This window comes from Myotis yumanensis, unplaced genomic scaffold (assembly GCF_028538775.1).
Source record: "Myotis yumanensis isolate MYYU_CA2020_CCGP unplaced genomic scaffold, mMyoYum1.0.hap1 SCAF_21, whole genome shotgun sequence".
NCBI lineage: Eukaryota > Metazoa > Chordata > Mammalia > Chiroptera > Vespertilionidae > Myotis > Myotis yumanensis.
The window spans coordinates 11379759-11451513 of NW_027223772.1; the positions used below are offsets into that span (position 1 = coordinate 11379759).

General features: G+C 45.8%; 2 protein-coding genes and 1 pseudogene across 2 annotated transcripts; all 3 read right to left on the reverse strand.

Moving 5' to 3' along the window:
- Positions 1-1853: 1853 nt before the first annotated feature.
- LOC138998937 (NUT family member 2G-like) lies at positions 1854-8466 on the reverse strand. The gene is made up of 7 exons (XM_070400977.1): positions 8451-8466; positions 5524-6241; positions 5044-5172; positions 4451-4590; positions 3746-3990; positions 3249-3365; positions 1854-2735 (listed from the first exon to the last, which is right to left on the reverse strand). Exons 1-7 carry the CDS (start codon positions 8464-8466, stop codon positions 1854-1856), a joined length of 2247 nt encoding a protein of 748 aa, XP_070257078.1.
- A 9081-nt stretch (positions 8467-17547) lies between these two features.
- Positions 17548-43272, reverse strand: LOC138998938 (ubiquitin-ribosomal protein eL40 fusion protein-like). Its single transcript, XM_070400978.1, has 3 exons — positions 43183-43272; positions 17824-17926; positions 17548-17741 (listed from the first exon to the last, which is right to left on the reverse strand). The coding sequence occupies exons 1-3, from the start codon at positions 43270-43272 to the stop codon at positions 17548-17550; spliced, it is 387 nt and encodes a 128-aa protein (XP_070257079.1).
- Positions 43273-47077: 3805 nt separating this feature from the next.
- On the reverse strand, positions 47078-47608 carry LOC138998939 (protein tweety homolog 3 pseudogene; annotated as a pseudogene).
- Between the last annotated feature and the right edge of the window lie 24147 nt (positions 47609-71755).

Here is a 71755-nt window from a genome sequence, read left to right on the forward strand (position 1 = left end):
TAATTCGCACCAGCGACTGAGGGTCCAGGCTCTGGCCGTCACCCACACATTTGCATCCAGGGCCTGCCACCCAGGCAGGGACACATCGGGGCTCATGGGGAGGATGCTCACCCGGGAGGGGAGGCGGCTTCTGGACCAGTCCCAAGACACACAGAGTCTGGCACAACCTCCAAGCCCGTTTCTCTGTTTGAGACCCAGCTGGACAGGGAGGGGGCAGCGGCCGGGGAAAGATGGGCCCAGGTGAGAAGTCTCCTCCACAAAGTGCCCAGGAGGCTGGGAGAGTGGGTGCTGCCCGCCACACGGGACAAGGGAAGGCAGCAGAGGACCTGAGGACTGACCTGCGTTTTTGTGGGAGGGGGTTAGGGCCCTGACATGAGTCCATTCTCGCCCGAGCTCTTTGTGGGGGCAGCAGAGGGCCAGGCCTCCTTTCACTGCACAGCTTCAGCCCCATCCCATCGCTGCTGCCGGACCACCGCCCGGGGCCACAGCTTTGCAGGCTGGGTGGGCTGGGGCCTTGCTTGGGAGCCTCAGCCGTCCCACCCAACCTGAGCCCAGGGAAGGAATCAGACTTGAACTTGGGGAAGAGGCAATGGCCAGGAGGCAGGGGTGAGGGCCAGGGCGTGGCCACATGGGAGCAGAGCTGGGACAGGCAGTTCTGCAGACAGGGGTCTCCTCCTGGCTCAGCTCCGTCCCTCACTGCTGGCACATCTCACTCTTACATCCGTGCCTGGGTCCCTGCTTTGTCTGTGTGGTCGGTAGCAGTGCCCACAGCCGGTAATGGGGCCCTTCCCTCAGCCTGGATCTCAGCTGCCACCAGCCCTGGGGCCACAGGCACCTGGGCCCCTGCCGCCCCTGCTGGTCAAGCTTGTGAAAGGGCCCCACAGGTTGTGATTAGTTTCTGTTTCCCACGCGGATGTAAATCTGCATCAGCATCTATCACACAAGAGTCCAGCCCTGGTTGGGAGGGAAGGGACAGCAGTCGTGGGCGTCCTTGAATCCCCGTTGACCCTGAGCCCCGTCCCCCAGCCACAGCACAGGGGTCCTCCTCCCCCAGCTGGACAGGATCGTCCCACACAGAAATCCCCCAAGGGACTTGGTATCCTCCCCACCCTCTGCCATTCCCCGTGTACCCACCTTTAACAGGCTTGTCGCATTTACTCTCCTGTCACCCCCTTGTTCCAGACTCGCCCCCACCCCCCTCCACTTTCAGTCACCCGCTGAGACAGAGGATGCTCCTCCTGCAGGAGGCCCATGGGGGACAGGTGCCCCTGAGGCCCAGCCTTTCCCTCTCGGGTCAGGCCACAGTCTGGCCTTGGGAGCAGAAGTGGTGGGAGGGGTCCCTGGGGATTGGAGAGCTGTGTGCTCCCAGGAGCAGGAAGAGGTCCCTGTCAATCAGGAGGAGGGACTGAGGGTCCCCTGTGGATGCAGAGCGCCCAGGACCTCCCGCATCCTCCCTTCCTCTCAGGTCCCCTCTCCAAGGAGCAGCGCAGACCCGAGTACAGACACAGCAGCCCCCAGAGCATTTTCAAACAAAATTATCTTTATTCATAACAGACCCACAATGTCCCAAAGGTGCTACTCCTACCCCCACCCCCACCCTCATGGTCCTGTCCTCCCTCCTACCCCTACCCCAGACCCACCCCCACCCTAAGGGTCCTGCCCTCCTTCCTACCCCCACCCCAGGCCCCCACCACCCTAATGGTCCTGCCCTCCCTCCCCAGGCCCAGCCCTACCCTAATGGTCCTCCCCTCCCTCCTACCCCCACCCCATACCCACCCCTGCCCTAAGGGTCCCGCCCTCCCTCCTGCCTCCCACCCTCCCATGTCAGTGGAGCAGCAGGATCAGCCCTGCGATTAGAAGGAGCCCTTGGCTCCTCTCAGGGACAGCCAGGCCCCATGCAGTCCGGGCCCCTCAGGGCGCTGGCAGTGGGGGGCACACCCCTCTGCTCCATCCTGGCTGCAGTGCCGCTTCCTCCCACTCCCTGGGTCAGAGGGGTCACACTTCCTCTTGCGAGGCTGTGAGGAGGGCACCAGCCCCAGAGCCAGTGCTGGCCGCCCACAGACCCCGAGGTCGGCCCCTGGGCGGGGGGTCTTCTCAGCATGGACGGGGCCTCCCCCCAGAGCCCGCTTCTGAGACTTGGACGCTGCAGGTGCAGCTCGGCTGAGGCCTTGTCTCTGAAGGGACTGGGACAGGGCCACACCCCGGGGCCCCCGACCTCCAGGGCAGGCCAGGCCCGAGGCGGAGACAGGACTCAGAGACAGAGCGCAGGGCAGCAGGCGGCCGGGAGAGGCCCAGAGGAAGGCCAGGCTGCAGAGATCCTCGTCCTCCTCACCGGGCCTGTCCGCTGGCCCGCGAGTCTCCCTGACAGGAGAGGCCTCTCTGGGGACGCAGGCCTCCCTGGGGCCCAGTGCACAGTCAGCAGGCCCGTGGTCCTGGGGAGCAGAGAGGGGGCATCGAGCCCGCAGTGGTGGATGCTCCTGACGCCCCACAGAGGCAGCAAACGCCTGGGGCCTGGGCCGGTGGGCGCCTGCTGGGCCTTGCCTTTGCTGGTCCTTGAAGTCAGTCTCTGGTGGGCAGGCTTTGTCACTGACCCCCAGCTGGGGGCCACGGTCACGCCTCTGGGCATCTTGGCGGGTCGCAGACTCAGAAGGACTTGAGTCCCACAGGGGAGCACCGTGACTCGGGGGTGCCTGCACGCCCCCCTCCTTGGAGGCCAGGACTCGCTTCTCTACCAGCTGGGAGGAAGAAGGGACAGTGACTGGTGCTGCTCACGTGTGAGGAGGAGGAGCGTGGGTGACGGGACAATGGCACAGGGGGGTGGGGGGGGGAGGTGACACCGTGACTGGAATCCACCACAGTCATGTGTCTCTCCTCTGTCCCCTGTGCCATATTCCCAGCTTTGTGGCCCCTCCCCTTCTGGGCTCCCACCCCCTCCTCTCTGTAGCCCTCTCCTTTCTGTTGTCCTGCCCTACTCCCACCCAGTACTGGCCCCTCGGCATGCGGTGCCTGTCAGGCAGGGGTGGTGTGGACACAGGCATGTGTGTCCTGGTTCTGGGCTGCTCCCTGCCCTGGTTTACCTGGGTGTGCCCTTCCTGGCTCCCTGAAGGCCTCCCACCCCCGATCAACCTCCCTTCCTCCCTGACTCACTAGGGCCTTTCCCTCCTCTAACTCCCCTGGGGTTCCTGGGTGCTATGGCTCACTTGGGGACCCCCTTCCATCTCCCTAATGTCCACCCTCCCCTGGCTCACCTGGGCAGCAGTGAGCCCTTCTTCCTGCTCCAACTCCTCAGCTAGGGCCAAGGGATCCTGCTGTGTGTCTGGCGAAATTATTTGTTCCATGAATTGGAGGTCAATGACCTCCTCCACCTGGGACAGAAGGAGGCGGCTGTGAGCCCCTTGGCAGGGAGCAAACTGGGAGTCAGCGGGGCCTGGAGCACAAGTGAGAAAGCCAAGACCCACCCGGCCTCCTGCACAGGCGGGTGTTTTACTCCATCATGGTCATCAGGTGCACACACGCTCACACACACGCACATACATGCACATACACACACGGGCACACCCACATGAACACAGCACACACCACACACACACAAAGCGCACACATGCACACAGACACACACACTCTCACGTGCCCAGCTCAGGAACAAAGAGCAGAGCCCAATCCCATCAGCCTGGGAGAACCCGGGTCGGGTGCTGCAGTGCCACCCTCTGGGATCTTATAGACCCGGAGCTGCCAGCCAGCCCACCTGGGTGACAAAGTCTTCCTGGGAGCACAGCTGGTCCAGGTAGCTCAGGAGATCTTCATCCTGCAGCCACTCCATTTCTTCATCTTGCCATCCTCCACCTGGCGCCCCCATGGGCAGCTCATCCATGATGTCCATGTCCTCTTGCTCGGCCTCAGGGGGCATCCCATTGTGGGACTCGGTCTCCCGGGGCAGCAGGGCTATGTGGGCGCACTGGGCACTGGGTACAGCCTTCCTGGTAGTGCGAGCTGGGCAGAGAGGGAAGAGGAGGGAGCGTGAGGGGATAAAGCTCCCACCTCCGGGGCATGCGATGCTGAGGGCAGTGTTCGGGGCATTAATATGGGTGCGGCTGGGTCCGGCCACCTGAAGCCTGTGGCTATGTGAGGGGAGAGGCCAGAGGGGAGCACCCAAGAGAGTCATGTGTGAGGACGTGTGGAGCCACCGAATCTCCAAGGGGCCCCGCAGCCAGCCCGCTTCTCAGCCGACTTCATGTGGGGCCTTTGACAGGGAACGGGGAGAGGGCATGAGAAAGTGGACCAGGTCCAGACCCCATTCAGACAAAGGGCCGCTGAGGCCCAACTCTCAGGGCTGTTTCCCTTGAAAGACCAAAGCCCCCCTGAAGGCGAAGGGCCCCTGTGGGTGGGACAGTGGCCTGCCCTAGGCCCTGTTGCCTTTGGCCATGGGTTCCATGGGAACGTGCTGGCCTACCTGGCTGCCCGCCCACCGCTGGGGCTGGGGGCCCCCGAGGATCAGGTCTCGGTGGGGCAGGAAGGGGCTGGGTCTGCACCCCCTTCTTCAACTGCAACTTCTGAAACTGCATCTGCTCCTCCGCCTCAAACTTCATGAACCTGGGGGTGATGGGGGCACAGCTGTGCTGAGAAGGAGGCCCCGGGAGCCCAGAAAGGCAGCAGCAGGTGGGGGGATGGGAGAGCCAGGGCCTTGGGGCTGTCTGGGCCAGGACACTGGGGAGGCAGGAGGCTGGCTGAGCACACTCCTGTACAGCCCCTCTGGCTGGAGTCTGCCCACGGGGCGGGCACCTCCCCCACCCTGTCCTGAGCCTTCATGTCCAGCCCAGGACGGGTCAGGGTCAGAGGAGGGGGAGCTCCCTGGGAGGTGGGACAGAAGCACCTGTGCTCTGAAGCTGAGGGAGAGGCTTCCCCAGGAGAGAAGGGCCTCTGGGCAGCGGGGACCCCGTGCTGAGTGACACCCTCCCACCACCCTCCTCTCTGATGAGACCTCACAGCTGGACCCTGCCCGGCAGTCAGGCTCCCCACCCCCAGCTGTGGGGACCAAGGACTCACTTTTCTGCCATCTCGAAATAGACCCTCCGGTCAAAGTTGCTCTTGTTCTGCCATTCCTGCATGGCCTGCCCTATTCCCTCCTGCAGCGTCATGGTGGGCCTCAGGCGGGACAGGGACCGGAGCGCTGGCCTGTAATGCCTCAGGGTCAATCATGGCTGCAGCCTGGCCTCCACCTGCCTGCCCACCCCAGCTCAGTGGCGCCAGGTTCCCACCCCCACCCGGCAGGACTGAGCACCGGCAGGTGAGGGAAGAGGCGTCTGTGTGCAAAGACAAGCCTTCCAGCTGCTGTTGTCGTGGCCTCACATTCACACCAGCCCATGAACCAGGACTGGAGGCTGACCCTACACTCACACCCATCGCTGGGACCCCACCCTCAGACCTGCCCTCCAGCATCCTGGGATTAGCCAGCCTGCAAGTCCCTCCCAGCTCCTCTGATGTGAAAGCTCCAGGCGCGCCCCCTGCCCTGCCCAGTGCACTCACATGAGGAAGCAGCAAAGAGCTCCCGCATCAGGACTCTGGGGAAGGTGCCCCCGGGCCAGGGCCTTGAAGCACTGCCAACGACGGAAGTCCTCATACACACTCTTGGGGTTACAGGCGTCATATGGCGAGGCCTTGGACTGGGAGCCGGCCAGGCTACCCACCCTGGAAGCCGTGTGTGGCCGTGGTCCAGGATCCACTCGGGGGACGATGGGGGCCAGCTGGGCAGCTGGTGGTGGAGCTTGAGGAGGAAGGCCGGGACACCAGCCTCCATCGCCAGCCTGGGTGTCCCCAAAAGCCGAGGGGGGCATAATCGCCTCCACCTCAGTGGCTTCCAGGAAGAGGGGTGCAGGACACACAGCACCCCCACAGATGGCACCTGGAGCACTCCCGTTGAGGGGGGCCTGAGTCAGGACAATGGTCTGAGTCTGGGAGGGCTGTGGTCGTCCCCCTTCTGACCTGACCTGGTCCATGATGTTATAAGCCCCAGGCCCAACGGGGCCTTGACCAGCACCTCCTGCCACCAGAGGTGTCCTGGGCAAAGCGGGCAGCACCAGGGGGCGGCCAGGAGGGAATGACGGGGTCTTGAGGGGCGGCAGGTGCTGCTCCCAAGGTGGCCGGTGTGCGGGGCCAGTAGTGGGCGGGGGAAAGGGCTGTGCTGTGAAAGGAGTGATGGGGGCACCGGGCTTCAGGGTCACATCCGCTTCCAGCACTGCAGATGCTGTTGAGACAAAGGAAAGGGTGAAGGGAGGAGGTGAACCAGCAAACAGCACTGAGGCACTCTGTGCCCCCTGTAGCCACTGGGGAATCAGAGCAGTGAGTCTCCCAGGGGAGGGCCATTGGGATGGGCAAACTGCGGAGGTGGCAGATGTCCTCAGGTCATTGTCACGCTCCATTTGGGAATTGCTCCACTGGAGAGCTTGCTCCCCAGCGCCAAGGCTCCCTGACCACTGTCTGCGAGAAGAAACGGCCCCAGCCAGCGCTGACCCTGAGAGCCGCCCTAAGGATTCCCTGGCACCGACCCTGCCAGTCTCAGGGCATGGCCCTGGGCAGCAGTCAGCTCTGGGGGAAATGACCCCAGGCAGACCCACTCCTGTAGTGACCTTCTCCAAGGTAAGTTCTAGGCTCCCAAAGGGCCTCTGAGAACAGGCCGTGTCTGAAATATCAGGGCCCCATCTGCTCCTCAGTCTTCCCTTTTTTCAACAAAATCGCCCCTTTCTCTCCTGGGTTTGCACAACAACACAGAAACACTTGAGTAATGTCTCTCCACAAGAAGGCACAAGGACCCTGATCTGACCTTTGAACGCACTGACCAGCGTGCACATGTGTGTCAGAACCAACAGTGAACACTCAACACGGGCCAGGTCCTGCCACTCGGCCCCAGCGCTCAGACCAGTGATGGCAAACCTATGACAGGGGTGTCAGAGGTGACACGCGAACTCATTTTTTTCGTTGATTTTTCTTTGTTAAATGGCATTTAAATATATAAAATGAATATCAAAAATATCATTCTTTGTTTTACTATGGTTGCAAATATCAAAAAGTTTCTATATGTGACATGGCACCAGAGTTAAGTTAGGGTTTTCCAAAATGCTGACAGGCCGAGCTCAAAAGGTTCGCCATCACTGGCTCAGACTAATGGTCCCTCAGGAGCTTGTCATTTCACAGCCAGCAATGGCTGCAGAGGGTTAGAGAAGAGTCAGGGAATGCGGCAAAGTGGGGCTGTCGGTAGGGTTTCCAGAAACTTCCATAGCTGCTGTCCTGTTAGATGGGTAATGGGACTGCAGACTGTGTGAGGTCCTTCCCCTTCCAGCTCCCAACAGTGGAAAGTGAAGGCCAAGAGGAAGCAGTTGTGAGCAGGTGACAGTGGGACACAGTTGTCTGAACAAATCCCCGCTCAGAGGAACTCGAGCAGACCTAGTCCAGGAGAGCAGGCTGCACACTGCGTGCCCTAATTCCTCAGGACAGGCAGCCTTGGACATTTACTACTGACACAGGCCATGGTCTTCCTGTCCCTGTGCACTCCCCTTCCCCTTTAAAAAAGAATCCGCCTTCACAGATGTTCCACGGAATACCACGCAGGCTCCACATCTGTTTTCTGTCCCTGAAGCAGGGACATGGACTATGAGCAAACCCTTCATCTCAAAGGTAGAGGGCAGGGCAGAGGGTGCGCCATGAGATAACAGGACAAGAGGAAGTTGGTCTGAAGACCTGGGTGGCCACAGGGGGAACGATTCGGGACAGCTCAGGGAACCGGCCCCTCTCTTGGTGGAAGTTACCCGGCCGCCCTGCCCCTGTGGAATCCAAGCCAACAAGCAGCTCCCTGGGCTGAGGAGGAGTGAGCTCTGGGCCAGAAGCAGGGGAGAAGCTCTGGGCTGCAGCAGTTGGAGGACCTTCCAGCCCAGCCCTCAGTGGGGACATTTCATTGTGGACTTGGCCACAGGCAGCCCCACTGGACAGCTTTCTGGCTAAGACCCTCCCATGGCCCCCATTAGCTCTAGTGAACTCAGGTCAAGTCCCTTAGAAAGATACTGCGGGGCAAGCTCCAGGTGCCCCAAGAACAGCACACAGGACTAGGCTTTCCTGTGACCACCCTGTGCTACCCCCACGACATCGCCCACTACTCCCCACACACACGTGGGAGTGGCTTGTCTCCCCTCTGGGAAGAACCCACGTGCCTGCTGCCGTCCTTTCTCCACACCCAGGCATTTCCCTGAGCCACCCTGACCCACCTCTAGGAGCCCTCCTGCCAGTGCCCTCACAGGTTCCCATGGGCTCCCAGCCTCCCAGGTGACAGGTGCTTTGAGGTCCAGTGCTCTCTCCCTCCCCTACTTCAGTCAAACCGTGTTTCCCCAGTGTCACAGTTTAACCCCAAGTTTTGAGGGACATCTCAGTGTTTAAAACATCCCCCCTCCAATCTATAGTCTTACCTCCTACTGAAGCCATCCCCGCAGGCTCATTCACTGACCACCACTGCCTAGTAGCCTCCACAATGAGAAAAGTCAAGTCGAGAATCCAGAGACTGACCTGCTCCAACAGCTGCTCAGCATCCAGTGGAGGGAAGGTTTGGGTTTAAACTGTAGAATGTAGGGCTCCAGACATTCTGCAGCGGGGGAGGGGCCGAGGACCAATGGGCTGGGGTGGGGGTGGGGGGGCATTCCATGGAGGGCTCTGATAGGTAGGCGAGGACCAGCAGTTCCTTTCAAATTTAAAATCACAAATTTAAAGACACACTAGCAGTAATGACCTTCTCTAAGTTCTAGGCACCCAAAGTCCCCTGATGTGACCTTTATTTCAGTTCTTGATCCATCACCCTAGTTCTGGGTTCCTCAACCTGCTTCCTATCTGGTTTTGGTTGACTTCAACACAGACTACACTTTCTGAACAAAATTCAGAACAGGCAGCCTGAAGAAATAATGGGAATTTATGGCCACACGGAACCCAGTGTTTGAAATTAGGACTGACCCAGCAGAGGCAGCATGCTCGGTGGCTGTGTGCACATCATTCCTTAGGAAGCAGTCCTGTGGCCCCAAGTGCCGCCCAGTGCTGGGAGCCCTGCAGATGCAGCCGGCCTAGCCTTACAAACCATCCCCTTTGCTCCCGTCCATCAGGGCAAGGCCCTGTAGCCTACAGGGCTAGACCAGACACCACCACTTTTTGTTTCTCAGAGTATAACGTTGTTCAGTGTCTAACTTTTTACATTTTGTAAGATTTTAAAGTAATGCCTTTGCATAGTTCACAGTCAAATTTTGCAAAATGGAAAATGCAGTGATGTGTCTTTCTCCTGCCTCTTTCCCCTCTTGCAAATGACCAGAAAGAAAATCAGATGATTTCAGTTTATTTTGAAATATGACAAACTCTAGTAAGTTGATTCTGCTAATATATGTTTTATTGCCAACTGAAATTCTGCAATATAATGCAAAAAATGAGGGCGGGCAGGGTGACATTGTTCCCATGCTACCTGCCATGTCAACGGAAACTGGCCCAGACAGTCATGTTTTGATCAATGTTTGCACAACAACCTTGCAACGGAAACATCTGTGAAGCAACATTTATTGAAAACCTCCACGTACTGAATAAATACAGAGGAACGGGGTCAGGGGCAAGTGTCTCTTAGAGTGTGTCCAGGTCTAAAGTTCTTGGCCAGAATTGTGCAATGCACGCCCGGACTTCTGGGAGGACGGACCTACTTTCTAGAAACCACGGACCTGCAGTCCAAGGGCATGAAGGCACTGGCCCCTCCGAGGACAGTGCTTCAGGCCGGCCTCTCCCAAACTCCGTCCCGAGGGGCAGCCAAGTGCATGGACTGCACGTTTGCAACTTTAAAGTCGCAAGTGCTCCCTGCAACGCGCTGGGAGGTTCCTGGGAGGAGGACCTGCAGGAGGCCTCACAGGGCCCCTCCCTCCACTCCTTCCTCTCCTGCAGGGACAGCCTGGGCCCTTCCCAGGGTGCCTCGCGCCAGGGCGCAGGAGCACGCCCACTGGGGGCGGGACTCTGTCCTGCACCTGCTCCCAGCATCCGTTGGGGCGGTTGGCGCCCACAGGCGCGCGCATGCGCTAACGGCAGGGCGGGTCCCCAACGGCCGCCCAGGCTGCACGCGGGGCCTGGCATGGCGGTCTCTGGAGTCCGTTAGGCAAACAGGGAGGTAAGGGGCGCGTGGCCTCCTCTCCCCTCAGGCGCCCCCTCTTCTCTGTGGTTCTCCCTGTGGGCTCTGTGCCCCGGGTCTGTGCTCAGCCCCCACACCCTCACATATTTCTGTGTGTTTTCACCGGGAATTGACAGCCACTGGCCTTTGGGGGTCAGTGATGGGGGCCTACACGGCCCAGTGATGCCTGTGAGTCCAACTCGGGGCGTCGGTCTGTGTCCCCCGCTTTCTGAACAGCGCGGCTCCCGGCAGTTCTTCCGCCTCTGACAGCGCCTCCGGTTCACGCCGTGTCTGCGGGCGGCTTTGGCCACGGGGCGGCCATGCCTGTGTGTGAACGTGCAGGCGGAGCGCTGTATTTGGAGGGTGTGGAGGTGTATATGCCGGTGAACAGTAGTGTGTGTGCAGTTTGGTGTGAGGTGTGTGGTTGTGTGTTCTCCAAGATGGAAGAGTGAGTTCTGTGGGAATTTGGGAGGGGGTATGTATGCGCAGGTGTGTACGTGGCATGAAGTGTGTTTGGGACATACGTATGGGACAAAGGTGTGCATGTTTGCAGGGCACGGGCTATTCGTGGGTCTGTTCGGGGCTTGTGGAGAGTGTGTGTGTGGAGTGTACTGTGTTCCAGGGCCGTGGCCGGGGAAGGATGTTTGCTGGAGCTCCGTGTTTGTATTTTTCAGTCGGGCCCTAAGGCTCACATGTTTTGGGTACCGAGGGGGTGAGTATTTGAGGGAGAGATGGTTTCTGTGCTTATACAGGGGATGGAGGATGGTATCTATGTATGGGAGGTGTGTGATACGGTTATTTGTTAGTGTTTGTGGATGTGAGAGCTGACTCATTAGCTAGGGGTAACTTGGAATTTGGAAGTTGTTTTATATGTGGTTTCCTGGGGATATATCTACGTGTCTTGCCCAGGTATACTGGTCTGTGTTTATGTCTATGACCAGGTGCATGAATTATCAGTTTGTTCATACGGTGTATGGGGTTCTTAGATGTACATAAAGTGTATTTCTTTGGAGAATACTAAAGTGTTTCTACATGTATTTGGTAGTAGTTAGCAAGCAGTGGTCTGTATATTCAGAGTGATGCCAGAGAAAACAATGTGTATAGTGTGCTTTTGTTACATACTGAAGAGGCGAGGTGACGAGGTTGTATTCTGGAGAGGTGGCATAATGTATAGTGTTTGAGGGGTCTGTATATTCAGGGCTTGAGAATATTTGCAAGCGTGTGTGTTTCCATAGGTGTGTGGGAATAGTGTATGCATATTAGTGAGAGTTAAGGGATTGTCAGTGCGTTTGTGTTTTGCATGTATCCATCTGAGTGTGTGGGGTGTATATTCGTGAGTGGTTTGTGGGTGTGTGTATTTGGGATTTGTGAGTGTATCAGGAAGCTTAGGGTCCTCTTTGCATCTGTTCCAGAATGTAATGCTTGCAGAATTTGGTGGTATTGCTTGTATGTGTCCTCTCTGTGTGTGAGGTGGGCTTATATGTATTTGATAAGTAGAGGTTGTTTGTCACTCTATGTATTTGAGTTCTTGGAGCTTATGGATGGGCTGTGTGTTCTAGGGAATGTGAGAGTTCACTTTGTGTTTGGAAACAAAGAGACTGTGTAGGTTGTGTGTGTGTGCGTGTGTGTGTGTGTTTGTGTGTGTGTGTGTTCAGGAATTGTGGAGCGTGTGCATTTTATGGCTGTGGAGTTGCATATGGATCTTTTTTTGGGTGCCACATGAGACAGTTGTCTACTTGTATTTTTAGAGGGTCTGAAGTATTCAGTATTCAGTGTGTATATCTGGGTGGTATGTTGGTTGCCCATGTTTGTATACAGGCCCATGTTGTGTGTGTGTATATATAATTGAAGGTGTAGAATGTGAATATTCCGGATGATTAGGGGTTTGTTTGTAACAACTTAGGTAGTAAGAAGTGGTCTATCTGTATATTCCAAGAGAGTGAGGGTAGAAATGTACATGTGTGTTCATATATGTAAATTCATTTTTGTTTATATATCTGGGTGGGAGTGGAGGTTCCTACGCAGGGTGTAAGTGCATTGTATGCACATAATCATTTGACAGGGGATGGGGTGTGCTGGAACTGGCTCATACTAGCTTGGGATAGTTGATGGTGCCTGTCTCTCTGGGGCTCTGTGTTCATCTAGTGGGTAGCTTGAAATTAGGCATGCTGGGAATATTTGTACCAGGTGCTCAGCACAATTGAAGTCTTTCCTGCAACCTCCTGAGAGTGATCAGCATTCACCAGCACCCCACTTGTGTGTGTGTGTCTCAGTGTATGTACGTGTGAAGCAGGGATATTCAGGCATCAGTGGGCATATGTATGGGAGGCTCTGTGTGAATTGGGAGCGAGGCATCTGGGGCTGCGGGCCTTGCATAGACCATGGTCATTCTGAATCATTGCATTGCTCTTAATCAGGTTGGTCCATTCTTTCGGCCAAAGAATGCCATAAATGTTGGTGATTTCTGGCCCCTCTTCCTACAGATGGATTGGGGGTGTCTGTCCTTTAGGCATGTGGACATTTCTTTATTCTTCAACATTTGTATGATCCTGGCATCTGGGGCCCTAGATGGGTGGGCCTGGTGGACAGATAGCTGTGCAGAACAGAACCTTCACAGGTGTACTTCTGGCCTGACAGGCTACAGTCAGAAGATGGGGGGGCATCCTGGAGGTCAGATGGCAAACTGTTCCCCCTGGCAAACGCCCTAAGAATCAGCTGGGCAGGTACTGGTATTACTGATTTGTACCTGCTGACTGCACGGAGCAGTTGGGGCCAGCACCAGCAGCAGCTGGGAGCGGGGCTGGGGCTGTCAGCAGGTACAAGTGGTGGCTACTGCCCTGATTGCCCCTCAGGAGCAGGGGAAGGTGGAGAAGCCCTGAGGGGCGATCGGGGCTGGCAGCTGCCACTCGCACCCGCTGATCGCTTGGAGCAATTGAGGCCGGCACCAGCAGCAGGTGCCTATATAATAAAAGCCTCAAGGTAAGGTGGGTGGGCAAGGACAGCCTTTACATGGGGTCCAGGTGGTGAGTTGTGTTGTGCATCAGGCTGGTCAGTGATGTCACTAGTTCTTAACCCACTTATCTCCATGGAAACCTCAATCCTTTTGGATAGGGAGGACTTCAGGGGTCAGTGATATGACAGAGATGGATGCGAAGAGGCTTTGTCCCTGAGGATGGCTGGGAGCTGACACCTGGAGAGACAGGGGAGTCCCACTCTGAGGACATATCTGTCTGTGACATTTCTGAACACTTGAGACAGGCTCTCCTTTGTTATCTGAAGGCTCAGGATGATTCTAGCACTGACCCTCTTTTCTCTATTCCATGTTGATCTGCAAACCACCAGAGGCATCTTGGGCTGCGGGCCTTGCATAGACCATGGTCATTCTGAATCATTGCATTGCTCTTAATCAGGTTGGTCCATTCTTTCGGCCAAAGAATCCCATAAATGTTGGTGATTTCTGGCCCCTCTTCCTACAGATGGATTGGGGGTGTCTGTCCTTCAGGCATGTGGACATTTCTTTATTCTTTAACATTTGTATGATCCTGGCATCTGGGGCAGAGCAATGCAATGATTCAGAATGACCATGGTCTATGATGAGTGTAGCCATCAGCTGACCCCACAGCTGTCTCCTGCCTCTCTTAATTCCTCCCAAGAATTTATTGGGTCTTCCTTCCTTATGGTGAGTCTCCTTCTGGTCTTTTCTCTCCCATGGTGAATCCTCCTGCCAACAGAATGTACCCCTCACTTGCTTGAATGCCCCAATAACTGCTTGTCTGAGTAGAAGCGTATTCCTAGTAGCTCTCACTGCCCTCTCCATAACCTAGCCCCTATAAAATGACAGTGTGTTGTACTGATCATGTTGTGGGTTGATGCCAGAATGGAGCCAGTCCTAGTTTTATATTTTAAAATGTTACATATTTAAATAAACATGCAGCAGAAACCGGTTTGGCTCAGTGGATAGAGCGTCGGCCTGCGGACTGAATGGTCCCAGGTTCGATTCCGGTCAAGGGCGTGTACCTTGGTTGCGGGCACATCCCCAGTAGGAGATGTGCAGGAGGCAGCTGATCGATGTTTCCCTCTCATCGATGTTTCTAACTCTCTATCTCTCTCCCTTCCTCTCTGTAAAAAATCAATAAAATATATTTTAAAAAAAATAAACATGCAGTATAATGTATACAAGGTAATGTTCTTGGGGTTGTTTGTCGAAAATTTTTTGGCTTTGGTTCTGAAATGGGAAGGCACGTCTCTTGAGTTTTATGGGTGAGGAACAGGAGTACCTTGGTATCTTGAATCAGCACTGAAAATCCCCCACCAGCTGCAATTAATGCAAAATGCTAGAGTGGCTGGGCTTTGACAGAGCTGGTTTTTCTGGGGCTGATATTTTTTTGGAGTGTAGTCATTTCCTTGTCTCTCCATGGACAGAAGGAATCTTCTGTTCTTTTTAAAAAAATAATTTAAGAAAATGCTTTATTACAGTTTCCATACAATTGTTATATTGGTTTCAGGTGTGCAACATGGTGCTAAAACATTTATATCACTTACAAATTGATTACCTCGATAAGTCTAGTACCCATTTGACACCATTCGTAGTTCTTACAGTATTATTGACTTTATATCCCTATGGCTGTTTTTGTAATTGGCAATTTATAGATATTAATCCCTTCCACTTTTCCCCCCATCCTTCCCACCTCCCTTCAAAATGTTCTCAGCACCTGTGTATATACTTCTGTTTTGTTTGTTGGTTAATTTTGTTCTTTAGATTCCTCATGTAAATGAAATCCCATGGTCCTTGTCCTTCTCCATCTGAGCTGTTTGACTTAGCATAATGCCCTCTAGTTCTATCTATGTTGTTGCAAATGGCAAGATTTCATTCTCTCTTTTGGTTGAGCAGAATTGTATTGTTTGCAGTACCACACTTTCTTTATCCACTCATTTATTGATGGATACTTCGGTTTCTTCCATGTCTTGGCTATCCTATATACTAAAAGCCTAATATGCTAAGTGTCCAGTCGGCCAGTCATTTGTTCCACAAATCAAAGTGTAATCCTATATAATAAAATGCTAATATGCAAATAGACCCAACAGTGGAACAACAGAACAACTGGTTGCTATGATATGTGCTGACCATCAGGTGGTGTGCATAGAACGTGGTGGGTGTTGGCCACGGCGGGATGGTGGGGCAGGTGAACAGGGGCACCAGTTGTTGTCATTGGGGTGAGCCTCTGGTGTTTACTAAAAATTCTTTGCTCCCCTGCGCCATGGTCCCGCCCGGTGCTTGCACCTGCTGCCAGCGCTGGCCCCGCTCACACCTGCTGATGGCACCTGGCATGGCACTGGTCGCTTGACGCCATTAGAGGTTGCAAGCCGTAGCTGCTGGCCCCGATTGCCCCTCAGGGCTTCTCCACCTCCCCGTGCTCCTGAGGGGCAATCAGGGCAGTAGCCACCACTTGCACCCGCTGCCGGTGCCGGCCCTGCTTGCACCTGCTGCTAGTGCTGGCCCCATTTGCTTCACTCTGTCAGTGGGTGCAAGTGGGGCTGGCACCATCAGTATGTGGGAGTGGCGGCAGCAGGATTGTAGCTGCAGGCAGACAATGGACCAAGGGCCTTGGGGGGAGGGGTTGGGTAGGGGCGTGGAGTATGGGCTGAGACCTGCCCCTATTCCTGCCGCAGCTTCTCGGCCCACGGTTCCTTTCAAGGTGCATGAATTCGTGCACTGGCCCCCTAGTGCTAATGATATGCTAAGGTCGCTCAACCACTCGCTATGACATGCACTGACCACCAGGGGGCAGACAGTACACCAGTCGCTATGATGTGCACTGACTGCCAGGGGGCAGATGATCCGACCAGTAGGTTAGCTTGCTGCTGGGGTCCGGGACTGAGCAAGGTGCACCAGAGACGCCCTGGAGCCCTCCCGCAACCCCTCCCTGGCTGGCCAACCTCCCGCATCCCTCCCCAGCACCAGTGGGATCCCTTGGCCTGGCCTACACCCTCTCGCAGTCTGGACCCCTTGGGGGATGTCGGTGAGCCGGTTTCAGCCTGATCCCACAGGCCAGGCTGAGGGACCCCATTGGTGCACGAATTCCCACACTGGGCCTCTAGTTGTAATTAATGCTGCAATGGACATAGAGATGCATATACCTTTTAGAATTAGTGTTTTATGTTTCTTTGAATAAATACTGAGAATTGGAATTGCTGGGTCCTCCTCGTTTCTTTTTATGGCCTTTGATTTAAAGTGTATTTTGTGTGATAGAAGTATTGTGATACCAGTTTTTAAAATTTCCATTTGCATGAAATATCATTTTTCATCCCTTTACTTTAGATCTGAAGGAGGTCTCTTGTAAGCAGCATATGTATGGGTCTTGCTGTGTTATCCATTTAGCCATCCTGTGTCTTTTGATTGGAGCATTTAACCCATTTACATTTAAAGTAATTATTGATAGGTTTGTAGTTATTGCCATTTTATTATTCATATGTTCACCTCCACCTCCACCTCTACCTCTACCTCTACCTCCACCCACACCCAAACCCACACCCACACTCACACCTTCTTTCTCTTGAGTCTTTTTAACATTTCTTGTAATACTGTTGGGTGGTTATTAACTCCTGCTTTTTCTTTTCTGAAAAGCTCATATCTCTCCTTCTATTCTAAGTGATAGCCCTGCTGAGTCGAGTAATTTTGATATACCAGTAGGCCCTTGCTTTTCATTACTTTGAATATTTGGTGCCAGTCCCTTCTACCTTGCAAAGTTTCTACTAAGGAATCAGATGATTATGGGAGCTCTGTTGCAGGTAAGTAGTAGTTCTTATCTTGCTGCATTTCAGATTCTCTCTTTGTCATCAACCTTTGCCATTTTACTTATGATGTATCTTGGTGTGGGCCTCTTGGGTTCATCTTCTTTGGGACTCTGCACTTCCTGGACTTGTGTGTCTGTTTCCTTCACCAGGTTAGAGAAATTTTTCATTCGTACCTCTGTAAATAGGTTTTAATCCCTTATACTTTCTTCTTCTTCTGGTACCACTGTGATCTGAATGTTGTTATGCTTGATGTTGTCCCAGAAGTCTCTTAAGATATCAGCATTTAAAAAAAATTATATCTTTATTGCTGTTCCAATTTTCAGCTACCTTGTCTTCCAAATTGCTGATTTGATCCTCTGCTTCATGTAATCTACTCTAGACTCACTCGAATATATTCTTCATTTCAGTTATTGTATTCTTCATTTGATTGATTCTTTTTTTTTCCCATCTCCATTTTTATGTTCCCCATCTCTTCTTTTGATTTTCTTTACTGTTCTAGTCAATGAAAGGGTAACTTTATTGAGGCCCCAGGGTTCTGGGATTCAGGCAGAAGACTTCCCTGCAGTCGAGGAGCTGGTGGAGGGGCCTTATTTAACCTTCTTAGGGCACAGGTTGTTTTGGTGGCTGCACTTATTTTTGTGGCAGTTGATAGCGTGAGGATACAACTGACTGTAACACATTTGGTAGATCATCTTGTTGCATTTGTACTTCTGGGCAAGCTGGTGGAAGGAGGGTTCGATGATGCCATCCCACAGATGAAGCATCAAGTACAAGGTGGTATTTTTCTAATAATGTAGTCAGAGTGTGACCATCCTCTAGCTATATGCCAGCAAAAATCATATGCTGCTGGTTAGGCGGGATGCCCTTCTTTTCTTGGATTTTAGCTTTGACTTTCTCAATGGCATCACTGAGCTCAACCTCAAGGGTGATGGCCTTGCCAGTCAGGGTCTTCACTGTAGGGCGCGGCTATAGGGTTAAGCCTCGGACTGACCTGTTGGCAAAGCCACAAACAAGTCCCAGCTTAGAGGGCACAGTCCTCTTAGCATAATTAGGCTTGACCTTATGACGCTCCCTAGATCCTTCCTAGGTAGCTAATGAGCTGTGGGAGGTGCAGCAAGTGCTGCCAAAACAAGTGAAACTCACAAGAACATTGTAACTATGGTGACCACTACCTTGTTTACCTCTGGCTATAAAATAAAGGCTCAGCTTGCCAGGCACAGGAAGATCTACCTAGAACAGGGGTGGGCAAACTTTTTTGACTCGAGGGCCACAATGGGTTCTTAAACTGGACCGGAGGGCTGGAACAAAAGCATGGATGGAGTGTTTGTGTGAACTAATATAAATTCAAAGTAAACATCATTACATAAAAGGGTATGGTCTTTTTTTTTTAGTTTTATTCATTTCAAACGGGCCGGATCCGGCCCGCGGGCCGTAGTTTGCCCACGGCTGACCATACTCAGCTTATTCTCTTTGTCATTTCTTCATCCTTTCACCACCAACACTCAGGCTTTTGAACCCTTGGCTGAACTGGTTCTGCACACTTCACAAAGATCTACATCTCTGCATCTGCTGGGGAGGCTTCTCTGCCACCTCATTGAAGAGAAAGATCCTATCTCTTTATTAATGTTCTGAGTTTATCTATGTTTTTCCTACGTTCTTTGAGCATCCTAATCAAAGTATTTTGAATTCTGCATATGGTAGATTGTTTGCCTCTGTTTTGTTGAATTCTTTTTCTGGATTTTTTCCCCCTGTATTTTTCATTTGGGTCATGTTTCTTTGTTTCCTCATTTTAGCTGCTTCTCTCTGTGTATTTCCTTGTATTTGGGTATTTGGTAGATATGTTCCATCTCCTGATCTTGGTCAAGTGGCCTTATGTTGTAGGTGTCCTGTTGGTCCCAGTGGTGCAGTCTTTCATGTCACCAGTGCCAGGTACTCCAGGGGTGTCTCTTGTGTGGATTGTGTGTGCCATTCTGTTGCAGGTGAGACTTGATTGCTATTGGTATGTTAAGGGGAGGTATTGGCTTTCAGGCTGATTAGCTGTGTGGAATGGCTGTGAGTACAGCAGACACACTGTTGTACAGGGGTTGATGCCATGGAGCAGGATTTGGATAAAGAAGAGGGGGTACAAATAATAGTAGTATTATGGAATATTACTCAGCCATGAGGAAGAATGAAATCTTACTATTTGTGACAACATGGATGGACCTAGATGGTATTATGCAAAATGAAATAAGTTAGAGAAAGTCAAATACCATGTGATTTTACTTATATGTGGAATCCAGAAAACTATATTAACAAACAAACTTATAGATACAGAGAACAAACTGATGCTTGCCAGGTGGGTGTGGGGCTAGGGAGCTGGATGAAAAGGGGAAGAGATTAAGAAGTACAAATTGACCCGGCTGGCATGGCTCAGTGGTTGAGCATAGACCTAGGAACCAAGAGGTCATGGTTCAATTCCTGGTCAGGGCACGTGCTTGGGCTTTGGGCTTCATCTCTAGTGCAGGAGGCAGCCGATCAATGATTCTTTCTCATCATTGATGTTTCTATCTCTTTCTCTCCTTCAACCTCTGAAACCAATAAAAATATATTTTTTAAAAAGTACAAATTGGCAGTTACAAAATAGTCACAGGGATATAAAGTACAGCATAAGGAATATAGTCAGTAATATTGTAAAAACTATGTACAATGTCAGGGTGTTACTAGACTTATGGGAGGATCACTGCATAAGCTATATGAATGTCTAACCACTATGCTCTACACTTGAAACTAACATAATATTGAATGTCAACTATAATTGAAATAAAAAGATAACCTCCAGAGAAATATCTGAGTTTATATTCTCCTGATAGGGTTATTGCTTGGAAAAGACAGGTAATCATGATTTATAAACCAATGTTTGATAGAGCATTCCTATAAATCCTTTAGACTGGAAATAAGAAGAGAGAAGAATAAAAGAAACCCTCCCCCACCCCCATAGCTGTTGTCATGCAGTAGAGGGAACCCCAACATCAGTGGTTGTTCCAAAATAATACACAGCACAGAAGTGTTTCAAATCACTGAAAATATCCTACTGTAAGGTCATGTGGCTCCACCTTGTTTGCTCTGGTTCAAGCTACTGCTGAACATGCTTCACCTTCTAACACCAACTGCACACAAAGTAATGGATTAAGTGTCCTTTAACCCCAAACATTTGGGACTAACTTATAGGACATAGCTGTGCCCTGGGTAGTATTGGGCTCAAGGGCCTACACACACTTACCTAAATGACTGATGAAACTTAATGGACATTACTGGTTTTCTTATTAATATCTGATGTAGGTACTATTGGGATAATCAATCATATCCTGAACTTTTATTTCAATACGGGATTAAAGACTTACATTTAAGACTGGAAATCAGAAAACTCCTAGAAGAAAACATAGGCAGTAAACTCTTTGATACTTGTTTTAGAAATATCTTTTTGGATATGTCTCCTCAAGCAAGGGCAACAAAAGCAAAAATAAACAAATGGGATTACACCAAATTAAAAAGCATTTGCACAGTGAAGGAAACTATCAACAAAACTAAAAGATGACCTGCTGAATGGGAGAAAATATTTGAAAATGACACATCCAATAAGGGGTTAATATCCAAAATATATAAGGAACTCATACAACTCAATATCAAAAATATAAAAAATCTAATTAAAAAATGGATAGAGGGTCTGAGTAGATATTTTTCTAAAGAAAACATGCAGATGGCCAAGAGACACATAAAAAGATGCTCAACACCACTAATCATGAGGGAAATGCAAACCAAAACCACAGTGAGCTATCACCTCACACCTGTCAGGTTGGCTAGTATCAAAAGGACAATAAACAAATGTTGGCAAGGATTTGTAGAAAAGGGAACCTCATGCACTGTTGGTGGGATTACAAACTGGTACAGCCATTATGGAAGCCAATATAGAGGTTCCTTAAAAAAATTAAAATAGAACTACCATATGACCCAGCAATTCCTCTTCTGGGTATCTATCAGAAGAAAACTAAACACTAATTTGGAAAGGTATTTGCACACTTATGTTCAGTGCAACATCATTTACAATAGCCAAGATATGGAAGCAACCTAAATGTTCATCAATAGATGGATATGCAATGGAATATTACTCAGCCATAAAACAGAATGAAGTGAAATCTTGCCATTCTGACAACATGGATGCAAAGTAAAATAAGTCATATGGAGAAGGAGAAGTACCAGATAATTTCACTTACATGTGGAATCTATAAGATAAAACAAATGAAAAACAAAACAAACAGATTCATAGACATGAAGAACAAACTGATGGTTGGCAGAGGGGAAGAGGGTAGGGGGGAGGGGGAAAAATGAAGAATAAGAGGAACAAATTTCCAGTTATCAAATAAGTTATGGTAATATAATGCACAGTGTAAGAAATATAGTCAGTAATATCACAGTAACCATATATGGTGCCATATGGTTACTAGACTTATTGTGTTGATCTGTTCCTTAGGTATACAAATGTTGAATAACTATGTTATATACCCAAAACTAAAGTAATATTGTATATTAACTATATTTAGATAAAAATTTATGAATATTTATTTAAACATAAGTGTGATTTTAGATATCAAAATTATAACTAAGCCACAAAATAACCATCATTCAGAACCACCTGAAATCTGGCTGAATGGAAGCCCTATAAGTAGAGAATTAAAGAAGCCACACTGAGACTGGATTAAAGACTTAGATTTAAGCCTGGAAATCAGAAACCAGTAGGAGGGCTGGAGGTGGGGGCCAGCTTTCTCCCAGACAAAAGTGCTGGAAGAGGTCATTGTTCCTCATCAGAGCCCTCCCCCACCACAGAACCAACAGACAGAAGCCATATCTGAGCATCCACTAACCTGGCCCACACTATTAACCCCACCTCCCTGGTGATACTCTGAGACCCTGCCCCACCAGTTTGCAGCTCCACCCAAGCTGTTTGCAGTGGACAGTCCTGGCTTAGGCTTCAGACTTTCCTTAAATCTCTCAAACAAGCAGCAGCTGGCCTCAGCTTCCATACCTCCCGGTAAGTGGCCCCAGACGCTGGAGTAGCAACAGCCTGGCAAGGTTCATATGTTGGCCTCTCCTAGACACCTCCAAGCCCAACATAATTAGCAGCCATCGGCAGGTCACTCTGTAGCTCATGCCAGGTGGCCTTAGGCAGGGCACAGGCAGTGGCTGACATTGTACCCCCTGGGAGGCCCAGAACCAGTGCACCTAATGGTCAGCTTCAGACCATGCCAGATTACAACTTGACTACATCTACCAGTGACACACTCAAAGGATGGACTTGGTGAGCACCAAAGCCCCACTGAAGCATGTCTTGCTCCACAGGGGCATCTCCTGCATAGCAGTTCTCCCACTGTAGTTGCAGCTGGTCCTCACAGCTGATTCGCCTGGGAGTCAATTCCTCCCAGTAACACCAACAGCAATCAAAGTTCAACTACAACAAGACAGTGCACACAGCCCACATAGGGGCACAGCCAGAATGCCCAGCTCAGATAACTGGGGAGGCTGAGCCACTGGGCCGTACAGGACACCTACTGCAAGAGGCTACTCTACCAATTCCAAGAGACATAGTAGTTCTACCTAATACATAGAAACAAACACAGGTAAGCAGCCAAAATGCAGAGACAAGGAAACATGTTGCAAATGAAAGAACAGAAGAAATCTCAAGACAATGAACTAAATGAAATAGAAGGAAGCAAACTACCAGATACAGTTTAAAACAGTGGTTACAAGGATGCTCAAGGAACTTAATGAGAACTTCAAGGAACTTAGGGAGTACTTTTAGGGAACTTAGTGAGAACTTCGGGGAACTTAGTAAAAACAATGACATAAAAAAGGACCAGTCAGAAATTAAGGATCCACTAACTGAAATGAATAATTTACAAGGAATCAACAATCCAGTAGAGGATGCCAAGAATCAAATCAGTGATTTGGAATATGAGGAAGCAAAAACTCCCTATGAGAACAACTAAAAGAAAAAAAGAATCCAAAAATATGAAGATAGTCCAGCTGGTGTGGCTCAGTGGTTGAGTGTCGACCTATGAATCAAGAAGTCCCCAATTCAATTCCCAGTTAGGGCACATGCCTGGGTTGCAGGCTCAATGGCCAGTAGGGGGCATGCAGGAGGCAGACAATTGATGTCCCTTTCTTTGATGTTTCTATCTCTCTATTCCTCTCCTTTCCTCTCTAAAATCAATAAACCATATATTTAAAAAACAAAATAATACAAAGAAATATGAAGATTGTGTAAGGAACCTCTGGGACAACTTCAAGCATACCAACCTTTGCATTATGGGGATGATGGAAGGAGAAGAGAGGGAGCACGAAATTGAAAACCTATTTGAAAAAATAGTGACAGAAAACTTCCCCTAACTGGTGAAAGAAGTAGACTCATAAGTCCAAAAAGCACAGAGAGTCCCAAAAAAGAAGAGCCCAAAGTTGCCTACACTAAGACACATTATAATTAAAGTGCCAAAGTTTAAAGACAAAGAGAGAATCTTAAAAGCAGTTAGTTACCTACAAGGGAGGGCCCATACAATTGTCAGCTGATTTCTTAACAGAAACCATGCAGGCCAGAAGGGAGTGGCAAGAAATATTCAAAGTGATGAAAAGCAAGGACCTACAGCCAAGACTAGCCTACACAGGAAGGCTATCAGTTAGAATTGAAGGTTAGATAAAGAGCTTCACAGACAAGAAAAAGCTAAAGGACTCCATCACCACCAAACCAGTGTTCCATGAAATGTTGAAGTGTCTTTAAGAAGAAGAAAAAAAATTAAAAATATGAACAATAAAATGGAAATAAATACATATCTATCAACAATTGAATCTAAAAAAAAACAAAAAACCACCAGACACATGGAAACATGGAACAGACTGACAAATCTCAGAGTGAAGGGGGTTGGAGGATGGGAAGAAATTAGCCAAAGAACTTAAATGTATACTAGAGGCCTGATGCATGAAATTTGTGCAAGAGTAGGCCTTCCTTCCCTCTGGCCACTGGAAGGCACCTGGAACCTAGGCTTTCCTCCCCACCTCGGCTTCTTCTGGAATGACGGAAGGACGGAAGGACATCCGGTCTAATTAGCATATTATGCTTTTATTATTATAGGTATGTATTAGCTATAAACACAGATAATAGGGTGTTGAAGGCCTGGGGTGGGGTGCTGGACCTGGGTAGATGGGGGCAATAAAGGGGGTAATTAAGAGGGGGCATCAGTAATACTCTCAAAAATAAAGATTTTTTTAAAAAATAAAAAATTTTAAACAAGATCATATCATAATCATCTTTATAAACTATTTTTTATTTAACATAGAGAATTCTGCAATATAAATTACCACAAAATTAGCAGCTTAAAACAACACATATTTATTACTTAAGCATTTTCATTGCCAGACTGAAATCCAGTGTTGGCCAGGTTGCAATCTCATCAGAGAATTGACTGGAGAAACATCTGCTTTCAAGCTCCCTCAGGTTATTGGTAGGATTCATTTCCTTGCAGCTAGAAACTGAGGTTCCTGTTTTCTAGCTGTCAGCAGTGGGTTGCTCTCAGCTCTTAGAGGCCCCTTTCATTCATTGCCATGGGGTCCTCTCCATAGCTCCTCTCACACCATGGTAGCTTCTTCAAAGCCATCAAAGGAGAATTATTATCATGTTTAATGGTAGCATATTATATATATGGTGTGGTTATAATATAATTTTACTATTCTCTGTAGATATGTTTTCTACTTTTCTTTATTATAATACATATTTGGGACTTCTCCAATTAATTCCTTAGATAATGCCCAGAAGTGGAATTGCTGAGTCAAATGGTATGCACTTTTAAAAGTTTTTTACATATTGCAAAATAGAAATCTAATCCCATCATACTTCCAGGAAGAATGCATGAGAGTGCTGGTTTGTATACATACTTTCAAACACTGGCTTTATCCATAAATTTAAGTTTTGCTAATTTACTGGTGAAAAAATATATTTCATTATCTTAATTTGTATTTCTTTGGTGGGGTCAGACATTTTTAAATGGTACTGAACATTGTGAATTGTCTTTTCGTGACTTTTGCTCATTTTGCAATTGCAAAAGTACTTCATATGCTCAGTACTCTGTTGATTGCAAATATTTATCCTAATTTGCAAGCTAATATTTTGGGGCATTGTTGGCCTTATAAAAGTTTACATAAGTCAATTCTATTGATCTCTTTCTTTTTTCTTTTTATTTTTTTATTAAATCTTTATTGTTCAGATTATTACAGTTGTTCCTCTTTTTTCCCCCCCATAGCTCCCCTCCACCCTGTTCCCACCCCCCCCTCCGCCCTCACCCCCCCCCACTGTCCTCATCCATAGGTGCATGATTATTGTCCAGTCTCTTCCCACATCCCCCACACCCCATTCCCCCCCCCCCAAGAATAGTCAGTCCACTTCCTTTCTATACCCCTGATTCTATTGTAATCACCAGTTCATCCTGTTCATCAGATTATTTATTCACTTGATTTTTAGATTCACTTGTTGACAGATGTGTATTTGTTGTTCATAATTTATATCTTTACCTTTTTCTTCTTCTTCCTCTTCTTAAAGGATACCTTTCAGCATTTCATATAATACTGGTTTGGTGGTGATGAACTCCTTTAGCTTTTCCTTATCTGTGAAGCTCTTTTTCTGACTTTCAATTCTGAATGATAGCTTTGCTGGATAAAGTAATCTTGGTTGTAGGTTCTTGGTATTCATTACTTTGAATATTTCTTGCCACTCCCTTCTGGCCTGCAAAGTTTCTGTTGAGAAATCAGCTGACAGTCATATGGGTACTCCCTTGTAGGTAACTGACTTTCTTTCTCTTGCTGCTTTTAAGAGTCTCTCTTTGTCTTTTGCTCTTGGCATTTTAATGATGATGTGTCTTGGTGTGGTCCTCTTTGGATTCCTTTTGTTTGGGGTTCTCTGCGCTTCCTGGACTTGGAAGTCTATTTCTTTCACCAGGTAGGGGAGGTTTTCTGTCATTATTTCTTCAAATAGGTTTTCAATATCTTGCTCTCTCTCTTCTTCTGGCACCCCTATAATTCGGATGTTGGTACGCTTGAAGCTGTCCCAGAGGCTCCTTAGGCTATCTTCGTTTTTTTGGATTCTTTTTTCATTTTGCTTTTCCGGTTGGGTGTTTTTTGCTTCTTTGTATTTCAAATCTTTGACTTGATTCTTGTGATCCTCTGGTCTGCTGTTGGGAGTCTGTATAACATTCTTTATTTCAGTCAGTGTATGCTTAATTTCTAGTTGGTCCTTTATCACAACCTCGAGGGTCTCATTAGATTTCTTGTAGGTCTCCTTAAGTTTGTTGGCGGTTTCTAGAAAATTCTTGAAAATCCTTCAAAGTGTGGTTTTGAACTCTATATCCAGTAGTTTGCTTTCCTCCATTTCTGTCATTTGTGTCCTGTTTCTTTGTCTCAGCATTTTTTATGTTTTGCTGTGTCGATATAGTGGCTTTCTGTGCTAAGTGTCCTATAGGGCTCAGTGGCTCAGCCTCGAGAATTACCTGAGGTAGACTCCCTTGGTGCACCCGCTTGTGGGCTTTGTGCACAGTCTTGTTGTAGTTAAGCCTTGATTGTTGTAGTTAACACTGAGAGGAATTGACCTCCAGGCCAATTGGCTGTGAGAATCAGCTGTGTCTACGGTGGGAGAACTTCTGTGCTGAAGACATCCTTCTGGGGCAAGACTTGCTTCAGTGAGGCTTTGGTGCTCACTGAGTCTGCCCCCTGAGTGTGTCCCTTATGGATCTGAGGAGTTGTAAGTGGATGGTCCCACTCTGACCACTGGGTACACTGGCTCTTGGATCTAAGGAGGTGCTAATCTAGCCCCTGCCTGAGGCTACCCAGCAGAAGCCAGCTGTAAAGCAATTCAGGTTGCCCTGGGGCCTTGGGGCAGCTGCAGTTTGTTAAGTAATTTTCAGATTACAAAGGTCCGGGCCTTTCATATGCAAAAGCCTCCATGCAGGGCGTGGGCAGGGCGGGGTCCCAGGGGATCAACAGGGCGGGCGGAGTGAGCAGTATGGCTGCTGTAAGTCCTGCCCTCAGAGACCCAGGCAATTGCTGGGAGCGCCTCTGAGAGAAAGCTGCCCTCGAGTTCCAACTGATGCCAGACAGTCCCGTTTCTCCCATATGAGTCTGGGTCCCCAGAGACTCACCCGGAACTGGAGCTCAGAGCGTGAGACTCCCTCCCGATTGAAAAAGACAATCATGTCCTCACCCGCCAGCCCTCTCCGCATGCACCTCCGCACCTTTGTGTTTTACTTCAGCACCGCACCTCCTCTGAGTCTCGGTATGCTTTTCTCTTTCCTTCTAGTTGTAGAATTTCCACTCAGCCAGCCTTCCTGTGGTTCTGGTTGATGTCCGTTCCGTCTTTTAGTTGTATTTTTGAAGTGGCTGTGCAAGGCAGCAATCTCCGGTGTTTACCTATGCCACCATCTTGGTTTCTCTGTCTGGTCTCTTTCTTAATGCCTTTTGCCTTTGAGGTCATGCTTAGAAATATCTTCCCATCTAAGGGATGTAAAAAGTTTCCTGCATTTGTGATTTGAAAATACTTATAGTGTCCATTTACATTTAAGTGTTAATTGTTCATGAAGTATTGTGCTGGAGATTTGTTGATTGGTTTAGTGAAACCATGACAAGGGTTTTGTGGCTCTCTGAGTAATTTAATTTCTAGTAATATCCACTTTTTTCCTGAAATTTTGTGGAAACATGTCACTAGTCCCGTGACTTCTGAGATGACTTATAGATGAAATTGACAACATGAATAAATGAACATGATTGACTAGGAGGACCTGGGACAAGCATCAAACCACAAAAGCCCTTAAAAGGAGATTCCAAAATAGCGGGGAGTAAGCGGAAACTAAACAGACATGCTTCCAGGACCAAACTGGAATTACAACTAAAATACAGAAAAACCATCCTGAATAATCAACTGAAGACTAGCTGTAGAGAACCCTGATAACCAAGGACAGAAAGTGGGAACAGCATAGAGAATGGTAGAAAGTGTGGCGGTGCAAAAGGGCTGGCCAGGCTCCCACAGACATCAGCTGAAGTTCTGGAGAGATATCTCAATGGTGTAGAGTTCCCACTAAGAACTCTGAGATCTAAATCCCAAGCTGGTCCCCCCAGCCCAGAGCACCAGAACTGAGAAAGGCGGCCACATAACACCTGGCGGTGAAAAGCCGCAGGGTTGAGACAGCTGGAAATGCAGGTACCCTCTTATAAGGCCAATGCAGAAAATTTCGTGTGCAGACACTCATCTTGGGCTCTGGCAGAAGGAGGGCAGCGAGGACAGGAGCTATGTGACCAAAAGCCAGAGTTGGGGGCTCTGGGATTAGAGCTCAGAAGATAGACACCCTGGTCTCCTGTGTTGACTCATTCCCTCATAATGCAGAGGATATCTTTCTTCCGCAGACTTCTTCCACCCAGGCAGCTTTTTCCTGGGGAGGGGAAGAGTGATTGCCCCACTCTATTGGAAAAATCCTTATCCCACCCTGTGGAGTTTCTGAGGCCCATTAAGAGACTGAGAATAATAATCAGCCTGCAGATAGAAGCAATTGTCCCACATTGTTGGAAAACCACACCCTGTGGTCCATAGCCTGAAGTTAATCAAGATTGAATAACAATCAGACTGCAAGCAGAGGTGGGTCTCTGGAGGCTTTGAGTCTTTGCCTGATCTAATTCGGGGTCTGGCACTAGGAAAAGTAGACATCTTGGTTCTTTCTAAAGGCACCCATCCCCAGTAGAGGGAGTCAAAAGCTGTGGAATGCTGGTAGCTCCAAAGAGGGCTACTCATGGGAAGTCAGAAACAGTGTCTGATACTGTCATGCACTAGAGATTGGGAGTTGTAGCAGCTTTACCTAATACATAGGTACAAACACAAAAAGGCAGCCAAAGCAGGGAGACAAAAAAAACCCAAGTGAAAGAATAAGAGAATTCTCCAGAAGAAGAGCTAAATAAAATGCAGATAAGAAATTTACTAGACATACAGTTCAGAATAACGATGGCAGGGATGCTCAACAGCATGAGAAAAGATATAGTAACTATGAAAAAACACCAATAAAAAATGAAGAATGGCATAGCACTAACAAAGAACACAGTGAAAGAAATACACAGCAGATTAGGGGAAGCTGTGGATTGGATCTGTGAATTAGAAGACAGGGTAGAAAAATATCACTCAGGCAGAGAATCAAAACGAAAAAAAAGAATTGGTTGGGATGCATGCAGAAGACAACCAATACGTGTGTTTTTCTCACATTGATATTTCTCTCTGGGTATTCCTCTCTTTTCCACTCTCTCTAAAAAATCAATGGAAAAATATTCTTGGGTGAGGATGAAAAAAATAAAAAACAAACAGGACAGCTTAAGGGAGCTCTGGGACATGAACATAACAGTATTTGCATCATAGGAGTGCCAGAAGGTGAAGTAAGTGAGCAAGGAATACTAAATGTGATTGAAGAAATAATGGCAGAAAACTTCCCTAACCTATTGAAGGAAAAAGTCATACAAGTTCAGGAGACACAGAGAGTCCCAAGCAGGAGGAACCCAAAAAGGCCCATGCCCAGACACATCGTAATTAAAATGTCAAAATTTAAAGACAAAAAGAATCTTAAAGGCAGCAAGTGTAAAGCAAATTGTTACCCTCAATGGAGCTCTCATAAGGCTGACACCTGATTTCTCATAAGAAACTCTACAGGCCAGTAAGAAATGGCATGAAGTACTCAAGGTAATGGAAAGCAAGGATCCCAAGATTACTATATCCAGCAAGACTGTCATGCAAAATAGAGAAATAAAGAGCTTCCCAGACAAAAAAAAAAGGCTAAAGTAGTACATCACCACCAAGCCTGCATTACAAGAAATGCTAAAGGGACTGCTATAACGAGAAGAAAAAGTAGAGAGAGAAACTTAGGCATAAGAATTAAAATGGCAATAAAGAAGCATCTATCCATAATAACCTTAAGTGTAAATGGATTAAATGCTCAATCAAAAGACATAGGATAGGTCAGTGGCTAAGAAAACATGACCCAAATATGTGCTGTCTACAAGAGACCCACCTCAGAACAAAACTCACACGGAATGAGAGTGAAGGGATGGAAATAAATTTTCAAAGTGAATGGGAAAATAAAAAGCTTGGGTAGCAATACTCATATCTGACAAAATAGATTTCAAAATGAAGGCTATAACAAGAGACAATAAAGGCGACTACGTAGTACTAAAGGAATCAATCTTACAAGAGGATATAACCTTGGTAAACATATATGCATCCACTGTAGAAGCACCTAAATAAATAAATATATATATATATAAAATTTATTTTTACAGAGAGGAAGGGAGAGGGATAGAGAATCAGAAACACTGATGAGAGAGAAACATCGATCAGCTGCCTCCTGCACACCCCCCACTGGGGATGTGCCTGCCACCAAGGTACATGCCCTTGACCGGAATCGAACCCGGGACCCTTTAGTCCGCAGGCTGACGCCCTATCCACTGAGCCAAACCGGTTAGGGCTATTTTTTAAAACTTCAAGAAGACTTTAAGGGAGTGATCAACAGCAATACAGTCATAGTAGAGGATTTTTAACACCCTGCTGACTTCACTGGGTAGATCTTCCAGACAAAAAGTTAACAAGGAAATAGTGACCCTAAATGACACACTGGATCAGATGGATTTAATTGATACTTATAGAATATTTCACCCCAAAGCTGCAGATTATACATTCTCCAGTACACATGGGTCATTCACCAAGATAGACCACATGTTAGGACCCAAAACAAGTCCTACTAGAAGCCTACCTCCAAAAAACAAGAAAAAGTGATATTAAACTATTTAACCCTACAACTTAAACAACTTAAAAATTAGAGAACAACAAGAAGAGCCCAGAGTAAGTAGGAGGAAGGAAATAAATATTAGTGCAAGAACAAATGACATAGAGACAAAAATAAACAAACAAACAAACAAACAAATAATAACCAAGAGCTGGTTCTTTAAGAAAAATAAACAATATTGATGAACCTTTAGCCAGACTCATCAAGAAACAAAGAGGACCCAAATAAATAAAGTCAGAAATGAAGTGGTGAAGTAACAAATGACGTCAGAGAAATACAAAGGATTCTAAGAAAATACTATGAGCCAATAAGCTGGACAATGTGAGTGAAATGGACAAGTTCCTAGAAAAATACAATCTTCCAAAACTGAATAAGCATGAATCAAAAATCTGAATAGGCCAATAATAATTGATGAAATTGAAGCAGTAATAAAAAAAAACTGCCAGCAAACAATAGCCCTGGTCCAGATGGCTTCACAGAAGAGTTTTAACCAACATTCAAAGAACTAACACCTGTGCTCCTCAAACTATTCCCAAAAATCCAAGAGGAAGGGACACTTTCAACTTATTTTTATTAGGCCAGCATTATCTTAATTCCAAAACCAGATAAAGACACTTCAGAAAAAGAGAATTACAAGTCAATATCCCTGATGAACATAGATGCAAAAATCCTCAACAAAATATTAGCATATCGAATACAGCAATATATTTAAAAGATCATACAACACGATCAAGTGGGATTTATTTCAGGGATGCAAAGCTGGTACAATATTCACAAATCAGTAAACGTGATGTATCACATAAACAAATTGAAGGACAAAAACCACATGACCATATGAATAGACGCAGTAAAAGCATTCGACAAAACCCAATACTCATTTTTTGTTTTAAAGAAAAACTCTCAGCAAAGTGGGAATAGAGGGATCATACTTCAACATAATAAAGGCCATATATGACAAACCTACAGCCAACATCATACTCCACATCAAAAACTAAAATCATTTCCCCTAGGAACAGGAACAAGAGAGGGATATCTGCTTTTACCTCTCTTAATCAACATATCACTGGAAGGACTAGGCACAGTGATCCAAGAAGCAGAAAATGTGAAAGGCATCCAAACTGGAAAGGAGGAAGTAAAACTCATTATTCGCAGATGACATGATATTGTACATAGAAAACCCTAAAGACTCCATCAAAAAACTAGATTTAATAAGTGGATTCAGCAATGTAGCAGATACAAAGTTAACACCCAGAAATCAATGGTATTTTTATACAGCAATAATGAATTCTCAGAGTAACTACATCAACAATCCCATTTACCATTGCAACAAAGAAATGAAGATACTTAGAAATAAACTTAACCAAGGAGGTAAAAGACTTGTACTTAGAAAACTATAGGACATTGCAAAAAGGGATAGAGGAAGATATAAACAAGTGGAGGAATATACCATGTTCATGGATTGGTAGAATTAACATCATTAAAATATCCATACTACCCAAATCAATCTGTAGATTAAATGCAATCCCTGTTAAATTACCAATGTCATATTTCACAGATATAGAACAAATACTCCAAAAATTTATTTGGAACCAAGAAAGACCACGAACAGTCGCAGCAGCCCTGTCTCAGAGGGACGGCAGGGGTGGGTAGGTGGTGGTTGGGAAGAAATCAACCACAGAACTTGTATGCATATATGCATAACCCATGGACACAGACAATATGTTGGTGAATGCGTGAGGAGGGAGGGCGGAGTCGGCTAGAAGAGGTCAATGGGGGAATGAAGGGGGCATATGTAATTCTGCCAACAATGAAGATTAAAACAAAAAACAAAAGCCCTTAAGAGTGCAGGATGATCTTGCTACAACACAATTACTGTAGAAAGCAATCATGTTGAGTTCAAGGGCACCGAGGTTTCTGTTGAGAACGCAGTTATTCATGGCTGCGAGTGGGAAACCAAAGATGTCTAGGCAGTAGTGGCAGCTGAGACTGAGCTTGGCCCTGGCTGGAGTGTAAGGCAAGCATCTCAGGTTTCCTCACTCTTTTTCCACAGTGAAATTCAGAGAAGACCGGTCCAATGGAAATTCTGGTCACCAGACAACCAAAGGAGGTTTTGTGAGCTTTGATGTCTCTTAAATGAAGGAAAGCATGAAATGAAGAAGCAGAAGCAGGTATTAAATTAGAATGCTCTTGACTTGTTTTCCTGAGATTCCTAGCTCTTAGCACAGAGCAGGCTTAATGTGGGCTCTCAGTAAATGCTAATTTCCAACCCCTTCCCCTGACCAGTCCTCCTACTTGTTTCAACCCCATCACTTCGCACAGTGACTGGCAAGTTAGGCACTTAGTGAATGTTTATGGACTAAATGATTGGATGATTTGAAGAAACAAACACATGGGCATTCAAGAGGAAGGTTAGTTACCTACATGCCAACAATCAGAGTAGCCCCTTTAATGGATGCCCGTTTCTACATTAAATGCTGTACACACTCAGTTCATTTAATACTCATGATATCCCCACAGGATAAAATATTAGTATTCTCATTTTGTACGTGAAGAAACAGAAGCTCAGAGAGGAACGAAAGTTATTCAATTAAGTGGAGAAATCAAGGTTTCAAACCCTGCACTGTCTGATTACAATGCCCAAGTAGTTTTCCCGTATCCCTTCCTAGCCTCGAAAACATTCACAGATCACTATGGCAAGAAAACTCTAATCATTGTATAGGCATGTGTATACTCCAGGCATTTGAGGTAGGTGTTTATCTTCCCAAATGGACAAGGCCTACTCCCACAGATTGTGCAGGTCACATGAGCTAGGGAGGACTCATTAACCTTCCCAATTCCTTTACTCAGCTCCCCTGAGAAGGAAGATGCCAGATGGTCAATGAGCTGCTCACTTCCTCAGCTGCACAGCTCTTTCCAGGCAGGCTTGGAATTGGCTAGTGGCTGTGAGAGCTGGCATGTTCAAGCTCAGCTAGAGCCTTACTACTGCTTATTAAACCTGTTCAAAAGGCAGCCACCATGTCAGTATAGTAGAAATCAGAGTGTACTGGAAAGGCTGGTGGATGAAGGATAGGAGAACTGGGTTCCTGCTCACTGTTTTATTAATTTGTTCACTCAGCGACTGCATTTTTGAAATATCTATTATGTGTCAAGTGTTGTGCTCTATTCTATGTATTTAGCAAGAAAGGGTTGAGGAGATCATCACATAATGATTTCTTCTGCTGACATGGAAATTATGATTAATATATGTAACTATCATCCTAAGCAAGTTAAATGAATGTCTGTGTGCTCCTGTCTCAGGAATTAAGCCACACTGAAGGAAGAGAGAATGGGGCTCCCACAGATGTGTGTGCTGGCTGGCTTTCAGTGTTTCTTTTGGACAATGGAGAAGTTCCCCTTGGTGTTGTAAGTTAAGAGAGTTATGATTATTTGTTATCATAACTCACAATTTCTGCCCTAAGGAACGTTCAAGAACAGGGCAGGGTAGCCAGGCTGTCATTCCTGCAAAAACATCTGCCTGGTAATCTCCACTGTGCCTGCTCCAATCAGTAGACTGCCCTCTGAGTTAAGCCCAACTCTCATGGGTGAACCATCGCTGTTTGGGGGTCCAGGGCTGTCTGGTCACTCCAGCCGAGGCAGCTCAGCGTTCTGGTAGAAAGAAAGGGCTGTCTGAAGCCCTGTGGCTGCTCTTCATTTCTTGGTGCCTTAAATTCCATCTCATTGTGACAAAGTACGGCTCACTGCAGGAGAGGAAGTCCTGGTCTGGCAGTTTGGAAGAGACAAATTTTCCTCTAACTTTAAGTACTTTGAGTCAATGGTGCCACACCTGTACATACTCCTTCAACTAAACCCTGCCAGGTAGTGTCTTACACCTGAAAACCACTTTTTATGTCCTTCTCATTACCCCTTACAAAACCCCTGTGGCGTGTCTACTGTTCTCATCCTACAGATGAAGAAACAGGGGCTCAAATGTAATGATACTGTGAACTGCAGAGATGGCATGAGGTGGAGCTGGTGTCAGCCCCATGTCTGTGTGATGCTCTGGCCCTTGTGTGGAGGCAGGACTCTAACTTGCTTCTAAGAATTCCCCTCCCATTCCACCTCCATGCACAAACCCTGTATAGTCCTTGGAACTGAATCTGATGGGCTTTACTGTTGTAATTAGGTTATATTACTTGGTACAGTTGATGGTAAGAAAAAGAGAGGACCCTACTGGGCCTAACCTAATTACGCCAGACTGTCAGAGGCGGAGAATTTCCTCTAGCTGGTAGCAGCAGCAGAAGTGAGAGATTTGAAGTATGGGAAGGATCTGATGCACTGTTTTTGGCGTGAAGGTGGAGGCAGCCATGTGGAAAGGACAGAGTGGCTTCCAGCAGCCAAGAGCCAGCAGTCAGCAAGGAAAGATGTCTTTGGTCCAGCAAGTGAGAGAACTGAGCTTGGGAGTGGCCCTTCCCAGTGCCTCTAGGTGGGAACGCAGCCCAACTGATGCCTGAATTTCAGCCTTTTGAAACCCTGAGCAGGGAACCAGGCACATAGGGCCAGGCTTCTGACCCAAACCGTGAGCTAATAAATGAGTATTGTCTTAAGCGACTGAGTTGGTGGTAATTTGCTTTGCTGCAGTAGAAAACTATTTTTCTTGTTAAATCTCAGGACTAGGAGCAAATATTTTAACCTTTGTTCTTCGTTTTTGTTTGAAAGAGTTACATATGATCTTTAAGGTTCCTTCTAGCTCAGATGATTCTAAGGTTCTTAAATCAGTGTTTTTGTAAGGACTGAAAGAAAATAATGCATATGAAAGCTCTTCAATCTTGAGAAAGTGTACCAATGAAAGAGAATAATAGTACTCAGTCTAATAATGTTTCTAGTCATCTTATGGCCTCCTGGGATCTTCTAGGTCAGTTTCCCATGAAAGTAATCTGTATTTTAGGGCCACATCAGTGGACATACAGGGAAGAGAAAGAGTTTCTAACTGCGGAGGGCCCCCTCTTTGTGGCAGACGCCAAGGAGCACATGGAGGCAGGTTGCCCTCCAGCATCCTACAGCTCCGGGAGGGGCTGTGGGAATGAGATGCAGCCTGAATGTGATGTCCTCCTGAAAGAGCTGTGATGACAAAGTGATCTGAAGCTCCTGAGGGGGAGGGAGGGTCTGTCAGAGGCATCTATGAGCCTGGGCTGCATTTTGAAGGTAAGTAGTTTCCCAGGCAGGTAGGGCTGGAGCAGCCCAGAGGCCACAGCACGTACAGAAGGTGGATCACACTTGTGAAACTAAATCCCAAGTGGGTATTCATTCAGAGGAACTGTTAGTTGGGAGATTGTTGCTGGAGCACGTGGGGTGGAGAAGCAGGAAGGGTTAGGGTGCCTGTGTTCTGACCTGATATCATTTCTCTAACTTTCAGCCCACATCATCACTGCTCATTCATTCCGAATCTTGTGCCTGTGCCTTCTGGGGGATAGTTTTGTTGAACTTGACCTTCGCTGGTTAGAATTATCAGTTCAGTAAGCGCACACTGAATCTCTCCTCATCTACAGGGCTGGAATCAGAATTGCTGAATTGCAAACAGCTCCAGGGCCAGAGTTCTCAGCCTTTCACATCTTGACATCACAAGTCACTCAGCACAATTTTTTGCACACAGCAGATGCTCAGTGTCAGATTAAACTTAACTTGAGGTAAATTGAATTAACACACATAAAAAAAGAGCAGAGATTAGATCAAATCTCTGATGGGTTGTGCTCAAGCTTTTTGCACACACTAAACCCGAGTGGCCTCAAAGCACAGTGCCTCCTGGTCTGAGAGCACTTCTCCTGATGCATTTGCATTGAAAGCCCTTGTTCCTGACAAAAGTCCTTCCTTTGCCAGGTGAGCTTGGAGGAAATCCCCTCTCCACACTAGATGCAAGCTATTCTCATCAGCCCAGAGGCTTGACTGTGACTCCAGACACCTGCTCTGGGAGTTGTTAGTTAAATTACACAACAATTATGGGTAATAGTGTGAGACTAACTGAAGAATTATTAAGGTGGTTGCTAAGCATTGCTAATTTTCTACCACCATTATTTAGAATTAAAGATCAGACAAGATGAAAACTTGGTTGGTCAATCTTTTGTTTCTGGTGGGAAGATATTTTCCCTCTGAAATCTTTTAAGTTTCAATCTGGAAGAAACCTTATAGGTTACATCTTTTTCTACTATGTAGTTTACCGTTCATTTATTTATTGAACAAATGTTAATTTTTGACTGACTACTATGACTCAGAAACTGGACTGACCTCTAGGTTTGAGCTGCAAATGGATCAATGTGGTTCCTTGCCTTATATGAGGTGTAAAATGTAGAATTTAGACATTTCAAGAGTGTAAAGTAGCCTGATGTCCAAGGGCAATATTATCTAGAAGTGTGGTCTCAGGAAATTAACCTAGTCCAGGGAGGTGAGATTCTCAGGAAGTAATATTTAGGTGATAACTAAAGGTAAATGTGAGTTACCCAGTGAAGGGAGGTGGGAGGGATTTCAGGCCAAATAAATAAACACATTCATGTAATACAATTCTATAAATAAACTTAAAAATCAAGGTTAAATTTCTAAAGGATAAAGCATGCTTTAAGTGGAGAAAACAAAAGTTAAAATTTCAGACTTGGACTGACCTCATTTCTTTTACTGTGAATTGTGTCACCTTTGGTAGTTAAATATCAATGCACATATTGTGTGTCAACAAGTTTTCTTAGAGTCCTAGTCGGTATTTTTTGATATGGAAGATCTCTGCTTTAAAATACAACTGTAACGTAGGTTCCCAACTTTATTGAGAAAGATACATATGATAATCTGCCTTCCCCTATGGGTCGTATTTTGAAAGGTATCTGTCAATCAAAATGCAATTATTTTTCTTCCCCCCCCCCCTCCCCAGCACACTCTATTATCTGGATAATCTTGGTTGCATTATTAAGTTGATATAATACTATTTAAAAGCAAAAAAACAAACAGTAACAGATAAGCACTACAATAAGTATGGTGATCACATTGTAAGGTATATATATCATATACCAACTATATTAAATTTTTAAAAATAAATTTAAAAATACAAGCAAAAAAGGGGGGAGATATTTTTTTTTGTTTTATTTAGCCTTGTAAAACCATAGCTCTGCCTTAAAAAATCATTTCACTTCTTCATGGACTATTTTCTTGTCAGAAAATGGAAATGGTAAAATCAGTATAGTAGCACCTACTTAAGTAACTGTGAAAAAGCATGAACTTCATATGTGGGCACTTAGTAAATGTTTATTCTATAGCCTTTTTGTGAGCAAAAGTTCCATTTTATCATCTTATTGATCCCCATTCATATCACGGAGGGTCCCTGGGATCTCATTCTTGGGAGTCTAACCCTGATTGAGTTCAACCTTCTTCTTTTATAGATGAAGAAACCAAGACCCAAAAGAGAGGAAATGACCCGATTTCTGCCCTTGACTTTACATTGTATTTCAGTTTATTTGCAGTCATTATAAAGAAGCAGTTAGTGAAAAAAGGGCCTGGTGCCTCCCAAATATGCCCATATGGCAGATGAGGAGTGGGCACTGGGCAAAGGCATACACTGCAGTACAGAAGGAGGTGGGGACCAGACTAGGCAGGGCCTCTTGGGCCTTTTAAATTGCTTAGGTCTCTGTTCTAAGGTGTGGGGAACCAATAATGTTCATTGTTGGTTATATTTGGAACATTTTGACAACTACATTTTTTATTTTTCATCTATTTGTTTGGAATAGTCTAATCACAGGTTTAAAGTTAAAAAGTGTTATTGTGTCAGCTGATGGCAAGAAATTAAACTTTCTAATGAGGATAATTGCCAAAAGCAGTGAGGGTACATGGCGAGAGAGGTAGGTTGGATGTGGACGGATACCCTTGACTGCAAGTGTTGTTGTGACACTGGGCACACCACTGAGGAGTGCCCATCCTGGAAAAGTGTGTCTCGCAGCAGTATTCTTAGCATAGATCATTATGGATCTGATCACATTCAAACTAGCTGTGCCAGATGAAGATTTAATCTGTTTAAAGAACTTTAGAAATATGTTCTTAATATTGGGATTTCTTATTTGGTTTTCTTTTATTAAAAACCCTGAGGAATGAAGAGGTTGAGTTTGAAGAAGCCTGGATCTAGAATATCTTTTATACCAGCTATAAAGCAGTGACCCTAGTATCACACTAAGAGTATCTTCCATTTATCTCCATCCCACACCTCCCTCCTGTGTTCCCAACACTATATTTAACAGTCTATTAGACATCTGTACTTGCCTTATCCCACAGGTATCTACAACTGAACATTCTAAAACTGGATTCTTGCTCTTTCACCAAACTGCTTCTCCTTCCAGATGAGTCCATAGAACTACCTTTGATCCATCAGCCCAGATAAGCAACCAGGATGCATCCTCTATCCTTCCTTTTTCTCCCTGCTCATTGGCCATCCATCTTGTGGACTCCACCTCCTCAGAACCACCTGGGTTAACATGCTCTCTTCCACTTACAGTATGGCCGCCCTAATCTGAGTCCACATTTGGCCAGTGACTACACCTGCCTCCTGAGTGATCACTCAGCCTCATCCAACCGCTTTCATCCAACCGCTTCAGTCCTCTGTACTGTCCTCCCAGGAAGCTTTCCACACTACACATCTGGTCATTCCACTCCCTCTTCACATGCCTTCTTTGCTTCCACATCCTTCAAAAATCCAAACTCCTTAGGGTGGCATGCAAAGTGTTTCATGATCTTGCCCTGCCTGTGTTCCTAGCATCATGTCTCCCACCCTCTTCCCTCAATCCTGAAATGTATTTATGTACTCTTTGGGCAGCTTTTCAGATATACCCAGCCCTTCCAAGAAGCCTTTTCCCTCTACTCCACTCCATCCTTAGGAATGTATAATTGCAGTATGTTACATACACAATGTGTTTTACACACATAATCATGTAACTCTGAGGGTGCAACTCTGTAAGCACCAGGACATGCCAACCTGAGTGAGAGTGAGTGATGGCAGGGCAACAAAGTTCCCTTGGAGTGTTGTGTCCTGGGAAAAGGCAGCCATGCTGGTGGCCCATGTCCCTGCTCTGACTGTTGGACACTGCAGAGGTGCCGGGCAATGAGGCAAGAAGCTCGCACAGCATCCATGCTGGGTCTCTGGCTGCCTTGGCAGCTCCTGGACCTGGATCTGCCAGGTGCTGCTGTGTTCCCCACAGGGGACTGCATGAGCCATCAAGAATGTTCTGCGCCAAAGCCGGTTTGGCTCAGTGGATAGAGCGTCGGCCTGCAGACTGAACGGTCCCGGGTTCGATTCAGGTTAGGGGCATGTGCCTGGGTTGCGGGCACATCCCCAGTGGGGGATGTGCAGGAGGCAGCTGATCGATGTTTCTCTCTCATCGATGTTTCTAACTCTCTATCTCTCTCCCTTCCTCTCTGTGAAAAGTCAATAAAATATATATAAAAAAAAGAATGTTCTGCTACTCAGACAGAGGCAGTGGCCACCAGAGCTCCCCCAGAGCCCAGAATTCTGTGATAAAAGGAAGGATATCAGTGGGATAGATGCATTGTCTAAGTCAGTGGTTCTCAACCTTCCTAATGCCGCGACCCTTTAATACAGTTCCTCATGTTGTGGTGACCCCCCAATTTCATTGTTATAAATTGAACATAATTAAAGCATAGTGATTAATCACAAAACAATATGTAATTATATATGTGTTTTCTGATGGTCTTAGGTGACCCCTGTGAAAGGGTCATTTGACCCCCAAAGGGGTCGCGACCCACAGGTTGAGAACCGCTGGTCTAAGTGCTTCCCAGAGGCAGAATGGAGCCTGTGGGCTTCGGATACAGGGACAGGCCTAGATTCGAAACAAGAATGAGCCTTTGATGACGAAGCCTAATAGAGGTTAGCGAGCCCTTGTCACCGAGAGGGTGCAGGCAGGGCTCTGTGGCTACATGGTGCTGCAGGGGGGTGTCCAGCAGAATAGTGCAGGTCAGTGTTCAGACCTGAATGTGCGCCACATCACCAGGGCTAGGAAGACGGGTGCTGGGTGTTTGGGGACGAGCAGTGTCTCAGACAGCTTGGGCTGCTGTAACAAAGTACCACACACTGGGGGGCTCAAGCAACAGAAACTTATTTCTCCCAGCTCTGGAGGCTGGAAGTCTGAGGCCAGAGTGTCGGCATGGTTGGGTTGCAGACCACCATCATCTCACTGTGTCCTCACATGGTGGAAGAGGTGAGAGCACTGTTTTATAATGGCACTAATCCCATTCATGAGCGCTCCACCCTCATAACCTAATCTCTTCCCCAAAGCTCCACCTCCATCACATTTGGGTAAGGGCTTCAAAATAAAAATGTTGCAGACACAGACTCTCAGTCTATAATGCTTACGTGTTGGAGACCAGGTGTAAGCTGACATGGTCCTTACACCTGAAGGGGCTAGCAAGGCTGGGACCCTTACCCACACAGTTTTCCCAGACTTGTTTGGATGGCGGTTATCAGTAGAATGAGAGCAACCTTTGTAGAATGAGAACAGCCTTTCATGGCTTATCAAGAAGTCTGTAACTATTTACTGAGATTTGCTGTACTGAGAATTTGTCCTTCTGCTCTGTCCCTTCCTTAGAGATTAAGAGGAACAAAGAATACATTCCACTTGACAGACCTCCTATTGAGTGTCTTGTGTATAAAAAGCATTGTGTGGTTAATAAACTTGCTGCAATTCCTCGATTGAGCTGTAGTCCTCCCAATCCCGCTCTCCTGTCTTTCTTTCTTTTCTCAATTCCCACCTCCCTACCTCAGCCTGGCTCAACCTGTCAGGCTGGCCCTGACACTTAGGTCCAGAGAAGGGCCTGAGGATTTGCATGTCTAACAAGTTTATACTTTAAGAACACCTGGTGCAGATAATCCTGATATTTGATAAACCCTGCAGTAACTGTCCCCCAATGACCAAATATCACTCAAGAAATTAATTCTGAAACTGGATTGATTGCTTAATCTCTTTGCATTTCACGTTTTCTATGGCAACACCTGCAACTCTGCTCACTGAAAATGAGTAGGGCAGTCTGAGCCCTCTGTCCTTCACTGCCATCTAGAGAAACATGAGAAGGTAGCCACAGACAAGACACCACCGCAGACCTTACTCAGCCCTGAGACTTCCATGAGTTGGAAGGACCACACCACCTCCTCCTGCTCTCATTCTGGTTGGCAAGTGTGTGTTTGGAAGGTTTTTGGTCACTTTCACATTGAGAAAGATCATTTGCAGGTGTAACAGTGACCTTCAAAGGTATTTCTGGGTTAGGAGGAGACGTCTGACCACCATGATAAGCCTGTGGACTAGTACAGATTTTGAACATTCAGGCATGTTGCTGTTGACTGAATTTGGCAGACACTCACTACCCTTTTCAAAGATATCAAATATGATGGAGCTATGACTTAAGAAAATGGGCAATTGCCCATTTAGCAAACAACAGGGAAGATGGTGCTGAGTCCAGCTCTAGCTTTTCCCCTGTGCTAGTTTCCTATTATTAGTAACAGATTACCAGAAACTCACTGACATAAACAACACACAATCATCATTCTGAAGGTGTGAGATTGGTTTCAAGGGGCTATCATCAAGTTGTCAGCAGGGCTGGCTCCTGCCAGGGGTCCCAGGGCTCTTGTTCCAGCATCTAGAAGTGTTCAGCAATCTAGAGAAGGGGCTGTGTGTAACTTAATAAAGGGTCCAGAGACGAAATATAATTTTGAAAGGCATTCGGGGTTCAGAGGAGCCCAGCTAAAGAAACTAAGATCTCCTCATCTCAGGACCCCATGCTTTTTATTAACACAAATTGTCCTGAGGCGAGGCAGAGATATACACTTGAAAGGGTCACGATTCCTATACACAGTCCATTGTCAGAATGGGGAGAATTAGCCTCTTCAGGCTGTTCAGGTGTTTAACCAGTAGGAGGCAATAACATGTAGATTAAGATGCCCTGAGCTGTCTGGCAGCAAGCAATGATTTTAATGCATCCTTTTCAGGTTTGGGATAATGCCCTCAGCCATTCCCAACAGGCAATAACATATGTGACTCAGCCCTTGTTGAGTCCCCAAGTTTCATCAACCTTTCGATGAAACCTTGCAATTATGACATGCTGGAATTGGCTTCCGGCACAGGGGTGAATCCATTTTCTTGCTGTTTCCAGCTTCTGGAAAGAATCACTCCAACCGTGGCTTTCATCATCACATCTGCTTCTCTGACTCTCCTGCCTCCATATTATAAGGACCCTTGGAGTTACATTGGATCCATTCAGGTAATCCAGGAAAATCCCCATCTCAAGAACCTCAACTCAACCACATCTGCAAAATCCCTTTGCCACATAAAGTACCTGGTCACAAGATCTTGAGATGAAGATGTGGACATGTTTGGGGGCAATTATTCTGTATCCCATGCCCTGGAAGAATGCTGACCCAGCCATGTTTCCGAATCACAGAGCAGGTGACCCCAGGCTGTACGCTGAAGACTGAGCAAGGAGCTGCATAGAGGGCACTGTTGGCACAGGGAACCCAGGGAGGACTAGGGGCAGAACTGCAGAGTCAGCATCTGTGCATGGGGTCTTAGTAACCTGCTGGAAGAAAATTCCAGCAGGTCAGAATTAAGCAAGAAGTTCATCAGAAGGCTGGTGGATCTTGGGGCTTCAGCAGGGCTGAAAATCTGCCTATGTTATTACCTGGTGCTGAAACAGCTGTAGGCATTTTACCTAACCTGATCATCTTTTCCTGTTTACCTGCTGCTGGCAGAATAGCTGAAGGAATATCCCCTAACCTGATCATCTTTTCCTGTTTATTGAACTTTACCTGTTTGCATTCCTAAAGGGCCTGTGTGTTTTCCAGCAAATACAAAGCGGTGGGTCCGGAGATTCAGAGAGCCCACTTCACTAGAAAGTGAAGCCTCCCCTGGTTCCCCCATGCCTTCCAAATTTATATGTCATGTGTAGTTTATTAATTTACGTCATAGTGTTGTAATGTACCCCGCGAATCACAGAAGGACGCCTCAAGAAGTCGAATTAAAGAGTCACATTTATTGCAATCTGGGACTATGAGGGGACATTCCCAAATCTCATAGCAATAAGATGGTGGCAAAACCAGACTTATATAGGCAAAAATCACAAAGGTATTGATTACATCCCAGGGTTTGGAATGAGGCACCTGGCTCGCAAAAAAAGCAGATTACAGAAGCAGAATTAAGCATGTTAATTACAGTTTCAGGTCTCGGGATCACTGAATTGACAGAAATACATTATCTAGAGCCTTTGGGTAACCTGGGTTAAACTTAGGCATGTTATCTAAATTACAGTTCTGGGTCTCCGGATCACTGACTTGATAGAAACACATTATCTAGAGCCATCGAGGCAATTTAGAGTAGTTGCACTGTCCTGGTCTTAGGACCACTGAGTCAACTGGAACGTACCACCTGTGGCTACTAAAACAATTTAGGGTAATTGTGCTGTCCTGTTTCCCAGGTACAGAAGAATGTGCTTCGATAACCAGTAAGATCACAATCAATGGGATAGTCATTCAATCAATAAGTCATTCAATCGAATGGGATGACTTACACAATTTAGAAAATCAAAGTAACCTGTCCATTGTTAAACAAAGCAAAAAGGTACCATACTTCAGTGGGTGGATAGTACAGAACTTAGATTGAGAAGATGTGCCATACTGAGTCTAGAAGAAAGAAGATTCTGTATTGATCTTTAGAATGAGAAGATGTGCCATTCTGAGTCTAGAAGAAAAAAGACTCCGTATTGATCTTTTAACATGTCCATGCTTTTCTGAGGAAGGAAAGGTGCCGGAAAGGTAAATGTAAAGGCATGGGAGAAGGTAGGCCCAAGGAGCCTTATCTTTAACCCCACTGCAGCCTTTCCACCCCGGGAAAGTGCAGGATTGGCAGCTCTCCCTGGGGTGATAGATCAGGACTCAGGTAATAGTGGAAAGCACCAATCCTACTCTTAAAATGGATACAAGAGAGCATTTGGGGTTTTTCTTTTTAATGCCTGTTTTGGATTGAGTAAGTGGATTTTACTTAGTTTTGAACATATCAAAGTTAGCTCTTGACACAAAAGGTAAAACTAACAATTTGGCTCGAAATTGGGGTTTTGTTTTGAGGTGCTGAGGCTCAGGGGTGGAGCCAATTCACGGTAGAAATGTGAAGCTGCTGCTTTTGGGGTTGAAGTGGGAAGTTGTGAATACAGAGGAGTATGTATGCCCAAGGCAATTTCTGATGGAGGAAGGGCTAGCCTCCCTCCCCCCAACACACAAGCAGGTAGGCCAAAAATTTCCTACCAGTGGAAACTTCTAAAGAGAGGCTTGCTTCCCAGTTTCCCATCCTTGGTAGAAAGAGTGTAACTAATTTGCATTTTAATGGTTACCTGTTTCCAGTCAATGGTAGCCCAAGGCTTTGGGAGTTTGCTAAATTGAATTAGATATTCTAAAATAACAAAATGCTGAAATATTAATCTAAATTTCCCTCACGAAAAATTTAGAGGACAGAATTAAATCTATTGATTGTGTCTTGTATTTTTGAAGTTTATTCTTAAAAATGTTACTGATTGAGAAATGCTAAATATTTAACTTGCCAGCTAAGAGTTTAAAGTTCTGGTTAAATAAATTGGGAGAAATTATATAATTATAGTAAAATTTCAACATTTGTCTAATTGAAAAAAGAGGATAAATTCTGTAATCCCAACCTAAATTTTTAAATACAAAGATCAGTTTAAATTTAACTGATATCTCTTAATAATTATAAAAGGTATATAATCTTTAAATCATATATACACATATGTGTTTGATGGTCTTTCAAGTTAGATTTCAAAACTATAACCAAGAAATGACTTTGAGACATTTCGCGGGCCCTGAAATGTTTTCAAAAGTTTATTCTCTCTTCTTAAATGATTTTTTAATAAAGCCAATTTAATATACTTGAAATCACATGGAAAGCTTTATCGAATATAAATTAATAAGCATATTTTAAGTTTTTGCCTCTAAGAAAGGACAAAGCAAGTTATTTTCTTTGATATTTCTTAAAATACAGCAGTAGAATTTTAAGATGTAATTTAAAATAACAAAAGCTCCTCGCCGCTGCATTTTAAATTAGGCTGGAGGTGGGGCAGCGTTTGCACCTTGTGTATCAGAATACAACATCACTAAATTTACTAACCTTTGTAAGCAATTGAATCCTAGTAAAGTAAAATTCTTCTAAAAAGTTACTGAAGGCTTCCCATGATCCCTCTGTATATGCAAATAAGCCGAAAGGGAATGCTGTTTAAAAATATTTTAAATTTAATAAAAAGGAGAAATTTTAAAATTTTGAAATATCTTCCACTAATATTTATAGGATAATCTAATGATTTGCTGTTAAAATACCAAATCTGAAAGTACAGTCACCATAAATGTTTCATGACTTTGACTTGTAATACATGGCCTTGCGGCACTATCAGTCAATATCCAGGAAGCAACCCTATAGGTTACTTTTTGTAAAAGAAAAAGATTTCTTTTTAAATTGAAGTTCTCCAAGTATAACCCAGCAGGAGGAAGACAAACCAGACAACCAACAGCCCAGAGACCACCTGGGGCACGGTAAAGTGAAGTATGGTAACTGTTATGCCCAGATTTCAAGATTCCCAAGAAACCACCAGGGAGCCAGCCAGTCCGATGCAAAAGCAAAGAGTCTTTTATTTCAAGCCCAGGCCTGGCTCTCCCACCTTCCTTACTGACGCAGCAGCAAGTGGCAAAGAGAGAGGGGACCGTGGGCCCTGCCGGAGGCCAGGCGCGAGTCGGCGTCTCACCACACAGGATGCGGTCATAGTGATGGCGCGCACCTCCCCCGACCATCACCGGCCAGTCCAGAGGAATCCTGGGTGTGGCTAGCAGAGGCCTCCTCCGGGAAGAAGCCCCCGCTGAGCACATGGCCCTGCCCAAAAGTGGAGGACCCAGGGCAAGATGGAGGGCGCAGTCCCCGCCCCCCCTACCGAGAACGCAGGGAAGGGCGGGGGCGCACGTCCACAGGTCCGAGATCTCACCCTTCCACTGAACACGGAGGAAGTCCTCGCCATCCCCGGCGTGGGAGTCGTTCTGTGTTGGCTCTGGAGGCTTCCCTCCTCTTTCCTGGGGTGCTCTGGGTCTGGATGTCGTGGGGGATCCCCACGGGGGCTCGCTGCGCCTGGGCCGCCCGCGAGGGCTGGGAGGAGGCCCCTCAGCCGCTGGGGGGCTCCGTCGCCTCCGCTACGAGCAGCCCGGCCCCGCGGTCCCGGATGCCGGCCTGGTCCGGGCTCTGCCTGCTGCTCGGGCCCACGCTCCATCACGGCATCGCGGCTCTGCCGTGAGGCTCAGGGCAGCCGCGGTGTCCCACATGCGGTCCTGCACCCCCGCCACCGTGCGGTTGGCGTGGCGGAGCGAGTAGGTGGCCCAGTGGAGGCCATCGCTGGTCTCCCTGTCGCCACAGAAACCCTCGGCGATGCCGGCGCTGCACACCAGCGTGGCGATGACCACACACCAGGCGGTGCAGCAGCAGTCGGTGTCCAGGTGCTCCTCGTTCCCACGCCGCCGGCAGCGCAGCCAGGAGTAGAGGAGCAGGAAGAGGAGGTTCAGGGCGAGGCAGGCCAGCGCAGCGGCCCCGAGCAGCAGCAGCGCCCTCTGGCAGTCGGGGTCCTTGGGCCGGAACTGGTCACTGGTGGGCTCCCAGCGCAGGCTGAAGTGCGGCAGCCGGTGCAGGAGGTTCACCCACCAGGGCGCCGTGTAGCTGACCCCGGCCATGGCGGGCCTGGCTCCTTGGACACGCAGCCACTGCGCAGCTCCCCGCCAGCCCGGGGCGTCGGGTTCAGGGGCCCGCCGACCCCGGCCTGGTCACCCCCATCACCTGCACGCTCCTGGGCCCGGCCCTGCACGGCCTGGCTCGGCGGTGCTCGTCGGCGCTCTGCTCCGCTCGGCCGCCTGCGTCCACCGCCTCTTTGTTCGTCCTGCTTGGTGCGCGTGCATGCGCACTCGCCCCTTCAGAGGCCCGTGGCCCACACCCGCCGCTGGGCTCTAGGGCGGGGGGCCGCTCAGGAGCCGGCCGCACCCGGGGCCTCGCTGGTGCCGCCGCCACCACGTGGGCTCCTTCAGTCCCAGCCCCAGCGGACGAGGCCGAGCACGGAGCACCTGCTCCCGAGAGGGGCAGGCTCAGGGCACCCCCCGCACGTGGCCGCCACCGCCTCGGTGCTTGGGGCTGGCCTCGGGGCGCTGCGGCACCAGCGGAGGGCACGCAGGGCAGGTCTCCACAGGTGGGCCTCGCGTCCCCAAGGCTCAGGCGCCCCAGGCCGCCGGCTGGGTGCGGGCCTGCAGCCGGACACGCCAAAGGCCCGCGGCAGGTGCACCCGTACGCACCCACCAGCCGAGCCCAGCACCCCACTCTACCGCCAGGCGAGGTCCTCCAGCCGCCGGAACCTTGCAGACTGCGCCTGCGCAGCAGTCCTGCGTGCGGGGCGGAGCCAGCCGGATGCAAGCAGGGGCGGGGCTGGAGCGCAGGGCCTGCGCCTGCGCAGTGCGCCCTTTCAGTAACAATTAATTCAGGTAAAAACTATAACTTTCATACTGGTCTTAGAAGGCACATTTTTCCTTTACCTGGGAAGGACAGCACAGCTATCCCAAGGTCAGAGGGCTCCAGTTAGCATGTCAACTTAGTGTTCTGGAGACCCAAAACTGTAAATTTAGATAACATGCCTAAGTTTAACCTAGGTTACCCAAGGACTCTAGATAATATGTTTACCCAAAACTGTAATTTGGATAGCATGCTGTCTCTGCTTCTGTAAATTGCTTTTTTTTTTTGCTAACTAGGTTCCTCATTCCAAACTTTGAGACAGCCAGTTTAAAATTAAGTTGTCATGACCTAGAGCAAAGAATATTCTTACATGGTATTATTCTACAAGTTTTATTCATAATTTTTGATGCTTTACAACAGTATATTGTGCATTTATCCCAAACAAACTTACAAATTAATTCTTTGAATGTTTTAAGGACATTGAAGGGATTTATTCCCTCCTGGGAAGGCACTTAAGCATTCTATATTGACCTCTCTTGACCTTTTTTTGCCAAGAGGATTCCAATTGTCTACAGCTGTTATCTGAGCTTCTGTTCAGGCTGGGATCATGAAAAGCTGGTACCATGGATCTGTCTCTTGCCCAGTGGCGTAAGCTGGGCCCTCTCTGGAGAAGAAACCTGGGTTCCCCATGATCAATGCTGGTGCCCCGCCAGCAGGCGAGGGCATCCAAAGGCAGTTGCTGGGCATAGAGGCCAGAGGGACATAGGCTACCAAGGAGACAGAACTGAATCTCACATCACCCTACTTGGCCCAGAGATGGCTGGTAGTCAACAACGGGTAAGACCCCATAGGGTGGGGCAACCTAAGACAGGCATAGCCGGGGGCCAGTAGGAGAGAACTTGGGGTTCAACAGAGGTGGGGCACAGATCCTCACCCCCCCAATTGTGCAGGGTCTGGAACACTCGCCCCTTCTGAGGAAGGTCTCCTGTCCCCATGGCTGCTTCTTGCTTCCCATGCCCAGCCCAGATCAGGAACCAAATAACAGAAGAGACTTGGTCCAGCTGAAAATGGTACCCAGAAAAACGAAGGCTTAGTTAACAGACCCTGTATTTAAATCTAGCCTAACAAACAGGAATGCTTAAGCCTCCTCAAGGATGTAAAGTAATCCTTTCCATTAATATTTACAATGTAAACTAAGATTGTTGTTAGAGTACTAAATTTGACAGTAAAATAGCAGTCAAGTTTTCAGATTAATTAAAATTGGCTCAAGAAGTATTAACCAAAAATTTTCATTTCATGGAAAAATTGCTTAACATGCAATGAAACTAAAACAGTCATATTTTTGTGCAAAAACATTAAAATTTAAAGATATCTAGATTAAATCAAAAAAAGGGGGAATAGTGGAAAAATACCATGTAAGGAAAAATATCCTGTAACTAAATTACATCTAGAAAAAATTTTCATTTGTAATGCTAACAGCAAGACACCCAGGAAAACACACACAGTGTGAAAATAAGCCAAAGGAAAATCATTTGGGCAAATATAAAAGGACCCCAAGTAAAATTCCCTTTATTAACCTTCGGTCGAGAATATGTTTGTATATTTTCAGAAAACAACTTCAAGACCATGTGGATTCCTGCAACAGAGAGGAATTATCAGGAATGCTCCAGCGATGAAGACAAGAGGAAAAACAATCCAGAGATGGAGGACGCTGACGACACTTTGCCATACTAGCAGTCAGCAGCTGTGCGTCGCTGCAGGTTGCCCAGGATCAAACCAGAGAGGGTCGGACCTGCATTGCCACCATTTGTCCACCATCCAGAACTGAAATATCATTGCTGACATGTATACATAAGGAACTGTGGGACATTGAAACTTGGACTCAGAACTGTTGGACGTTGAAATTGGGACTTAAAACATTTTTTGTTCTTGAAATGTTATGTTCAAGTTTTAAAATGTTTTGGGTTTTACATTGGCATTGTTTTGTTATTGTTTTAATAGCCAGAGTTTTGTTCTTGATGCTTAAGTTTTACTGTCATTATGGTAGCTTAAAAACTCTCATTATAGTAGCTTAAAAAATAAAAGAGGGGTGAGATGTGGGGAGCTGATACAGGGTTAAGCCTCGGACTGACCTGTTGGTGAAGTCACAAACAATTCCCAGCTTAGAGGGCACAGTCCTCTTAGCATAATTAGGCTTGACCTTATGAGGCTCTCTAGATCTTATCTGGGAAGCTAATGGGCTGAGGGAAGTGCAGGAAGTGTAACTACGGTCAAAACAAGTGAAACTCACAAGAACTGTGTAACTCTAGAAACCACTACCTTGTTTACCTCTCACTATAAAATAAAGGCTCAGCTTGCCTTGGGATCTCTCTCTGTGGCCTCAGCCAGGCACAGGTAGATCCACGGAGACTAAGGAAAGCTAGAGAGTTCTGAACGCTGTCTCTGTGTAAAACATTCTTGGCCGACTCCGTCCACACCTTTGGGAACCCCTGGACCCGCTGGGGCTGGACCCCAGCACTCCATGTCTGCTTGAAATGTCCTGCGGAGAGCTTTATTACAGAACTTAGGGTTTGGATAGATGTAACATATGTGAGATGTATTCCTGAGAGGGATAATATTTTAAACTTTATGATTCACTTATAACTTACTGAAAAAACTAAAATTTGCTACTTACCATCCACAAGTACGTCTAAAAGAACTTTAAGTTCTGTACCTGGCTTTGTGTAAGTTGGATTTGAGAACATATGTGACCCTCAGTGTAAAGGTCTGGGCACAAGCAAAATTTCCAGGGAGTATTTCAGACTTGCAAGGTAGTGGACCTGGTGAGACCAAAGTCAAGCTTTCCAAACATTAACGGGGGACCCAGCTAATATCTGGGTTACAGATGAAACAAGCAAAGCATTAATTAAGGTAAATATATGATATGTTAAAAGGCAAATTGAAAAACAGGCTAGGAGAGGAGGGCAGAAGGACCTAGAGGCCCAGAAGAGATGGAGGGAATCTGCTGGGCTGGCTGGGGGGCGGGGCTGTGGACAAACCCTCTTGAAGGTGGACCCACCCCCACTCTCAGAAACCCTCTGTGACTCCACAGTGCTCTGTGATGCAGGCCTGGCTATAAAGCCAAGAGTCGGAGCTCTCAGAGCTCAGTTGCTTCAAGCAGCGTTGTTGTTCGGGAAATGGAACTCAGTCTATTTCTGAATAGCCTTCTAGAATTTTATCTGAGCTTCGGCTCAGAATTTTTATATAATAACCTCAACCCAATTTCCATCTTGGTGTTGTGGTTTTTCCTCCTCTTCATTTTCTTCGTGGGAATTCCATACTTCCGGGAAAATGAACAGACACATAAGGTAAGGAACCCTGAGTGAGAGTTCAGTGGAACCCCAACAGAGTTCTTCATTGTTGTTGCCGTTTTGATTCCCACATTTCTAAATGAGTGTGGATGAGTCAGAGAGACACTGAAGATGGGGCATCTCAGGAGAGAACAGAACAGCGCTCTTCTAGGGGAAGAGACCAGGCAGGGCTAGGGGTTCAGGGAGGACTCAGGCTTCCATCTGAATCTCACAGACCATCGGGGTGTGGTGACAGGTTTCTGGCTCCAAACACAGGGATTCCCTAGTCCTGGATCCAGTTCTTTAGAGACATGGGCGTCTCTGTAGGACATCAGAGTTAACCAGCACTTCATCCTGAGTCATGCTGCCCTGGCAGGCATCACTTAACTAGCCTTTGTGTTGGGCTGCTAAGCAGGGAGTGCTGAGCCTCTGAGAGCCTCTGAGTGAGCAGAGGCTGCAGCCTGAGCACCATCAGGTTACTGGGTCCTATCTGAGGGGACAGAGATGGACTGTAGGCCTCAGATTATATGCCGACCTTGAGCAGAGGACATCTGAGTATACCAAGTGTGGACCCCAGAAACAAAGTCCTTCTTTGAGTTTTTCAACAAGGAAAAATAAAATAAAAAACATTTTAAAGCTTTAAAAAATGGTTAAAGGAACACAAAGTTCTATTAGTTAAAATCTATTTGGCTGGCTCAGAGGGACATTATTCTTAGATACTAAATGTCTGAGTTTCCAAGGGGGAGGAGGAGAGAAATGAGGCCTAATCACCCCTTCATTCCTTTTTGTTCTCAGCATCGGGTCAGAGCCAAGAGGAGAAGGAAAGGTGGGACACGGAGAGGTAAGGTTCTGCCTATTCCACCTGAGCTCCCCAAGGGTGACCCTTCTCTCTCCTTCCCATGAGGTACCAGGTCCACGGTCTCTGTCAGTTGGTAGATACAGCCCCTCTCATGAAACAGAGCCCTCAAAGGAGAGGCTCATGGAAAGACTGAACCTGAGATACTGCTCAGATTCCCTGCTCTGCTGTCCATGGGTAAGAAGCAGTGAGGGACCTGGGCCATGGGTGTTGCCCAGTAGATGTCGAGAGTCAGAAGTTATGTCTCCTGACTTTGAGAAAGTACTTTGGCTTCAGGATGATCAGATTCCTCTTTGCTGTAACCATGGACACCTCTGCTTCACAGCGTGCTTTTGAGCATCAAATGCGATTATTTTATAAAGGAAGCAACATACATATGGGGACCTTATTCTTATTATCATTGACCATTTGACTCATCTACTAATTCTTGGGTCTTTCAGAGTCTAATATCCCAATGGTCTCCCAGAAAGGGCCTCATGTGTATTGCCTATGTGTCTACCTTCATTACATGTAATTCACTCTTCTGGCTCCCAGGTTCAAGATATCATCAAAGCAAGGACGACGACAGGGAGCAGATTTCTTTCCTGAAAAGGTGACTAGTCTTTCCCCATTTTTCCTGATCTCCCTTTAGCATGTTCTCTGCATTTCCAGGGATTCAGTGGAGCCTTCCCTGGTCATGGGAGGGGTTGCCATAGGAATGGGAATGTGAGTGAATGCCTTGAGATGAGTGCATTGTGAAGTCATGGGTGTGGAGCAATGTGAAAGGGCAGCAGGCTTCAGGTGCCCCACCCTCACCAGGCCAGTAGGTCCTCTTTTCCTTGTTCTGGTCCTAGCAGCATCTTCTTACTTCCTATCACCTGCAGCACCCTGGGACAGAATTATGACATCACCCGCTGTCGTCGACTTTTATGTCCAGACCCCTCCTGTGAGGTGTGTAATAATGCAGCTGCTGAAATTAATCAGATGCTGTTCTCAGAGGCATTGGAAAAGCCTACTTCCTCTTTGTCTTCTGTGGCTTCCTCAGCTTCTGAGACAGCTCCGGTGACTGAGCCATCATTTAATCAGTCCTCTGTCTTCTCAGCAATCCCTCTCGGAGAACTCTTACCAACTCCTCTGCCTGAGCCTTCCCCACAACCTCCCTCTGTTCTCTCCTCTAACCCTTGGGTAATTTTCTGTCACCTTTACCACTGGATCAAACTCCAGAGCCAATGCACCATTCCTCACCTCAACCCAAAGACTTATTCTCTTCGACCTTGACACACTATGATTTGCATCAAGGGTTTCTTGCCCTCCATTCTACAAAAACCTCTTTTTGGGCAGACCCGGAAGCCAAACTTATCGATCCTAGACATCTTTTATTTCTCAGCCCTGATGAGCATGACTCAACACAGGAGGACATACATCCTAAGACCTGGAAAGGCAACTTAAAGGAAAAACTTACTCAGCTATTCTGGGGCCTTCCATCTCTGCATAGTGAGTCCTTGTCCTCTGCCGTCAATGCCTCAGGCGACTATTCAATCTTTTTCAACAGCATCTCAAATTCCTTCACAGACCAAGAATCCCCAGGACTTTCTTATTTCCAACCTCCATTCTTGGCAGAGGTCCAACCTCAACCCTTGTCTCAAACCTTGCCTTGTCTCAAACCTGAGTACTTCCATCTCACTCAGATCCAAACCCAGGCCCACCTTCAATCCCCACTCCCAATCCTACCATCCAGTCCCATTACCCAGAAGAAGGCCTGTGAAATGAGTGTCCACATACCCAATTATGCATCAGAATGTCACACCTCGTCTGAAACGGAACACCTGGAATGCAATGTGTTGCTGAAAGAACAGGAAAGTTGGTGGGGTTTAACCTCTGTGGTTCAAAGTTCTAAGGCCCATGTTACCAATTCCATCGATCCTGTAGAGTTTCCTCTCAGCAGTGAATTTCGAGATCAATTTGAGCATCATCTTAGAAAGAGGCTCATCCAACACCACCAGGGCCAGCCCTGCATGCTCCATGGGCCTCTGTCACTAATGAGGCCTCTGAGCAATTGCTCAGGCATACTTGAGTCAAAGAGCAGTTCTGGCCTCTCATGGATCTCTGTGGATAAGGACCAGAGCAGTGAAAATCCAAATGTTGGATTGAGCCAAACAGGAAGCTTCTATGAGAGGAGCTTAGAAATGTTTCAGCTAGAGGAGAATAAAGGGAAGGATGAGGGACCCGGCCAAGAGAATGATCCAAAAGCTCATCTGCTGAGTGATTCAAAGACCTCTTCACATAAGGATGTGGGAAGTGGCTCTGAGGTGATGAGTCTGTCAAGAGAAAACTCAATGTTTTCTGAGCATAGTGTAAGTCAGAGACAACTGGAAAATGTCCAGAAAGTACATTTTTTGAGAAAAAAGTTTGAGAAAATCGGTGAGGGTCAGCTTCCTGGGACTGTGCACAGTTCACAACACTCTATCAAGCAGAATCCTGTAAAATCCCACACCAAATTAGAGAAAAGTTTGCCATCATCAGTGGGTGGGGACTACTGCCTGAGCACATCCCAGGAGCTTCCCTCGCTTGAGTGTGGTACACAGCAGATGCGGAAACCCCACATTACCAAGTGTCAGATGGGGATGTTGTCAGCCCTTCCCACCAAAGTCCTTCAATCCAAAGAGCACTTCAAACCCAAAGATACTGCATCTCATTCTTCTATCAATCCCAACTCTTCCTCCTCAACCAAACTGATTTCTGAGGCAAACACCAAATCTGGGGCCTTCATGCCCCTGAGAGGAAGTTCTGAATCCCTTCACCTGGACAAAGTGGAAACAGGAAATTCAGCTGACGACCTGAATTTTCCTCTCCCTGCCATCTCACTCATGGACAAGAAAGGACATTCGCCTGCTGAGATCCAACACACACTCTCAGAGGAAATTCAGAAATTTTTGAAAATCAAACTGCCTGTCACAAATACCATTAATGAGGGGAAAAGTCAGATAAATTCTCTGATAGCCAACATTCAACCCCCAAAGCTGCCTGCCAGGCAAGAAGGGACCCCACAGGAGACAAAGAATAACAGTGTGAATTCTGACAGAGTAGAAATACAACAGGGTGCAAATAGGGAGAAATCAGAACCTGCTTCCAGGCCCAGCATGTGTAGGGAGATAGTCAGGGCTGAGGGGCTCAAAGCTCTTCAACCCCAAACTAGTGGCGTCTTGACAACCAGAAAGCCAGGAATCTCCCAAAGGATCGACAAAGAAACTATTGTGACCACTGAAAACCCATCAGTTCAAGATCCTAACTTATCAGAACTTAAAACGCAAATAATGACTGCGTTAAAGTTGAAGTTAGAGACAAAGCATAGTGAGTCCGAAAGCCAGCCCACGGACGTGTCCTATGACTCAGACAGCTTGACTTGCAGAGGCTCCCTGACTCCTGATCAGGGTGTCTCCAGTGGGGATGAGGAGGTTCCCCAGTTGCTGCATGTCCAATCGGAGGACAGCGGAGTCAGTATGGAGAAGCAGCAGGAACCTTGGCTTCCAAGGCAGGCATTAAGGTCCTGCCAGGATCAGAATTCCCCACCAGCTGTAAACAATGATATCATGTCCCCTCCCCCAGAGCCTACAGGCCCCAAATCAGTAGAGCTTGGTGCAGGAGATGCACAACTGACAATTTCCCAACCTGAAGAGAAGATATTTCTTTCTCAGGAAGCAATTTTAGAGGACATACTTAGGAACAGATCTTCCCAGGCGCTATCACAGAAGGGACAGGCCACCTCACTTGTGGGCAAGGAAGATACCCATTTCCTAGGTAAAATTAAGAACTTTTTTCAACGGTATCAGCCTGGAATAAAACAGAAAATGCAAGAAGCCCTCCAGGAAAAGGGCATCATCCCCCTATCATCTACACAAAGCAGAGGCCCAGTTAAAAGCAGAGCTGCTTTTACTGGGCCAGCACATGACATGTCTGACATGGGGAAGTCCCCAGAAGAGAAACTGGGGCGCCGGCCTGCAGTCGTTACCACCTGCCCCCAAAAGCCCCTTCCCTCCGCAGCGCAGTCGGGGAAACCTGTGCAGAAGGGAGTAGTGCTGGCCCAGGCAGAGCCAGTGCAGAGGCGTCCTTTCCTCCGCAGGGCTCCCCCCTATGATGTGACAAATGCCGTGTCCGGCCGCCACACAGCTATCTTGGCTGGCCAGGGCTCTAGCAATACTAGACATACCACAAACGAACACAGACCCCCCCAGAACGTTGTGTTATCAAAGGGCCAGCAAATATGTCAGAAGCACCCTCAATCTGTGCCCCTCAGGGGGACTCTGCCCCATCCAAGCCCCAACTGCAGGCCTCAAATTGCCAAGGGGCCTCCTGCTGTTCTTACCACTGCTGGAGGCACTGCGTTCAGAGAGCAGCCTCCACGATTTAGACACACAATGCTTCTCCAGAATTTCCAGGGGGAAACATTTCCCACCCCCAAGTAATTCCCTCCTTGTGGGGAATACTGATTTGCCTAATAAATGTGTCTGTAATAATAGTGATGTCTTCTCCGTGTCCTGAGTTGGGGGCAAGGGTTTAGGGTTTCTCAGGGCTTGTGCTTAAGGGAAGAAAGGAATAAGTTTAACTCCTACTGATTGCTTCCTTGGCTTCCAAAAGTGACCATTTCCAGCTAGGTTTGGCTCAGCGGATAGAGCATCAGCTTGTGGACTGAAGGGTCCCAGGTTTGATTCCAGTCAAGGTCACATGCCCAGTGGGAGGGCATGCAGGAGGCAGCCAATCAATGAGTCTCTCTCATCACAGATGTTTCTATCTTTCTCCCTCTCCTTTCCTCTCTGGAATATATATATATATATATATATATATATATTTTTTTTTTTTTTCTTTTTTTTTTTTAAAGTGAACATTCTCTGGAGCTCTTGTGAGAAATACATATCATGTGCCCTCCCCCAAAGTCCACTTCCTCCCTGATGAGGTTTGAGGAGATGGGCTCTGTCTCCTACCTCATAGCTTAGCCTTAAGGAACATGGATAGCAGCCCACACCTTCCCCTTCAGGGAATGCTGTATGACCTTGAAGGCAGCAGGGAAGACAGTGGCTTAATCATTATTTAGAATCAGTAATCAGAGGAACCCACAGGTGGGTGAACCCTGAATAGGAGTGTGTGGAGGGATATTGCTGCCGTGAATGTTGGGCTGGTTGAGGTAGGAGCTAGGAACAGCACAGACACTGCTCAAAAATCAATCTTGTGGGTCAAGTTAACATGTTGTAAAAGCATACTTTAACCCTGACACTGAAGTACGCCTACTGGAAAGTCACCTTAGGGAAGTGGTTCCCATCTCTGGGCATTTCTTCAGGCTGAGGGATTAATGATTTTTATTTTATTTTATTTTTTATTTTTACTTTTTGCTGAGCAAAAGCACCACTCAGCTATCAGTAGCAGCAATGTTAACCAGGCAGCCTCTTACCTCCCAGGTAAAACAAAGCTGAAAGTAAGTACAAGATGCCTTAAAGTGAAAGAGAAAGTAAGAACAAATAAACAGGGGAAAGAATAACCTTGTTGGTGGAACAAAGGTTTATGCCTCGTCAGCCCCACCTTGGATGCTGTCTTGCTTCCAGCTTCCTCTAAGTGACCTACACTCTACCTGCTGGGGCTGGTCAGAGCACTGCACAGCACACTGATGCCTCGCATCAGAAAGGCATAGTGGTAGTGGAGCTATAATAAATCTCCCCAGAACACCTTCAGCTCATGAACCAGAGGTGCGTTCTAGACTATGCACCAGGTTTACAGATATCTGAGGACTCACCATGGACTTCCATGGAATGTATTTTTGGGGGTGAGGTGGGGGGAGGTAAATCTGCACATACACACCCTTATTACAGTGGTCTGGAGGGAAGGCAGATCCACCGGTACAGACTGAAACACAAAAATGGAATGAGCGTCCTCATGAGCACTTCAGGTTGCCTTTCCAGTCAGCCTTGTGAATCCTGAGCGTAAAGAGAAAAAGCAAAAACCAAAACCAAAGAGCCCCCTCTCACTACCACACTAGTATCTTCTTGTCTAGAGTTATGCCATTGGCCTTGCAATGTCTGAAGCTAGAGATCAGAGAAAAAATGCAGAACAAAAAGGAACTAAAGGTGGAATGGGGCCCAAGGCAGGGGACGTGAAGAGGTCAGCAGGCAGCGGAGGGTTGTAACATCCATGTGGACAAGCAGCCGATAACGCAGCCTCCCAGTTCCTACACCATCTCATCTTGGGGTCCTTTACTGCCGCTCCAGTGCAGTCACTGCCACACTCAGACCTTATTACCAGGAACATCTCTGCCTCAGGAATAATATAGTCTGACCGTTTACCCTTTGGCCTCATCCCCTATCCTTCCAGCATAGATGCCCATTGTTAATTTTTCAATTTCAGGTCATATATTTATCCACTCACTCCCTGCCAATCCACAAAGCTCTTGGCTTCCTCCCTTACTAAGGTAGACTTGATGGTCCATCTAGTGACTAACATTTAAAAAGCTCTACGATAATGCGCCTCCCTCCCCCCCCCCCCCCCTCCCGCCCCCGCTTCCAGTTCCCTTTAATCCTTCCTGTCTGGCGAAATTTCAACTTTGTGTTTTTTCAGAAATGTCTTCCTATAAGTAACTGACCACTATTGGATTAGATCTCACAATTGATTCTACTGGTTCCAAGGAACTACCTGGAACTCATTCATTCCACAAATAATGCTCCCATGCTTACTGACATGTGAACAAAACAAATGGAGCTCAGTTCCCTGTTTTCTTAGTCCATTCTCTTCCCAAAGCTCCTCAAATCCATGGCAAATCTCACTTTCCTCAAACTGAGGCCATCTCCACTTGCTCGACAGATGTGCTGAACAACTGTTCAGAGAGGAGCAAGAAGCCACGAGATGGGGACTTTTCAACAAAACACTTAAAAAAACAACAACTTTCAGCCCTAACCAGTTTGGCTCAGTGGCTAGAGCATCAGCCTGCGGACTGAAAGGTCCCAGGTTTGATTCCAGTCAAGGGCATGTACCTTGGTTGTGGGGCAATGTTTCTAACTCTCTATCCCTCTCCCTTCCTCTCTCTAAAAAATCAATAAAATCTATTTTAAAAGCCCTTTCACATTCTCCTTTCCTTTTTCCTTCTTATTTTCTATGGAAAGAGGTTTTCTTCCCAACCTCAACGGAATGACACTGCCTTATTAAGAGAGAGCTAAATTCCCATCTGGATGGACTGATGCCCCTTTGCCAGGTATCCTTTGCCCCCTCCCTCTCCTTATGAGGTACCCAACGTCTTTTATTTTTCAAAGCTTGTTAACACAGAAATGCTCACACATGCATAAGAGCAGATAGAACCTTATATCTTTCCATGTACCCTCACCCAACTTTCACAATTATCATTTGGTACATGTAATACATCCCATTTTTACAATAAAGTGGAAAAGCCCATTGAAACATCTTGTTATCTATTTCTCAGACATATGCTATGTGCCCATGTCCAAGTTCCTCTTTTTCTTTGATATTCACGTATGGGACACACTTATGCACCACAGATGTAAACAGCATGCAGCTTTAGAGGCTTTGGCAATCAGTTCTGATCTGCCTTGTAGTCAACCCTGAGGAGTCATTTGAGCAAATTCTCTCAACTCCATACAGAGTAAATCCAGTGCACAGCATTGCTGTTCCTTAATCACACAGTAACTATGGTAACACGCTAAATGTATAGAAGTAGAAAACTACAGAATTGGCATTGCTATATGTGTTTTCAAATATTTAGAACAGCGGTTCTCAACCTGTGGGTCGCGACCCCTTTGGCGGTCAAACGACCCTTTCACAGGGGTCGCCTAAGACCATCCTGCATATCAGATATTTCCATTATGATTCATAACAGTAGCAACATTACAGTTATGAAGTAGCAACGAAAATAATTTTATGGTTGGGTCACAACATGAGGAACTGTATTTAAAGGGCCAGAAGGTTGAGAACCACTGATTTAGAAGAATGTTTCCTGTTATGCATGAAAATGACTTAAACGCAGATCAGCACACTTGTTTTTCTTTCTTTCCAAAAATGCCATTAAAAGTAAAATATGAGATGAAAAGATGCTCAATATCACTAGCCATCAGAAAAAAAAAATGCACATCACAAGCACTATGAGGTAGCAACAGACACACACACACAAAAGGCTAGAATTGAAAATTCAGGTACGTCTCACTGAGAATGTGGGGAAGGTGGAACCCTCACACATAGCCGGCGGGAATGAAAAATGGTTCAGCCACTTTGACAACTAATCTGGCCTGTCCTCAAAATGTCAAACAGAGAGTTTCCATATGACCCAGCAACTCCACCTCTAAGTACACACTCATGAGAAACGAAAACACATGTCCACACCAAACTTGTAAACAAATGCTCACAGCAGTAGCATCCAGTATTCATAATACTCAAAAGGTGGAAACGACCCACATGTCCATCAGCTGATGAATGGTAAATAAAATGTGGTATATCCATGCAATGTAATATCTTAAGGCAATAAAAACTATTAATACGTGCTATAACATGGATGAACCCTGAAAGCATTATGCTAAGTGAATAAAGCCAGTCACAAAGGATCACATGTGATTCCATTCATATGTAATGTCCCAAACAGAGAGAACTAGAGAAATAGAAAGTACATTAGTGATTGTTTAGGGCTGGGGGTGGGGGAAGAAAGAGGGGGGGAGATGATAATTAGAGATTATAAAGTTTCTTTTTGAAGTCATGAAAATGTTTAAAAATTCACTAGAGATGCACATATCTGTGAATATATTAAAATTATACACTTTAAATGAGTATGGTATGTGAACTATATTTAAAGTTAAACAAGTAAAAAATTTAAAAAGAATAAGTACTTAAGAAGGACAAGAGAATTGTCCACACTGAACCACCAGCAAGTCGTCAATTACAGTTCAGGTTTTCTTTCTGTGGTACTGGTTTCTGCCATGGTTTCTGCTCCTGCATTTCTGCTCAGATGTCATGTTAGCCTTTCACATTGAAATGAAAGGGAAATTATGATATGAGGAACCACAGATTCATCCTTCAGGATTATCTTCGCTGATAATATGGACACAAAACAATTTTTCTACAGGAAGTTACATATTTAAAGAGAGAAGCAAGATGGCGGCGATATAGGCAGACGCGTCCCAGGTCTTGTCCCGGAGCAAACGGAGTAAGCAGCTGAAACTAATAACACCCACCCCGAATTGGCAAATTTACTCAGCTGACACAGACCCTGACCGGGGTAAGGAGTTCCGCGGGTTTGCTGGCGCCAGGAGATTTGAGATTTGGATTTTGTGATTGCGGAGAACTGAGACTAAAGGGGGAATCCTGAGGAACTGATCAGACCATGCAGTGCCAATAAGAGAGGAGCGTTTCCCAGATCATGCAGTGCTGGTAAGAGAGGAGCGTTTCCCAGACCGCAGATCCAAGCAACAGCAGCCCCCTGATCACCGCAGCCTCCTGATCACCACAGCCTCCTGATCACCACACCCTCTGTCTGTGGAACAGCAGCTGTACGTGAAGCCTCCCCCCACCAGCCAGAAGAGCCAACACAGCTGTGAACAACACCCACCAGAGGAGCTGCTGCCAACTGGAAAGCAGCTACTACCGCAACCGTCTGAGCAGCAACCACAACCCAAGGAGCCCCTGCCACCCAGGGAGCAGCCACTGAACATCTCAACATCTACATATGTCAGCGAGATCAAACATGGGTAGGCAAAGAAACCCCCAAAGGAAAGAAAAGGAGGACTCGCCAGAAAAGCAGCTAAGTGAGACAGAGATATGCAACATGACGGAAAAAGAATTCAGAATAAGGTTCCTAGAGTACATGCACCAGATGTTCAAGAAGCAAGAAGAAACAGATGAAAAACTCAACTACTTATGCAAGAAGCTAGAAGAAACAGATGAAAAAATCAACAACTTAAGTAAGTCCCAAGAAGAAATGAAAAGCGACATAGCTTCAATAAAAAACTCCATTGAAAGTATCAACAGTAGACTGGGAGAAGCGGAGGACCGAATTAGTGAATTAGAAGACAAGGAAGCAAAACACACTCAAACTGTACGGCAAATGGAGAAAAAAATTAAAAGACAGAAGGAGAGCCTAAGGGAGCTTTGGGACAACATGAAACGAAACAACATACGAATAATAGGGGTGCCAGAACAACAGAAAGATGAACATGGATTAGAAAACCTATTCGAAGAAATAATATCAGAAAACTTCCCTAAGGTGGGGAAGAAAAAAGTCACACAAGCCCAGAGAGTCCCAAACAAGGTGAACCCGAAAAGACCCACACCAAGACACATCATAATTACCATGGCAAATGTTCAGGATAAAGAGAGAATCTTACAGGCTGCAAGAGAGAGACGGAAAGTAACATACAAGGGATCTCCCATTAGATTATCAAATGATTTCTCAACAGAAACACATCAGGCCAGAAAAGAATGGACGGAAATCTACAAAGTGATGCAAAGCAAAGGACTGAATCCAAGAATACTCTATCCAGCAAGGCTATCATTCAAAATTGAAGGGGAAATAAGAAGCTTCACAGACAAAAAAGGGCTAAGGGAGTTTATCACCACCAAGCCAGCCATGCAAGAAATGCTAAAGGGACTGGTGTAAAAAGAAGAAATATCAAGCTCAGAAAGAAAACAGCCACACACACACAAAAAAAGAAATGGCTACAAACAAGTACCTTTCAATAATAACTTTAAATGTAAATGGACTAAATGCTCCAACCAAAAGACATCGAGTGGCTGAATGGATAAAAAAAATGACCCATACATCTGCTGTCTACAAGAGACCCACCTCATTAGAAGGGACTCACACAGACTGAAAGTGAAGGGATGGAAGAATATCTTTCAGGCAAATGGAAAGGAAAAGAAAGCTGGGGTAGCAATACTTATATCTGACAAAATACATCTCAAAGTGAAGGCCATAACCAGAGATAAGGAAGGCCACTTCATAATACTAAAGGGATCAATACAACAAGAAGATATAACCCTGGTAAACATATATGCACCCAATGCAGGAGCACCCACATACATAAGAAAACTTCTGGAAGATATCAGGGGAGAGATCGACAACAATACAATCATAGTAGGGGACTTTCATACACCACTGACATCACTGGATAAATCCGCTAGACAAAAACTCAGCAAAGAAACAGCAATCCTAAATGACTCACTAGATCAGATGGACTTAATTGACATCTTCAGAACACTTCACCCCACAGCTGCGGAATATACATTCCTCTCAGGTGCTCATGGGACATATTCAAAAATAGACCACATATTGGGTCACAAGCAAAGTCTCCACAAATTCAAGAAGATTGAAATCATAAAAAGCTTCTTCGCAGACCACGATGGCATAATGTTAGAAATAAACTACAATAAAAACAACCCAAAATACTCAAACACTTGGAAGCTGAATAGCATGTTATTAAATATTGATTGGGTTACCGATGACATCAAAGAAGAAATTAAAAACATCCTGGACACTAATGACAATGAAAACACAACAATCCAAAACCTCTGGGACACAATGAAAGCAGTCCTGAGAGGGAAGTTTATAGCTCTACAGGCCTATCTCAAAAAACAAGAAAAAATGGTAGTTAGCCATCTAACTCTACAACTCAAAGAATTAGAAAGAGAGCAACAAGAAAACCCCAGAGTGAGCAGAAGGAAGGAGATAATAAAGATTAGAGCAGAAATCAATGACATAGAGACCAAAAAAACAATACAGAAAATCAATGAAACCAAGAGCTGGTTCTTTGAAAGGATAAACAAGATTGACAAACCCCTAGCCAGGCTCACCAAGAAGCAAAGAGAGAGGTCCCAAATAAACCAAATCAGAAACGATAGAGGCGAAATAACAACAGACCCCACAGAAATACAAATGATTGTTAAACAATACTACGGGCAACTCTACTCCAACAAACTAGACAACCTGGAGGAAATGGACAAATTCCTAGAAAAATACAACATTCCAAAACTCAATCAGGAAGAATCTAAAAACCTCAATAGGCCAATAACTATGGAAGAAATTGAAGCAGTCATCAGAAAGCTTCCAGCAAACAAAAGCCCAGGGCCAGACGGCTTCACAGGGGAGTTCTACCAAACATTCAAGGAAGAACTAAAACCTACCCTCCTCAGACTACTACAAAAAATTCAAGAGGAAGGAACGCTTCCAAGCTCATTCTATGAAGCCAGCATCACCCTAATACCAAAACCAGGTAAAGACATCACAATGAAAGAGAATTACAGGCCAATATCCCTCATGAACATAGATGCCAAAATCCTCAACAAAATTTTAGCAAATCGGATCCAGCAGTACATCAGAAGGATCATACACCATGACCAAGTAGGATTTATCCCAGAGATGCAAGGATGGTACAACATCCGTAAATCAATAAATGTGATACATCACATAAACAAATTGAAAGAAAAAAACCACATGGTCATATCAATTGATGCAGAAAAAGCATTCGACACAATCCAACACCCATTTTTGATAAAAACTCTCAGAAAGGTGGGAATAGAAGGATCATACCTCAACATAATAAAAGCCATATATGACAGGCCCACAGCCAACATCATACTCAATGGACAAAAACTAACACCATTTCCCCTAAGAACAGGAACAAGACAGGGATGCCCACTCTCACCACTCCTGTTCAACATAGTACTGGAAGTATTAGCCATTGCAATTAGGCAAGAAGAAGAAATAAAAGGCATCCAAATTGGAAAAGAGGAAGTAAAACTGTCCTTATTTGCAGATGACATGATATTATACATACAAAACCCTAGAGACTCCACCAAAAAGCTACTAGACTTAATACATGAATTTGGCAATGTAGCAGGATACAAAATTAACCCCAAGAAATCTGAGGCATTTCTATACACCAATAGTGAACTTTCAGAAAGGGAGATCAGAAAAACAATCCCATTTACCATCGCACCAAAAAAATTAAGATACCTAGGAATAAACTTAACTAAAGTGGTTAAAGACCTCTACTCACAAAACTACAGGACGTTGAAAAAAGAGATAGAGGAAGACATAAACAGATGGAAGAACATACCATGTTCTTGGATTGGTAGAATCAACATCATTAAAATGTCCATACTACCCAAAGCAATCTATACATTCAACGCACTTCCCATTAAAATACCAATGGCCTTCTTCAAAGATCTAGAACGAACTCTCCAAAAATTCATCTGGAATAAAAAAAGACCCCGAATAGCTGCAATGATCCTGAGAAAGAACAAAGTAGGTGGGATCTCAATGCCAGATATCAAGCTGTATTACAAAGCCACTGTTCTCAAAACTGCCTGGTACTGGCACAAGAACAGACATATAGATCAGTGGAATAGAATAGAGAGTCCAGAAATTAGCCCGAACCAATATGCTCAATTAATTTTTGACAAAGGAGGCATGAACATACAATGGAGCCAAGATAGTCTCTTCAATAAATGGTGTTGGGAAAATTGGACAGACATATGCAAGAAAATGAAACTAGACCACCAACTTACACCATACACAAGAATAAACTCAAAATGGATAAAGGACTTAAATGTACGACAGGAAACCATAAAAATTCTAGAAGAATACAAAGGCAACAAAATCTCAGACATATGCCAAAACAATTTCTTCACTGATACAGCTCCTAGGGCAGTTGAAACTAAAGAGAAAATGAACAAATGGGACTACATCAAAATAAAAAGCTTCTGCACAGCAAAAGAAACCATCAACAAAACAACAAGAAAACCCACCTCGTGGGAAAACATATTTGCCAACGTCATATCTGATAAGGGCTTAATCTCCAAAATTTATAGGGAACTCATACAACTTAACAAAAAGAAGATAAACAATCCAATCAAAAAATGGGCAAAGGATCTAAATAGACACCTTTCAAAAGAGGACATTCAGAAAGCCAAGAGACATATGAAAACATGCTCAAAGTCACTAATCATCCGAGAGATGCAAATCAAAACAACAATGAGGTACCATCTCACACCTGTCAGAATGGCCATCATCAACAAATCAACAAATGACAAGTGCTGGAGAGGATGTGGAGAAAAAGGAACACTTGTGCACTGCTGGTGGGAATGCAGACTGGTGCAGCCACTATGGAAGGCAGTATGGAGGTTCCTCAAAAAATTGGAAATGGAACTCCCATTTGACCCTGTGATCCCACTTCTAGGAATATATCCCAAGAAACCAGAAACACCAATCAGAAAGGATATATGCACCCAGATGTTCATAGCAGCACAATTAACCATAGCTAAGATCTGGAAACAGCCTAAGTGCCCATCAGTAGATGAATGGATTAGAAAACTGTGGTACATCTACACGATGGAATACTATGCTGCTGTTAAAAAGAAGGAACTCTTACCATTTGCAACAGCATGGATGGAACTGGAGAGCATTATGCTAAGTGAAACAAGCCAGTCAATGAAGGAAAAATACCACATGATCTCATTCTTTCATGGATAATTAAGACCATTACAAACTTTTGAACAATAATAAATACAGTGGCAGAGCTGCCTCAAACCGATTGTCGGACTTCAGTTGTAAGGCCAGGGAGGGTTGGGGGACAGGAGGGAGGGGAGTAAGAGATCAACCGAAGGACTTGTATGCATCCATATAACCATAACTAATGGACATAAGACACTGGGGGGTAAGGGAGGGCAGGGGCTTGTCAAGGGTGGGGGGGAAAAAAGGACACATATGTAATACCCTTTGTAATGCTTTAAGCAATAAAAAAAAAAAAAAAAAGAAGGACAAATAGGGGAAAGGATAAGACAAAAGATGTCAACACATTTCCTGGAGATGAGAATCCAGGTGAGGAGAGGTAAGTGACAGCAGAACAGGGGAAGTGCCAGCAAACCCATCACAGCACAAAACCCCAGAAGACGAACAACCTGGTGGCACCAGACAAGAAATGAGGGGTTCCATGTGGTAAATATCTTGATTTTTTGTTCTTTTATTGTTTTTTATATTATGTATAATTTTAAAAAATCTTTTATTCATTGGTGGGGGGAATTTCACTAAGTGAAAATATATGGTATGATGAATGGGTGAAGTTGGAAGTTACGTTAGAGAAATCTAAAGGGCCCTGTAGGGGTGGACAGATCTGCTGGGCTGGATCATGGGGAGATGAGTTGAAGGTTCTCCAGTAATTTGTAAAATCCTTTTGAAAAGTTAGCATGCTTTAAATGTGTAGTGGGTGCCAGGTTTCTGCCTGGGACAAAATCAGATCATTGTTTTAAAGTTGGCATTGCACACTTCTGGGGTCTGGGTATGGTGGTGGTGGTGGTAGCTACAGAAATCAAAGTTAGAAATCTCAAACGTCAGGTAAAATTCAGGAAAACAATCAACGGTCCATTTAAAAAATATATTTATTTGAAAATTAAAAGTTTTGAAAAGTTGCATGCATAGTAAAACCATAAACCCTTTCTCCTCTCTGATCCATCACTGTTTCTGTCTCCTTCTTTCCCTCCCCTTTCTCCCTATATATGAACACACACACATATATGAAAAATATCCATGCATACTTGAGTTTATGCATCCTGTATGTTCTCCAATATTTTATTGCATATTTCTTTAAAAGATTCTCTTACATACAATACAGTTATTCCCACCAATAATTTAACATTTGGCATAAAACTTTTAATTAATGTCCCATTCATAGTCTATTTTTGTCAGTTTATTGAGTAGTCCTTTGTGGCTTTCTTAAAACCCTCCATTACAGGATTCCGTCACAGCCGTGGGCAAACTACGGCCCTCGGGCCGGATTCGGCCCGTTTGAAATGAATAAAACTTTAAAAAAAAAGACCGTACCCTTTTATGTAATGATGTTTACTTTGAATTTATATTAGTTCACACAAACACTCCATCCATGCTTTTGTCCCGGCCCTCCGGTCCAGTTTAAGAACCCACTGTGGCCCTCGAGTCAAAAAGTTTGCCCACCCCTGGTAGAAGCACATACTGCATTGAGTTGTCATGTGTCTTTATTCTCCTTGAGTCTGTCTCAGGTTCTCAGCCTTTCCTTTTGATGGGAAGGCCATTTTTTTTAAAAGCGTATTCAATGTGCTATTTTCATAATGTCTTCTCACCTAGAAAAAAAAATTTGTACAGTTTATCTTGCTCAGATCTTAAAGGATGTTTTTACGGCTCTGAGTCCTATGGACCTTAAGGACAGTCAGGGCCAGTCTTGCTATAAGAAAGTGATACCAGAAGTACAAGGAGAGTGGAGGGATTTTTCTGAAGAGACACCTCCAGCAGTCAAGGGAGGATAAGGGGTGGCGGTGGGGCTGAAAGTGCACCTTGCTTTTGGATGGAGACAATGGTGAAGCTGTGGATGCAGGAGAAGACACACAAAGAATGGAGCCGTCATTGCTGGTGAACATCCTCAGTGGGAGGGAGAGGATAGAGGACTGAGGCCAAGCCTGATTCCTCGGACTCAGAGGGAACACAGGCAAGAAATGCAAGGGAATGACAAGGCTTCATTTCAGCAGTTTATAAGCTAAAAAAAGGGAAGCTGTAGTGGTTGTAACTATTCAAGGATTAGCTGGTATGGGAGAGGAAATGAATACATACACAACATTATCAAAAGATAATTATTCCAAAAGATACCAATAGGAATGTTGGTGAAAAATTAAAAAGTAAAACCATTAACTTTTCATAGAAGAAGTAACCATCAGTGTGATTTAAAAACACACACACAGAAAACCAAAAAAAAAAAATGTATTGCTAAACATAATCACAGTCGTGCACATTAGAAGTTATGCTAATGAGAAGCCCACTTCCTAATCAAGATGTTTGTCTTGTGTTAGTTGGGCTAACACAACTGCTGTGTAAAATAAAGAATTAAAAAATGTTGTGAGGCCGAAACCGGTTTGGCTCAGTGGATAGAGCGTCAGCCTGCGGACTGAAAGGTCCCAGGTTCGATTCCGGTCAAGGGCATGTACCTGGGTTGCGGGCACATCCCCAGTGTGAGATGTGCAGGAGGCAGCTGGTCGATGTTTCTCTCTCATCGATGTTTCTAACTCTCTATCTCTCTCTCCCTTCCTCTCTGTAAAAAATCAATAAAATATATTTAAAAAAAATAAAAAATGTTGTGAGGAGAGAAGGAATTTGGCAGAGAAGAAAAGGAACAGCAGAGGTAGACACTGTGTGAAGAGGACTAGGTTTGAGAATCTAGGAGCTACATAGGCTAATAGGGGCTGAATAGCCTAAATGGGATCTGGCAGAAAAAGGATTACTACAGAATTTAGACATGTTTGCCATGGGTGCATGAGTGTGCCATGCCCTCGTCTCTCTCTTAGTCATGCTTTCTGTGCATTGATACAGGCTGCTCTGCTCTCTCACACTTTTTGGTAAATGTGGATTCTTTGGGGGAGATATAGAGGTGGGGCTGCTGCTGAGTGTATTTCTGGTTTCATACAAGTAAGTATCTCTGGTTTCATGTAAGAACACATTATGTTCCAGGGAAAGCTGCACTTGAGGACAGAGTAGATCTTGGGGATGTAAATCCTTGGGCACAGCAGGCTTCCAAAGGGTAATTGAGGTCCACGAGGAGATCACCAAGCAGTCAAGGGGCTTCAGGTACTATCTGGGTAAGAGGTGGAATAAATAGAAAATTTCACCAAGTTAAAATATGTGGTATGTTGACTGGGTGAAGTTGGAAGTTATGTTGGAGAAATCGAAAAGGCCCTCCCTGTAGGGATAAACAGATCTCCTGGGCTGGACGATGGGGAGATGGGTTGTGAGGCCGTTGTCTCTGAGTTGTCCCCTAACCCACCCTCAAGAACTTTTGAGGTCTCTGTTACAGCTCCGTGATGTGGGCCTGAAAATCTAGCTTAGACAGTGCTCTCAATGTCCAGCTGCCTAAGGTCCCAATGCACTTTTGAAGATGCAAACCATCTTCTTTGACTGAGGTGCTTTACTGTACGATGGCTGAACCATAGCTCAAATTTCTAGGTATTCCTAGCCTTCTTGTGGGATAGGGCTTCTCCTTCTCTCACTGTGCTACCTAGAAAAGAATCCATATTTCCCAATATTTTGGAAACAGGTATATCAATTAGATAAGTAAACCAGAGTTTCTGAGAGATATTAAATCCTTCTTTATACATAGATGCTTTCAAAGCTATCAATTGCCCTTTAAGTACTGCTTTTGCTGAATCTTGCAAACTTTTAGTTGCATTTTTATTTAGTTTAAAATTCTTTTTTTATTTGAGACCGCTTCCTTGACATATGTGTATTGTTTAATTTCCAAACATTTCAGAATATGCCAGCTATCTATCTGTTATTTATTTCTCGTTCAATTCCATTATGATCTGAAAGCATACTTTGTATGATTTCTATTCTTTTATATTTGTTAAAGTGTGTCTTGTAGCCCAGAGTATGGTCTCTCTTGGTGAATGTTCCATATGAGCTTAATAAGAATGTGTATTGCGTTGTTGGATGAAGTGTTCTATAATTATCACTTAGATAAAATTGATATTTCTTTTTAGTCCTTTCTTACTCAGCAGTTAGCCAAATGTAGGAAGCATTGGTAGAATATGTTCATATCAGGAGGTGAAATAAAACAGATGAGTTAGTTTTGTGCAATGTCTTCACTATTCTAGTAATAATAAATACACGCGTGAGCTACAAAATATGAATTGTGGAGTTAAGTACTTGATTAATTGCATGAGTTAAGTACTCTTATGGTTACATTTAAAACTGGCATCCAACAACATAAAGTTGAATGAATAGTAAAAGGTGTGCTAATAATTTAAGATTTTAATTCCTCCTTATGTAGAATGACATTAAATAGAAAATAAAAAATACCACGATGAGTCAAAAGAGAAACCATAGAGGGGGGAAAAAGCTTTATATTTTATTACTTTAAAAATATCTATATTTTTATTGATCACAGAGAGAGACAGATACATCAATGATGAGAGAGAATCATCAATCACCTGCCTCCTGTATACCCCACACTGGAGATTGAGCCCACAACCCAGGCATGTGCCTAGACCAGGAATCAAACCATGACCTCCTGGTTCGTAGATCGACGCTCAGCCACTGAACCATTTTAAATGGCATTTTCCCCTGCTTTTAGAACAAGTGTCAAAATGAATAATGTTTTCATTTTTTACTGGGCCCCACAAATGTAAATGGCCTTAGAAGGAATGTTCTAAAACTAGCATCATTAGCTGCT

Coding starts and splice junctions, on each gene's coding strand:
- LOC138998937 (XM_070400977.1), bottom strand. Junction 5,173..5,523: donor GCTCTTTGCTGCTTCCTCAT/GTGAGTGCACTG, acceptor GAGGCATTACAG/GCCAGCGCTCCGGTCCCTGT. Junction 3,991..4,450: donor AGCGGTGGGCGGGCAGCCAG/GTAGGCCAGCAC, acceptor CTCTCTGCCCAG/CTCGCACTACCAGGAAGGCT.
- LOC138998938 (XM_070400978.1), bottom strand. CDS start 43,272: ATGGCTGGGTCAGCATTCTTCCAGGGCATGGGATACAGAATAATTGCC. Junction 17,927..43,182: donor TCTCAAGATCTTGTGACCAG/GTACTTTATGTG, acceptor TTAACCCTATAG/CCGCGCCCTACAGTGAAGAC. Junction 17,742..17,823: donor TAAAATCCAAGAAAAGAAGG/GCATCCCGCCTA, acceptor ATTATTAGAAAA/ATACCACCTTGTACTTGATG.